Raw genomic sequence first — 72,089 nt, 5'->3', positions numbered from 1 at the left:
CGCGTCCTGTGCTGACGTCATCATTGACGTCGCGGTGTGTAACGTCACGATGAACATGCACAAAAACAAGATTAGCTCTAAGCGGAACTTTCGGAGTATAAAAGATTCGGATAACGCCTGTTCAAGAGCTTTGTGCCAAATGAACTTTTTCCGTCTTGGAATTGCTTCAACCTCTTCAAACAGATCGTCGTAAAATGTAGAAATGCATCTGTGTCTGTCAAAAAATTTGTTCCTCAGAAAATGTTGTTGAGGAGCTAAACTTAGTCATTTACTTCACAGAAATTTCTCATCTGAAGATGACGGTGAAGAGAAACATTATTGTCGGACGTCCTACGCCAGGCGCAAGAAGAGCTCATCGTTGGTGCCGTCTCTAGGACACTTTCTGCGCGAACCCACTCTTCCTTCAATACCTTCTCGCGTCCTGTGGCATTAGGGCTGAAGAAACTGTTGCATGCGAATACCCGACTCGAGTGTGCATGTACACGAAAAATTTCCCATAAGGCTTTCGCCAGGAACAATACTACGATGAATGGAAACACGCATGTGCACAAATTTGCACTTTACAGCAACACTTCGTCGTTTTTCTGTCAATTTGATGTTTCGGGAACACGAGAGAACATATTAAGACCTAAAAATCTTGACAATGACAACGATAGCTACATGCTCTCTCATTTAAGTGGTTACGCGGGAACGTCAATTTGGGCACTTTGGCGGCTTTGTAACTCCGATCTCACAAAAAATAATACTACGTGATTTTACAGACTCAGTTAGTGCATGCACTGGGCTTTAATTCTGGGGAGATTAAAGAATATCGAAGACGGCTTTTTAGCTGCATTTCAAAGTATTGCATTTTTATAGATATGCCTTCACTTATGCATTTTCGGTTTGCGTTTGACACCATTCTCGGCAATCATATTTAATACAATTGTTAAACCAATGTGTGGCAACACTTAGGAAATTTTGGAAATCCTGAGTGTTATAGACGCGAAGAAAAAAATATCCGAAACTAGAGCGTTATTGAACAATGTGCCGTATTTGCAATTTTTTTCATAAAATACGGGCAACAAAACTACAAGATAACAATATTTGGTTAACATACGTTACTCGTAGTATGCCAAGAAAAATTTTGAGACTCACAGCTACAATATTTATTTTGTAGGACCTCGTCAAATCCTTTCTTCGCGCAATTTGCAAAAAATGGTTCTGCTGATTGGAGACTTCCGAATTGTTTTTACTCAGGCAAACTTTTACTAAGGCAAAATCGTGCGGCAAGTCCTACAACGGATAGACCGGCCATCGTAGAAACCAACGAGCAAGAGAACATGACATAAATCTAATGAAAGATAGAATAGCACATTTGCCCGCGCAATGAAAGGGATGCATGTGTCAGCCACATTTGAAGAGATTACGATACCTGGAGGAAGTAAGAATCACATCCACAGCTGCATTTCAATGGGGGCGAAATGTAAGAACACCCGTGTACTCAAGCTTAGGTGCATGTTAAAGAACTCCAGGTAGTTGAAATCAATGCGGCGTCCACTACCATAGCGTGCACCATAATAATCGTAGTTTTGGCACGTAAAATCCCAGAAATTTAATTAATAAAATCAGACAGGACGTGATCTATAGAAACACCTGCATGAAAAAGTTAAATTCAAGATGTATTCGTAATAATCATAATATTATCTAGGGTTTAACGTCCCAAAACAATATGATATAAGAGACGCCGTAGTGGAGGGCTCCGGAAATTCCGACCACCTGGGGTTCTTTACGTGCAACTAAATCAGATGTATTCGTGATGCATCGGTTAGGCTTTACTAATCGGAGTCGAGTTTCCTTGACCGCTGATACCCTCCTGCGTTTGTGACTATTCTGCGCATGTGTTTAACTGTATATTTATTCCTTGGACTACATAAATATTCTTTTGGAAGTGCCAATGGTTTTTTTTTTTGGTCGCCTTGTCGACGTCGACCTTGAGCTGGGCCGTCCACGTCTCGAGGCTTGGGGCGGCGTCTGGAGGATGTCGTTCTGCGCGGGTCTTCCGGAAAAGGTCCCAGTCAACCACGTATACAACTTGGTCTTCTTGCAGACAGTGGGGAGGTGTACGGCCAGTAAGAAATGATCGCTACCAAGATCTACCGCGAGGTTGGACCAACGGGCGTCGGCAATGTTCTTGACGAAGCAGAGATCCGGGTGGTGTCTCTTTGTGTTGATGTGCCGGTGCGTGTAGGGAAAGCCTTGTCCGTGATGAGAACAAGGTCCATGTCGTTAGCGTTTTGCCAAAGCTCGTTACCCTTGGGGGTGTCGTACGCGTACCCCGGCACGATGTGCGGCGTTAAAGTCACCCGCGATCACTAGCGGATTGGACTCTGCGAGACGGATGGCTTTCTGGAACAGGCGTGTGAACCGTTGTCTGTGGTGGCTGGGGCTGCTGTACATATTGAGGATGTACACGCTTTGTCGGGATGTGTTTCCAGGGATGATCTCTACATAACATGCTCGATTTCGGGCTCATCGAGGCTGTGTGCTATGCAGGTAATCTTGTTAGCAACCAGCGTGGTGGTACCGCGTCCTCCCGAGGGGCCGGGTATCCACTGGTATCCGGAAAACGTGTCGGTTGGTACTGCAGTTCTTGTAACAGGATGACGTGGGGTTTGGCTTCGTGACTACGGAGGTATTGCTGCAGGGAGGCTTTCTTATGGGCGAAGCTCCTGCAGTTCCATTGCCAATTCGCAACTCGTCATTTGGCGTGGCCATCTTGAAGCATGCTGTGTTGGCCTGAGCACCCGACGGGTGCAAAAGGGCCGCGTGTGGGAGTGAACTTGGTGTTGTTGTGCGCTGTGAGACCGGCTGACCCGCGGCGACGGCAGGGGCGACGATGTCTAGGTGTGTTCCACCTGGCCCAACCGATTACCGTGGGCCGCAAGGGTTGACTGTACAAGGGCCATACTCTCGCCAAGGAACCGAAGGCTCTCCTTAATCGCTGAAAGCGTGCTCTTAATATCGTCCAACTCCTCGGGCCTTAAAGCTGGCTGGTCGCGGACGATCGCGCGTTTCTTAGGTGCGCTCTCGCCGTCATCATTATGGGCGCCTACGGGCTGCAGCTGGACGAAGCGACTGCATTGGCGGCGTGATCGGTGGTGGGTGTAGCGGTGGACGCGCTTCTGTCATTTTTTAGTTCGGCGATGGCGACCGTGAGTTTGCGTATTGTTTCTTTCATCATCGCGTTTTCGCGCTTTAGATATGATATTTCAGATGTGTGTGTGTGTCGTGCTCTGGGAGTAAACCCGACCCTACCTGTGCCGTAGCTTGTCCTTTGCTCCTGACGGTGTCCGCCCAAGTAAGAGCTCCTCGCTTATTGTTGGCGTTGCTTGCCGGTGATGGTGCCGACGGGCTCGACGATCGTTGACCATGGACACCGCTACGGCCGGGCAGGATCCGGAACGAGAACCGGAGAGAGACCCGGGACGGGAGCCGGAACGGGATCTGGATGCAGACCCATTGGGCGCCCCACGTCGTGTACTGCGGAGGGGGCCCGAGACGGCTCCGGGACCTCGATGCACGTCTGGAGCGGCTTTTGGAACGACCCTGGATCGGGACTGGGATCGGTTGCCATCGGACCGATCATCTGTCGCATGTTCCGAAGGTTCGTCGTCGTGAGTGGCTGTGTTGGGCTTGTACCTTGCATCAAGATCGTCGTTTCCGTCTCGCGTCGAGCGTGCTCGCTCCCATCGTCGTCGTCGCACCACGTAGGGAATGTTGTAGCGTTCTTTGCATGCCTTGTCGGCAGTGAGGTGGTCTCCTCCACAAAGCTTGCATTTGGGTGTACAACGATGCTCCCGATCAGGGTTCGGGGCACCGCAGCCTCGGCAGATAACGTCTCCGGGGTTAGGACAAACGTCCGCACGATGGCCAAGCCGGCCGCAGGCATAGCAAATATCTATCTGCCTGCGGTATAGCGTACATTGCAATAGCACAGACCCATATCGCACGAAGTTGGGCACGCGATGTCCATCAAAGGCCACGATTACTGCGGTGGTACTGCCGATGCGCTTGGCGGCCAGGGCCAGTGGATTCCTGTCGTTAACGATCTTTGCATCGATGTCCGCCGAACTGTCTTGCACGGGATCCCCCGGATGACGCCTTTGCATGTAGAATACGGTGCCGCTTCGTAGGCACTCACTTCGTAGGTCTTATCAGCGATGCGGATTTCTTTAATGCGCACGTAGCGGTTGGCGTTATCTCTTCTCGGCGTGCTCGCCACTAATATTCTGCTTACTGTTTGGGCAGAGCGTGTCCGCATGCTGTTCACAGGGCTGATACCTGCCGAGACGGCAATGGCGTCGGCGACGATCGTTGGGCCAAGCTTAGCGATATTAAGGCCCCCTGGGTCTTATGATGATGCGTATGTCGTCCTTCGGTAGTTGCGGCATTCGGCTCGCTCGGATGATTTTGTTCTTGACGTTTTCACTATCGCAGGGCTTGTTCCCTCCATGTTTCAAAGCGCCATTAGGCGGCGTAGGTTTGGAGTCCACCTTTTGGGTTAGTGCACGGCGAGACGAGGCGGTCTGCCAGCCTTGGTCTGGTGTGATTTCTTCCGGTCAATGTCCTCCCCCGATACGTGGTATTCCATCGCGCCGTGACAGAATGCAGCCGAAGTAGCAGCAACGACGTGGTAGAGCGCAGCGAGCCAGCCGCGGCGCCGCGCTAGCGAGCGCGCGCCATGTCGAAGCAAAGAGGGCACTCGTTAGGGCTAGCTGGGCGGCAGGCGAGCGACGATAGAAAATGCGTTGAAAAACGTAGAAATAGGCACTCACTGCACTCAAGAAAGTGTCGATAGGGTCCTTTTGTCTTCAGGATGTTGCTGTTTACCGATATACCGTTGAAATCACAAAAAAGCGTTACGAAAACGTTGAGTAAAGCGGGAAACCGAGAAGAAGGACAGTCGCCTCGCCCACCTGCTCGAGGCCAAACAGTCTCTACTGGCCCGCTGGAAAGGACAGCGCCTTAATCGGAGGTTGCGTAAACGCATATCTGAGCTGAACAAGAACATGGGGATCATTGCCGCGCCCTTTCTAAGCAAAGTGGGACGAGGTTTGTAACTCGATTGACGGTCAGGTCCGAAATGGCAAATCCTGGAACCTCCTCAAACACCTGCTCGACGACACCAACACCCGCACGAATCAGCGTCATTCGCTCGCGAAGATACTCCATCAGGCTAAACGGACCGCGCCACCGCAAGACGTCACCAAGACCCTCGTGCAGAAATATCTCCCGCTTCCCACGGGCCCTTCGACTCCTCACCGAATACCTTGGTACCGACAACACTCAGTTAGACGCCGACTTTTCCGTCGAAGAGGTGCGGCGAGCTCTCCACGAACTCAATGGCCGTTCCGCCCCTGGCCCCGACGGCATCACCAACAAGCTTCTACGCAACCTGGACGACCCCTCCGTCACTTATCTCACAGACACCATCAACGAAATATGGAAAAAGGGCGAGCTACCCGATGCCTGGAAACTCGCCCACACGATCCTCATTCCTAAACCGGGCAAGGCGCCGAGCCTAGATCACCTGCGTCCCATCTCGCTCACATCATGCGTGGCCAAGGTGGCTAAACACGTCGTCCTCAACAGGGTCGGTCGATACCTCGAAGATCACGATTGCCTCCCACACCACATGATTGGCTTCCGGTCAGGATTATCGACTCAAGACGCTATGCTACTTTTAAAGCATCAGATTCTCGACGGAGGTAACACTCAGGACACTCGTGCCATACTCGGCCTCGATTTAGAAAAGGCCTTCGATAACATCACCACTCGTCCATTTTGAAGGCGATCGCAAACCTCGGGCTGGGGCGTCGGTTTTACGACTTTGTCCGCTCCTTCCTCACTAGGCGCAGAGCCGTCCTCTGCGCAGGAGACCGGTGTCGGAAGAAGTCGAGCTCGGACAGCGAGGCACTCCCCAGGGATCCGTCCTCTCACCGACGCTCTTCAACCTCGTGATGATCGGACTCTCCGAACAACTCTCAAAAATCGAGGGGTTGAACCACACAATCTACGCGGACGATGTAACCATATGGTGCTCCACAGGGTCGGATGGCTTCATCGAGTCCACCCTAGAGGAGGCCATCGAAACCACCGAATCCTACCTCGAACACACCGGTCTCAAGTGTTCCCCCGCGAAGTCGGAGTTGCTGATATACCTGCCCAAACGCCGCGGCGCAAAGCCCAAAGGATGGCAACCCCCGGCCGAACGCAACATCATCCTCCACACCAGAGACGGTCGTGCAGTCCCCAGGGTAGACTCCATTCGGGTCCTGGGCATGATCATCGAGTGCCGCGGAACCAATACCCAAACGGTGCAGAAGCTCAAGACTAGGACTGATAACGCCATACGGCTAGTACGTAGAGTGGCCAACCGGCACCACGGCCTGAAAGAACAACTTGATGCGTCTCGTACACGCGTTTGTTCTGTGCCATTTCACGTACGTCGCTGCCATGCACAAATGGCTACGTACTGAGTGCGATAAACTGAACGCCCTTATTAGAAAGGTCGTTAAAAGAGCCCTCGGCCTCCCTATGAGCACTTCCACGGAGAAACTCCTCGAGCTCGGCGTGCAAACACGCTTGAAGAGATCGCCGAGGCTCAGGAACGGGCGCAGTTGCTCCGACTCAGGACCACCAAGGCGGGCCGCCATATTCTGCACGAGCTTGGCTTCTCCTCGACGGCCGGGGACCCCCCAGAGTGGACGCCGGTTCCCCGTGAAATCCGAGATCTCATCACGATCAATCCCAATCCGCGAAATGTACACCCCGACTACAACAGAGGCAGGCGCCTTGCGCGGGCGACCGCCTTTCTCAAGCGCATAGACGTGAAAGCGGACGACGTCTCGTTCGTGGACGCCGCTGCCTATCGCAACAACCGAGCCTTCGCCGCGGTCGCGGTTTCATCCACGCAGCGGATCCTAAACTCCGCCACTATCCACCCGAGACCCCGAAGTAGCTGAGCAAGTAGCCATAGCCTTAAGTGTGCTCGACAGCAAACGAGAAGTCATCTACAGCGACTCTAGAGCGGCCATGAAACCTTCGAACGTGGCGTCGTCTCCGATCAGGCGTTACGCATCCTCCGCAGCGTGGATCCGAGTACTCTCAAGCATCACACGTCATCTGGTTCCCTGCCCATCTCGGCCGGGTGCCGGGCGCCCCGTCCAACCTCAACGAGATCGCCCACGACGCAGCGCGCGCGCTTACCGACCGCGCCCGTCACAGGGAAACCTCATCTCGCCGAGTTAGAAGCCAACCGGGACGCACCCATTACGTATAACGACATCACAAAACACTTTTACCTTGGACGCCGCATTTTTCCGCCCCCGCATCCGAAACTTAACAGGCCGCAGGCGCTAACCCTACGCTTACTGCAAACGCACACATATCCAAACCTCGCCAAGCTTCATGTTTTCTATCCCGACACGTACCCCAGCCACGTGCCCCTCGTGCGGACACACGGCGACACTCACACACATGCTCTGGGAGTGTAGAACGCTCATCCCGGCTCTACCTCACACAAGTGGGACGTCCCTCAGAAGCTCGCTTCTCGCCGACCAGCAATGGGCTGTCCAGCAGGCCCACGAGGCGGCCGCCAGGTATTCTCTGCCGGTCCCTACGTGGGAGACGCCCGCTACGCGCTGAGCGCGTTCTGCAGGACGTAAATAAAGTTTTTCCAATCCAATCCAATCCAATGGTGCTTTCGTCTATGCGTCTTCTTTTGTGTGTGTGTGTGTAACTTGTGGGAAACTTTGTCCTGTAGCCAATAGCAACGAGGCGAAAAATTAGTCCTGTTGGAACTGTTGGTGCTGTAGGGAAGGGCAGTTTCGCGGTGTGATATTCATCTCAAGATCATTACAGCATAACAAAATTTAAGTGAGAACACATGAACGCGCACGACGGCAGTTCGAAAAAAACGCGCGCGCAAGGGAAACAGCAGCAGGCAGTCGTTAAGAACGTCTGGTATGTAGCAATCGAAGCCACTTAGCGTAAGAACTGGGTGTAGTAAGAACTGTACAGCTCATTTAGGTTTAAGAGCCTTCTTTATAAAAAGAACGACCCAGTCTGTGTCAGCGCGGCGTCGACAGAATTGCATTCTTCGGAATGCAATCCCGATTGCAATGCGATTGCAATACGATGCAATGCGATTTATGGACGGTCCTGTTTGATCTGTTGGATTTATCATGTTATTTTCTGCGGTGTTTTCATGATGTTCACGGCGCATGCGTGACAGAACATAGCTATTAACAGTGGACCTGTTTATGCCGACCATTGATCCGTGACGAGGGAACAGAAATGACCATCATCATGAACCGGCACGCGCTCTCTTCATCCTCTTCGCCAACTTCTGGTTCGCTCCAGAACACGTGCGCCGATTTGTCCGGCGTGGCCTGAAATAACGCTGATGGGTGAGAGAACGCGTACAGAGAGAAAGAAGAGAGAAAGAAAGAAGAAAGAAAAAAGAGAATAATAAAAAAAAATTTCACGAGATGGTACTCGAACCCGCGTACCCACGATCCGAAGGCGAGCATCTTAACCACTCGGCTTTCCAGGCACCGGGGCAGAGCATAACATAGCCTTGTATAGTATAGGGGTGTGGGAAAGGGAAGTGAGAAAGAAATAGAGAAAGAGAGAGTAAAAAAGAAAGAGCAAGAGGAGGTGGAGGAGGAATAAACGTTTTATTGTTCGAAACGGGAAAGAGAAGAAATAGCTAGAGAGAGAGAAAGAAAGGAAGAAATAGAAATAAAGAGAAAAAAAACACAGAAAAAAGAGAGCAGACAGAAAAAGAAAGAAAGAGATGAAGAAAGCAAAAGAAAACTAAAGAGAAAAAAAAAGGCCGCCCAGTTCCGCACTTCTTTCGGGCTTGGCACCACTATTGCGAAGCCGCCTTAATTTTTTCCGTGGTGTTTTCACAATAAACAGTATTAGCATCTGTCCTTATATGCGTCGTCTTTTCGTGTCCTTCTTGATTTGTTCTAATTAGACTTTGTTATAGCGTTTACGTTGAACGTGTATGATCGAACGGAGGTCTGTCGTCGTATTTGTTTCGCACAGCGGCAAGTGAGATGCTGAAATGTAACCTAGAAGAACCTCCAGCTGGGTATTTCGCCTTAGGTTAATTCACAACACAAAATATCGGTCGCACATACACACACAGTCACACCGTTCACACCCACAGACACCCCAAGAGAAGACGCCTGCCTCTCTGTTTTCCGCAGAAGCACTCACTAGTACCTGCTTATTCATCACACTCGAAAAGCACATACTACATAGTGAGTTCTCATAACGCACTGGTTACAATCGGGACTGTAAGAAGCTAACTTCGGATGAAAAAAAAAGGCGAAATGGAAGCCTCACTGAGACTTTCCATGGTTCTTATTTTACTGTTAGCGCATTGCACTAATACATTGTTTAGAAAGTATGAACTAGACACCTTGTTCTTTTTGTGAGTAAATTGCACATGGTAATTTTGCTACGTTCAAATTCATTTCCCATTTAGTACACCAAGAACAAATTTGTTGAACATCAGACTGCAGAACATTCTCATCATTTCCACACGACACACAGAATGTTGTACAACGCACTCATCCGCATAGAGTCTGACATTCGAAACGAGGCCATCACTGAGGTCATTGATAAAAATGAGGAACAGTACCAGCCCAAGGACCGACCCCTGAGGCACACCGATAAAACGTCAGCCTTTTGTGACGTCGCGCCGTTGAGTACCATTTTTGATGCTGTTCGTACAAATAGCGTTTAAGCCAACCGTAATGTGAATCGGGAAAACCAGGAAATGACAGTTTATATAAAACAAGCTATGCGGGACTACGTCAAACCCAAGTAAATGCGAACAGATCTCACTCAGTGACCCCAAACATTTGATTTCTCAATGCTGCGGTGAAGGGGTCGAGGGTCAACCCGTTTTACACACAAGCCTATATGCCCCATTTGTCAAATCGCTGTCGTGGAGTGTATCGAAGTTATCCTGGGTAACGTAATGAGACGTTCTACAGGCAACGCACAAAGGGGATAGCACCAATTCGCTTGCGCGTCGACCGCTCTCAAGGAGTGAAACATCATTGTAACTTTTTATCTCTGTTTGTTGTCGGTGTCACCTTCCGCTCTGCATGTTTTAGATAACAAGAGCCATGATCAAGGGCTGCAGGTCTCAACGAGCGCATAGGAAGCTGGCAGCGTACACGAATGATCTATTCGACTTGTTTCCACCACCGGGTTCTGGCTTAGTTTGCAGTGATATGGAACTCTTTGAGATTACGCATTCAAGGTATGACCGAACCAAGCTTAAAGCTGCCCTCTAGGCGATTTCAACCGTTACAAGTTCAGAATTTTGGCACTTCAAGATCAAAGAGCTTGTGCCCAAGGCACTGCCAAACCAAACCATAATACGATTATTAAATGCACCCGACACTCACGGACTCAGACAGTACGCGTATACATTGAAGACTTTATGAGGATTATCGCTATGCTGAACTAGCCACGAAGCATATTATATAATATAGTCAGGCAACTCACCTTTCACAGAGACAAGTAAATGCGATATCAATTCTTTCGAAAATCAACGAAGTAATAATAAAGGGCAGACCAATTATTTCCCAGCGAAAATTCTATTGATTCCAAGAGGCACTTGTGGGTGCCAGTAGCTACCGCTCACTTTCGACTTGAATACGCGGTCAGTCGAAAACACAAAGTGAGAGTGAATCTCTCAGAAAATACCCATCTTTGCATGTATTCTACATGCTTGTGTAAAATTGCAGGAAGCGCCCCGTAACACTTCTTTGTTGCTCAGGAATAACCAGGCCACAAAGAATCATAGAAGCTCGCACTCGTTAAGAACTGTTCTTTCTTTGAAAGACATTCGTACGATACGCGACGTCATTTACCAAATCGAAAGATCCCACAGGGAAGTGATGCGGGGGAAAAAGAAAAAAAAGAAGAAAAAAAAGAAAAAAAAAAAAAGCAACCTGCGGGAGCCGATCACACATGCCACTTTCGAGAATCCGTAATGGAAGCGTGAAGCGCATGTTGGCGTTGCTACATGACTTGGCTCTGCGCCCAGTTACAAAGCTTGCCGGTGGCAATGGGAATTAATCTCCAGCAAGGTCAGAGAGTTGAGGTGGCGTTGCTTTGTTATTAGACTCCCTGCGCAAATGCACTTTACGTATACTGCGCTCTCTCGATTGCGCCTCACTGACGTCGGACACTTAAGATGAAAGTAGTGACAGAGATTGCGCGTGACTCACTACTCAATAAGGAGCTGCAACAGGAACTTCAACGTCACGGCATTATTGTAAAGAAATCCTCGTTCTCTGTCCTACAGCGAAAAAAAGGAATCAGGTTCACATTCACCACAAATTCCGCGCTGAATTTTAGTATCACTATTCATTCTTCAGAAGGGGGAAAATCCAGGAAGTAAGATATTTGCGCGGAAAGAAACCCCAGCGTAGACAAGTTATAGAACCACGTGGCTCTGCGACTGAAGGATTAACCTTGCGAATGATTGCGATTAACTAAGCCTCGTATGCACTTAAGACAACTTGAAAGAGTAAGCGATTATGGACTTTTAAGAACAGCGCATTTTTTCACGCCACCACCTCAACGTTGAAGTAACCGCGTATCTCACGCGCCTCGAGGCACGATTCAGATGAACTCAGCTTTTTTTTTTTTTCTTTTTAGTAACGCGATCGCCTCAAAGACGAAGTGAGCGCAGAGCTCGTGCACTTGGAGCCACAGTATTTTATGTTCGCGCTACCTTTTGTACCGTTTCCCGATCACGCCGGTTTTTCGACTAATGGAGAATATAAGGCTTTCGCCTTAAAAATCTTTGATTGCGATTCATTTTTTGACGATTATCATTGGTTCGGGTGCAGATGAGCAAACTAAGGCAATCACTATTGTTTGTCGCTTATTGCGGAGTTACGTTTGTACGAGCATACATAATGGTTGCTTTGCTGAGGAAAAATGTGTCTTGTAAAGAAACATGTGCGTGATATGTTTACGTATGAGGTCTGACAATGTCGTGCGGAAAAAAACTTTCTTTTCAGTCAGCGAAATGGTGGATTAGGATGTCTGCGCAATGTGGTCAGAAAAACGTGCCTTACGAAAATCCTGCGCAGTAAAAGTAATATAGACTATGTCACCATTACGCTAAAGTATAACGGTTGAACTACGTGATTCACAAGGCACTAACGATTGCACTGGGAGGGTCACACACTCGTTGCGCAAGTAGCATTGTATGATGACTGGTTGTTATTTTACTCTTCTGCCACTCTATATTATATAGGTTAACGCGATTGCTTGCCCGACATGATGGCTGTATAGGGTCTTTTTGCAAATGAGTTTCAAGCAACAGCGTGGTTCTGTGGTAGAATACGCGCCTGCCTCTCAGTAGTAGGCCCCGGTTCAAATCCCATTTGATCCTGGGTGTTTTCTTCTCACTTTATTTTTTCTATGTCTCTCGGTTACTTTTTCATGTCTATTGGTTACGCCACCGACGGCAACGGGGACGGCGACGCCGCTCAACGCAGGAACGGGCGCCTAAGAGCTGTGCTCTAAAATGATCCGTAGCAATTTCGGTGGCTGCGCCAGGCTTTCCTAACAACTCAAATAAGCGCAAACCTGCAAACTTTCTGTTATATACTGTATCGTTTTAAATGTAGCAACACCTCATTGCGCCTATAATGACGATACACATGAAGAATACCAGTAACTACTGGAGGAAACATTGACAGCGACCCGCATTCCAGAGAATGTTGATGCAAATGGTCTGTGATCACAGCAGTACTGGTGTTACAGACTTTGTCAACGTCTTACATTAGTTCCATAATGGGCGTAAGGATATACATCGCAAGCGTGATTTCTAATGGAATTTGCATGGTCGCCGTTAACCGAGCTCACGTGCATACAAACCGGACGGTGTTGAGTCGATAGATAGCGACTGCCTTCCTCTTCCTGCGCTTCCATAAGCCCGGTGGAGGAAGCCACGAGTGCACTTATCGCTATGAGCCACAGCCAGACACCTTTGTCTGTAGATGCCATACAGCGTCGTCTGTCCTGCCGGTCTCGCCGAGCAGGCAGCAAGAGGCTTCTAACGTCCGCTTCCCTCCGGGATCTTTTCTTCCTTTTTGCGTTAACTTTTTCGACACGATCGAGACGTTTCCGTCCTCCAGGACGCGCCCATCGTGTGGCGAAATCTCAGGACACCTATGATTGCGAACGCCTGTGTGGACTGCATGTGCGCACCACGCTGGTCTGATATTACAGTAGTGGAAAGAGTGGTTTGAGCCCTGTGCGGTAAGTAATGAGAAGAAAGAGGCTGACTTAGGAAGACGAAGGGTACACGTGGGCCTAAAGCTACCCGGCACGCCTTCTACTGCAGTGCCCAACAAGGAAGGCGTATGCATATAAAATCTGGTCCCCATCAGCCCTACAGGCACCAGTCGTCACCAGTCTTCTCAGAGCCATCACCACCATGAAGCCACTGGTGAGTGCAACGCCTTTTGCATGCGAGATTTTTGCTGAAACAGTGTTCTTTCCATCCTTCACTGAAATTGTTTTTGTTGCTGGTAAATATGAGCAAGTAGTTTTCATTCAAAGATGCTGCGAGAGGCGTTTCTCACAACCTGGCTTCTAGCATATCTGCTAGAAACCATGTTTAGCAGAAACAAGCATGGTGCCAGATGCTTCAAATTTGAATACAGTTTATCATCGATTAGTTATGATTCAAAGAAAGCAAAAAAGCCTTTACAAGCTTGAAATCGAAGCTTTCGTCTACGTACTACATGTAGTAAAAAATAAATTCGTGCCTCATGCAGTTATTTAAATTTGTAACATGTTTGGGACCACAGAATACCATCGTTATCATGGTCAAAACACAATAGTTTTGTCTGCTTATCTCGTACATACAGATATCTGCACGATTGAATTATAGTTAAAATAGTCGGTGTGCTATCATGGGTACACGTGGTTCCAATGGTTCCTATCTTTAGAATCACGGTATGCTTTCTTGCAACCACACGCATTCTTCTACGTTCTGCTATAAATCCTTGTCAGTGGAATAACGTAAACTTTTACAAACGTTTTGAACCACCTAGAAAAAATAAATGGCGCATTTCGAAAGATACCTCCTAATCATTTTCCTCATATATTTATGTGAAAAAATAAAGCATATATAATGTTCCGCCGTCGTTTACAAAGTATTATTTAAAACTGACACCGTAGATGACAATCTTTTGGAAGAACTTCTTTGATCAGAGTTTATCAAAAGCGCACCTGCATTGAGTTAATAAGGAATTATTGCGGTACAGGGAAGTGTTCATTAACTTCAAACGTGTGCACGTTTCGATATACGGCTTGGTCATGAAGGACAATAACTTTCTTTGCACTATTGGGAACTATTTGCTAAATAAGAGTTGCACGTAAAAATACAAGAATATTTTTACAAGGTTTCAATGTAGAACTGGCATTCCGTACTCGTCTTTACTTTATCACGTGTATCACACGCTTTTTTATCTCCGTTCAGGGAAAAATTTCTGTGTTTTACATGGCCCCTTAAAAGTGGTCGTTTTGGATGAAATCACAAAGATACAAAACTTTAAAGCGTATGTGCACGTTCTTAACCGCTCTACAGTGCGCTGTCGCCCTGCTGGCGCTTTGCGCCGTCGCCTCTGCCGCTGGCAAGAAGAAGGAGAAGGTTGAGGGCCGTGGCGCTCTCCTCGGAGCTGGAGTGGGGGGCTGCTGCCCCTGCACCGGTGGTCTTGGAGTCGGTGGCGTGGGCCTAGGCGGCGGCCTCGGCGGCGGCTTCGGCAGCGGCCTCGGCGGAGGCAGCCGTTACAGCAGCGGTAGCTACAGCTCAGGCTCGGGCTATGGATCTGGTGTCGGCGCGGGTGCTGGGCTTGCCTCAGGTGCTGCACTTGGCTCAGGCGCCGGACTCGCATCAGGTGCTGCACTTGGCTCAGGTGCTGGGCTTGCCTCAGGTGCTGCCCTTGGCTCAGGTGCCGGACTTGCGTCCGGCGCTGCCCTTGGTTCAGGTGCCGGACTTGCTTCCGGCGCTGCACTTGGCTCTGGCGCCGGACTTGGCTCTGGCGCTGCACTCGCCTCAGGTGCCGGAGTTGGCTCTGGCGCTGCACTCGCCTCAGGTGCCGGAGTTGGCTCTGGCGCTGCACTCGCATCAGGAGCTGGACTCGGTGCTGGGGCTGCCGGCGCTGGTCTCGGAGTCGGAGGAGCTGGCGTTCCACTGGCAAGCCCCGGAGTAGGCCTTGGCGTTGGCGGCGTCGGTCTCGGAGGTGGTTTCGGATCGTCCTCGGGCTACTCTGGCTTCAAGCAGGGCTCTGGATTCAACAACCAGGCAGGAGCAAACAAGGCTGGTCAGGGAAGCTTCGCATACAACGTCGGTGGCTCGGACAGCAACAAGTATGGCCACAGTTCCTCATACGGAGATTCCAAGAGCTTCGGCCAGAGCGCTAGTGAGGGCTTCAACCGTGCTTCTGGCCAAGGAAGCCACGGTAGCTCGTTCAACAAGGCTGCCGGTGGATCCGGAGCCCAGAGCTCCAGCTCTGGCACCAAGGTTGTCGCCTCTGGTTAAGCACCACAAGAAACGCCTGTGATTCTTGTGTAAGTAATGCTCTGTTTGGGTACTTTTTCTTACTTTCACCATTATTATTGATTTCGCACGAACAGATGTATGTCGCTGTCCCATGTTGGCGAACACACGAGTAAGCTTCCTTAGCGGAAAAAGTACTACAGCCCTTTTATGTGCCAACAACTTCGTCTTCTTGTGAGGAAATAAACTTTGACACAAGGTTGCCAATGCTATGAGACATGGACCTTCTGAGGAGTAATTGAGAATTTATACATTTACATGGAAAGGCCTCATGAAGTGTTAAGTACGTAATTTTCTTAGAAAAATTGCACGTTTAGTGCCTTATCTTCTGCCTATAGCGCTTTCAAACTTTTCTTACAAGTTCTCAAATAACTATACACAGGCCGATAAAAGATAGGCGGCTTTTAATATATTGACATTCTTTACTTTTCTCAGCGTGATCGAAGAGTGTCTAGTGATTTCACCGGCTTACTATTGCTGCTTATCTCTGCAGGCCCCTCTTTACACTCAGATGGTTGCTGAACGGCTGGAAAACAACGGCTTCAAGATGTTACGTTTAGATGTCGGTGAAGTGATAGCGTGATAGCTAGTCAAACCTAGTTTTTTTATAAATTAGTTGTTTTGTTCATCCTATGAAATGCTGTCCTGCATCAATAAAGAGTCATGTTACTATAAAAGAAAGATTGTTTTCTCAATATCTGAACTGCGCCTACGTGTGGCCGCCGCGTTTGAACGCTATCCTTACGGTGTGAATTCTAGTGAAATGCCACCCAAGAATCACACGTTAACTTCAATACAACGGTCCTGGTAAAAACCCCTCTAAAACAGCTATATTAGATACACGAAATGAATATTAGACACTACGATTACAGGAGTTCCTGTTACATTGTCTGGAAAAGTACTGTCAGTTTTGGGGCAAGGTCTACACCATTCAGCAATAACAGCTTGGGCATATCAATAAGCATGTACTGTAAAACTGCCCCAACTTCTGGCGCAAAGAAGCGAATCAAGCTTAAGACAACAATACCGTTGCTGCATAATAATTACACTACAACCATTCCTGTTCGATAACTGATTGCAGTGTAGCGCGAACGACGAATACAAACAGAAATGGTCTTTGATAAGTGTCTTCCTTTTTGGTGCGAGTATCACCGAAGAACTGTGTATTTCGGCTCATTATTTGACGTTTTCATCAGAAATTGCTGTTTGACATTCACGGTGACTCAAAAAGAAATTTACACTGACGAACTGCCAATAGAAAACGGCTCTTTTAATATTTGTGTAGTGCTTTTGGTAGATATAGTACAAAACTGCAGATAAATGAATGCAAAGTAATGCAGCAACCAAAGTACTCGCAGCATCACAATCAAAATTTTGGGCGCTATCACATACGTACGAGCTCATAGTTTCCTCAAGGCCTCTCTACCACGTTCGTCCCGTCCTCTTTTTTTGGCCGTGTTCTAGCTAGCTTGCGCTCTTATTTCCCTCCTAAGCATACGTACCAACACGCCGAGATACAAATATTACTAAGTTCTATTTCCCTTGCCTCTCTATCTCAAAGTATTTTCTGTTGGGGCGACTATCGCATACGTACAAAATATGTGTTAGCGTAGAATAAGAATAAAAAGAAGTAGAAGAAGAAGACAAACTTTACTAAAGAACAATCAGAGCACTTGTCGCAGCATCGCCGCATGTATGGCACTACAGCTTGGAACTAAAAAGGCACTACAGCTTGGAACTATTTAAACATGTTGGCAAGCTATTTTGCAGAAAAGAAAAAATGCGCTGTGTAATTATATAACCTGCATAGAGTTTTTAATGTGCCTTCAGACACGTCATCAATATTCATGTTGTCTACAGGCCATATATAATCCTCTTGTAAACGATTTTTGTTTCAAATAGTTAACTACAGTTTGCCAGTCGTGGCAAATTATATTCGCGAAAACGTCACGCTAAAATTATCAGGGCCTTAAGACATGACCGACGGATCATATAGGAAATACTCAACGAAGGCAAACTTATACACAGGTTTGTCTTTATTCACATACCATAAATGCCCTTAACGGCGATACTTAGGGAGGGGAGTTACAGTGAAGATGGGGAGGGGGGTGTAACAGTGAAACAGATACATAAGACATTAAAAACGACATCAATCATGCAGGCAATAACTTAACACGCGAATATACAAAGGATATTACAATGCTGTAGACAAAAGGACTAATAGAGAAATTTTAAGCGAAACTAAGCGAACTATTCAGCATTTGCCCAAATGTGTCATGGTTATTTATGTAAGGAGCATTTTATTAAGCATTGTTAGTAAATCATGCTTCCACAGTAACAAAGTTGGCACGATTATATGAGGTAAGACTTGGTAAGGTAGAAGAAAAGCAAAAACGAAGACGTGATGACGATGCCGTCGTGCAGTTCCTCCAGCAGTTCGTTTTGTCGTGACAGATTTTCGTAGCGTCTAATAATATATCTGGGGTTAACATCCCAAACCACGATCTCATTATGAGAACGCCGTAGTGGAGGGATCCGGAAATTTAGACCACCTGGGGTTCTTTAACGTGCAGCTAAATCTAAGTACACGGGCCTCAAACATTTTCGCCTCCATCGAAAATGCAGCCGCCGCGGCCAGGATTCGATCCCGTGACCTTCGGGTCAGCAGCCAAGCGCCATAACCACTAGACCACCGTGGCGGGGCTTTAGTAGCGTCTAGTGCCTACTCCATAGGCAAAAAAAAACAGAAAAAAAAACAGCTTAACGTCTAGTCTAGTGGCAGAGATGTACAACAATGCATTTCAGTGCACCCTAATCCAACTAAGCCGATCAAGTTGAAGTGACTATTTTGGCACCGAAAAAAAACCTCAGTAAGTGAAATGCTTCCAAATCTATGGTGCCATACTGGAATAACTCCACTGACGCGAAGGTAAAAATTCATAAGAAAACTTTGTCTATTTTTACCACAGAAATTAACCTGTTTCCGTAGAATGAAAATGCAGATATAGATAAATAATTTCTCCACCTAAGTTGGCTTAATGTTTTTTTTTGTCTCATTTACCAAGAATTCCAAGTCTGCTGTATTCACTCATACGATTATTATCATAGTACAAAAAGAAAATTTCGCCCATGGATTCACCACCAAGTGTGCCGAAAACAGATACTAAAACCTGATACGAGTGCCAACTTCGAATAACGCTCTTCTTGCTGTTGTTCAGTGTGCTATATGCGATCGCAAAAGAAATGCATCTTCCAATGATATTCAACAATTCACCCTGTGCTGCGCGAGGTAATTCCATTTTATGCCTGCGAAATCCTTAACTTTATCACCGCACCTAGAAGCGTCTGCCACCCTTGGCTGCGTTTAACATCCCTTGGTATCCATTCTGTTGCTCTAGCTGCGCACCGGTTGTCTCTCCCAGGCATTATTTGGCCAACGCACGTACATTTTTTCCCTTGAAGTCTACTAGAATATCGGGTAGGCCTCTTTGTCTTTTGACCCAATCTGCGTCTTCCGATCTCTTAATGTTTCGCCTACAACTTTCCGTTCCATCGCACGCTGCGTGGTCCTTAATTTTTTCTCCAGTTTCTTTGTTATTCTCCAAATTTCCGCCTTATATGTTAGTGCTAGCGATATGCAATGACTACGCTTTTAAGGCGAAAGCCTTAAATGCTTCAGCAAACTCGAAAATTGACCGTCGACGTCGGCGGCGTCAACACGAGTGATGCAAAAAGATCATCATCACGTGATGACTTTACCATATGACGTCATCAAGACGTCACAGATCGCCAAATTTGTGTCGTTATCATAACTTCACTATGACGTCACATAATGACGTCATCACGTGACCTTGTCGCTTTGTCAAAGGTGGGCCGATCACCGAAGCAGTGCGAAACCAGGTGAGGTGCAGAAAGCGTGCAATGCCTCCGATCCTAGAGGCAGTGCAAAACCTCGTCGGGCGCAGAAAGCTATCGGAGGGGGGCGGGGAAAATCAATACATCGACAAAGAAGAAGAAGATGGCTTTCGCCTTCGAATTGTCTTAGGCGGAAGCATGAGAAACCTTGTGAGTTTTAGTTACTTCAGGGACAGTGGTAAATTGCCTGTCATGATTTGCAGCCTTAAAGAAGACAAGTCCGCTTGTCGAAAAGGCGGCTCCAGCGAAGCCCCATGTTCACGAATTTTTCATCTCTTCATGCTTCCATCTTCGCCTGAACTTCTGCCTGTGACGATGTCGGAATATCTGCCGTATGCACTCGAGCCCATCCTTGTCCGGTCAATTTTATTTTGGTGAGTAGGCTCCTCGATTAGTGATTGGCCTTGATATATATTTTTGCAGAGGTTCTGGCGGCTGGTTGCTAACCGAAAACTAATATTTCGCCAGGCTGTTTAGCATTACCTTTGTGTTCTACATATTAATTTTGAGGTCTATAGTTCTATATTTTCTCCGTTTAGGTCTTCAATCATTTTTCGCCATTCGACGTCATCGTTGCTGAAGAGCACACTGTCATCTACAAACCGTAGGTTGTTGAGATATTCTCCATTAATATTTATTCCTGTTTCTTGCTAATATGATCGTTCGAATAATTCATCTAAGCATGCAGTGAACAACAATCGAGAGATCTAACCTTCCTGCCTGACCTGTTTCTCGATCGGAATTATCCTGCCTCACTTGCGGAGAAGTAAAGTAGGTGCGGAGTCTTTGTAGATGTTGGCCACGGCATTACGTGTGTGTTTCAAGTACTCCTTGACGATGCAGTACCTCCTCATTAATGAATTTTCATTAAGTGTTTGAGTGACCTCGATATTTCATATATTATATGACAAACAATGCCGAAAAATTTGAAAAACCGTAGCACAGATATTTACGTCACACCAGGCTAGTCTTCACTTTTACAAAAGTGATTAATTAGTGATTATTATTTGGGGTTTTACGTGCCAGAACTGTGGTAAAATTGTAAGGCATGCCGAAATAGAGGGCTCCGATGTTTTTTATTCAACATCGATCTTGGGAAATTCGTCCTACAACTCGAAAGGGTTATCGTCCTTGGATGTGCCTTATACGCAGACCACAACGTCCACTGGGCTACCAAGGGCTCGCATGGTCGAGAAAAGGCACGCTACACGTAGCCATAGACCACATCGAAACTTACCTGCAAGCAGCAGGCATGAGATGTGCCCGTCATAAGTCCTACTACCTTCAAGTCCTACCACCCAGAACAAGAGTTCGCGCACTTTCGATCCAGCTCACAATCGCGGGTCAACCGACCTAGGCAGTCTCGACGGTACGTATACTGAGCATACACATCCAGGAGAGCAATGACATCAAAACTGTCTTCGAAAAACCGAGTCACACAATCAAGAGTATCGCTCCCCCTTATAGCCCGCATAACGCGAAGCAACTAAGGTCTCACTGAGAACGACACATTAAGACTGGTGCTGGCTCTTGTCGTTATCCGTATCACGTTAGCGCTACTGTACCAGACTGTGCATAAAACGGCGACAGAGAGGATAGACATATTCATAAGAGACGCGTACAAGGCGGCCTTACAACTACCCCATGGCACGAGCACAGACAAAGTGCTAGCCCCTGCAGTCCACAACACCTTCGAGAAACTGGCCAACGCCACCCTCATAGCCTAGAGGGAATGCCTCAACACGCCACTACAAGGAAAAAGTTCCTCCAAAGGTTAACCACTTTCACCACAGTACTGTGGACAGTAAAAGCGACAGCTCCCCAACTACGTTCGGGAAAGCATCATTGTCACGTCCATCATGCCCATCTCCAAGATGCACCCCACATACATCCAAGCAAGGGGAGCCGCGCGCGCCCACAAGCTGAGCCGTGAATACTCCATCAGCCCAGATACGTAATACACGGACCCGGGCCAGTACCTCTCGTCGAGACGTGGCTCGAGACACGCTCTCGAAGTTATAAACCAAGGAACACTGGTGGCCCTGCCTCCGTCAGCCCCCTATCGAGCTCAATGGCGGCAGCAACAGCAATCGCCCTCGAGCTCAGAGACGCCGAGACGAAAAGTATAAACAACGATCTGCACACATTCTTACGGACTCGCAAGCGGCCTGCCGCTTTTCCTAAACGGAACACTCCCCGCACATGTCTTTAGAATCTTAGGCCCCTCACTCGAGGAGATCCATGAGATTGTCGGGTGCCCCGGGTACCCTGGCCTGCGGGGCAACGAGGACGCCGACTGCGCAGCCCGAGGGCTCATTAACCGGGTGGCAAACAACATCGCCTCCCAGCCCATAATAGACCGTGTCGCGACCCAAGAGCTAGCCACGACGAGCATACAGACACTGGAAGACCACACAAGATACCCTTTTTTTATCCCTGACTATCCTTTCGTGGCAAGGTTCCTATGTAATATTGAAAAAAACTTTGGTAAGCTTTGAAAACATGCAAAGTTTGTTTAAACAGTGTGGTAGGTTATTATAAGGATTTTAATTGAGAAAGGCAGAATGAACATCCCATGAACCCAACTAAAGAGCACCGAGACAATGTAACTCATCCCTAAATGTCAATAAACTTCCAAATGAGCTGTAAAACAGAAGATTGCTTCACAAAGGCTCACCTTTTCTGCCTGCATTCATTTTCTTGGGTAAATTATAAGACAGAAATCACTCTAAGATCACATTTTAAAAACGTAAAAAGAAGGCCTCCATTAACCCTGACCCTAAGAATGGCCCTCTGTTTTGCTGGTCGAAAACGAAAGCAGTAGAGCTCTATCACATGCTCCTTGTACGTGCTTGTTAAAAGCTTCCAAAGCTTTTAAAACCACTGCAGCAACTAAATCATGTTGAAGTTACCTAGGACAGAAAATATCAAATAATATTTACCACACTCAACAGGCTGCACTGCGTCACCTTAATGAAATATTTCCTTCGGAGGCGGGCTCGAAGCACTTGCCAAGAAATTATTTTACCGCATGGTATTCTCAATGACAAGTCATTAAGGGAGCAATTATCTTCGTACTGGCTCCACACGCGTTTTTTTCCTGCAAAGGATTACCAAACACGGACACGGAAGCTATACTTTCATGGTAACGTATGCGTCGATTGCGAAAAGGACTTGCTTGTAGCCAGTTCCTTGTGTGGCGCTGGTGTGAAGTAGGCAAACGAAAATATTGGAATTAAGGTAAATGAACATCTACACCGAAGCTCTGTGGGGTTTTTATGCAACAAGTGCTAGCAGGTTCAAAGTGATGCTGAGGTAACGAAGTTAGATGAAAAGGTTGGTAGTCAACCGCAGCCATAATTTACAATCCAAAAGTTTCAAAATTTCACTATTTGGTGGAAATCAACGTACATTGAATCTGCTTATGGAAAGCCCATTTGCTTGATCCCGACAGTCTTCGTTTTATCCCCGAAAGTTTGAATAATGTACCATTCACGGCAGTAACACAGCACGACATATCGTCCGAGCAAAGTTCACTTTCAAATAGTTAACGGTTGCATGACAGCCCTTTCGTTAGTACAAAACATTTGTCAGCCCTGAAAGAAGCAGCTTACATGCCATTAGCTAATTCCGCTGCATAATTTAGCACAGAGCGGTGTGAAAGGGACACAGATGTTACGAAGTGTGGCAACAGTTTCTTTACTATAATCTTCATGCTGGGAGACCACAGTCATCCAATGATCATTCGTCCTTCCTATCCTACTTTAGTTGATTATTTTGTTTACTACCCACAGGCTGACAAAATGCAAACCTGTTTATTTAAGCACCGGGGACGCGAGAACAATACCGTTGATGCCGCCGCGAACAAGTCGTACACGCGCGCACAAAATACAGATATACATCATAGCGGATTGCTTCCAAATAATTCTGAAACTATGCGCTCAAACATGGGTGCACAAGCATTTTGTGCCCCGCACCCTTCGGAAGCCTATACGATAAGTAAGCAGCAAGCACAAAAATAAATAATATGCTGTTTTGTCATCGTAAACATTAGGCAAAGAGTGGGCGAAATTAATCTAGAAATTTGGGACAGCATGGGTTGTTATACGGAGCTTGTTTCATTCCAGCATTTGCAAGTAGAAAAACTCAAAGTAAAATTTTTGCTCAGTCATTCTTGCTGCTAGTCCGGCGTCTATGCTCTGGGACAATCAGGAGTAAATAAAGGCGAAATCGTCTCAATACTATGCTGTTCTTTAATTGGTTTCCTCTCGCCTGTTATTCAACACGCTCTGATACCTGGTAGCCTCTCAAAATTTCAAGCGTTGGTTAGAGCTTTCTTTCAGCAAACAGAAGACGCTGCAAGATGGCATGGATGACAGGCCTTACGTGCCGCGATATCCAACCGACTCGCTGCTCCTTGCAGGAAAACCAGAATGCGTCATTTGCATGGCGTGTAAGCGGACTGTCTCTTTCGCGTAGCAGCTTGATCTGGTGTCATATGCCCCCTTGACGTTTCCCCTACCCGTCTATTGCACCCGGTATACTACAGCTCGTGCAAGCGACCATGAGGGCCTCCATAAAATATTCCGCTCGGACGATTATTGATGGCTGAGGGACACTTAAGATAACTGAAAGACTCGGAGTTGCTTTTCTGCTGGCTTACCGTCTTTGACTATTACGGGCCGCATTAGGTAATGCAGATGACACTGCTATGTCTTCCGCACGTGTAATACGCCATAGCAGACAAGATGAGTGGATTAATTTGTGTACACGCTTTTTCAAGTGCTGTTTTTTTATGCATATGGAAGCATTGTGTGTAAATTGACTCATTGTCTAACAACTTTGGGATTCATTATATTATGAAATATCATGTTTGCTATTAGAGAGGTTACTAAAAAACAAATAAATTCTCTTAATCACGAGCTGTGAGCGACTCGGCAGAAATGGCAATAAGAAAGAACATCTTTTAATCCTGTAGTTTTTAATCGGCTTTTATTTTGTCTGTTCATCGTATGTGACGTCAAATGTGGCAAATGCGGTTGCGAAGGCTTTTAATTATCCCCATATATATGAGTGTGACGCTTTGAAAATAAATCTGTTCGAAGGTAATGCCTGTCTTTGTCGGTTGTCACTCGGTCCGGGTCTGGTGTGGGGCGCTAGATGCTGACCTTTTTATTCCTCCATAGTTAATTATTTTATACGTTAATTACGCGTTGGAAAAGCTATCACAGAAATAATAGAACAAGACTGCTCTTTTACTGTCATTTGAATGATCAATATATATTAACCAGAGATTTGACCTTGCATCACATAGGAATCTTGATTTATTGTTCGCAGATACAATTCAGAAGGGCGCGTTACTCGGTTACTTGAGGACGGCAATGACATTAAAGTGTTTTTGTTCACTGTACCTAGCTACCCTAGGGTACCTCCCTGCCTTCTGCTTTTTCTGTTTCCTGTTCACTACCCGAAGTACTTTGGGGGCACAGTAGATGAAAAGCTGCCGAGTTCATGGGTATCAAATTTTAGTATGAAGACTCTACATATTGAACAAGTAAACAATATGGATAGTGCGCAAATTCTGAAATGACCCACGAAGCAAGAGAGGTTTCCATAAATCGCACAGAACCTACGCAGCCGGAACGCTACCGGAAATCGAAGATATGTGTAGCGTTGTAAGAGAAGTTTTGAATGGACGTTGCATTCAAAGTACTTTACGCAACTTTCGGAATACATGAGAAAGTGCATTACAAAGGAGCGCGGCGGAACTGTTGATCGATGCTTCTTTCCATTCTATAGCGTTATTAACCACACTAGTGTTCGTTACGTGCTAAAGATGCGATTACTTATAGAAACTAACATATCGCTGATCTATGGAAGGGCCCTTATAAGCCAGTCCGAATTTGAAAGCGGCGGAGTGGCTCCTTTCTTGCGTTCACTACCGCCCCTACAAGCGCTGTCTTCTTATCACGAGCCTATATACATAGAAGTTACATAAGATCGCTCTCTCGGAAAAACCCACTACATGAAAGGAATCAGTTGATCTCACATGACAGCCAGGTGAGACAAAGAATAAAGAGTGTGCGACTCGACGGGAAAACGTGGTGTCATAAAAATCACAACTGATATTTCCCTTACACTGACTAATCGAAAGTTTATAGCCTAGAGACGTCACGTTAATCACCCTGATGACGTCACGAAGTGAGGCGGTAAACGGGAAAAGCCTGTAGAAAATAAGGGGCTAGTTTACTGTGTTTACAGAGGTCGTTTGGGGTTCCTTTAATGGGAAACGCTGAGATATCGATCTGGTTTTGTATGCTCTTGAATGCAATTTAACAAGCTATTCAGGCACTAAACATTCAGGCAATAAAAAAGCTTTTATCAAATTTCATGGGTGTATGATGGCTGCACTCAACGAACGACACATCACTTCAAGACGAAGCCTAGTAGCAATGTATCAGAAATAAAGCTGATCATCTTGGAATTGTTAAATAATTTTAACTCAGGCATTTTTACGCATAGCAAACAGGTGAAGATTATGAGTGTCATCTTCAAAAACTTCAAAAGATTTTTGTAGTGATCAGCAGACTCTGAGCGAAGCCTATGGCAACTTCAGAGATTTGGAAGTAACCCTCGTACACGTGTGCAATTACGCAATTAAAATTTAAACAGTCCATTTAGAAAACTCAGAAAAGTCATTACTCACAAGCTTATAAAAGAGCTGCGCAATACATAATTTCTATGAAAACAAACTTACTGCCTCCCCCCTGCGTCTGCTTTTGAAGTTCTTCCGCGAGTTTTTTTTCTTTTTTTAAATAATTCAACACACGTTGACATCACACCTCACATGTTAAGTACCTTGTAACCGTCTTTCCACCTTCCGTATATGCAACTATTTTAAAAAATACCAAATATGGTTGCACGTATATTGCTGGTCTCATGTCCATTTCACTTGCTGGAGCTTGAACTACGAGACAATGTAGGAAAAGCCGAAGTGCCTCATTATTAATTGTCCAAGACATGTCGTTAATTCGAGGCGCCTAAAACGTGATGCGCATGCCCGCAAGGTTAACGCGGAGTCACGAGCGAGCACGAATGCGTCTATATACAAACTTGACTCGCAACCGGGGAACATAATCGCCTACGCACTAGTGTTACAAGCAATGGCATGCGAACTGTGCGGGCAGCGGCGCGCTCTTGGCACACGTCCGTTGCGTAAGCAACGCTGTCTGTGCGTCTGAGCACAGGAGCGTGCCCAGGTGGGGCCTGTTGATTGAGAAAGGTTGCGGGGAAACCTCTGACCGACGAGCGTAAACCGGCGTCGCGTCGAAGGCGATTGCCGGCGCCGCTTCATTGTCAGGCACGAGGAACTAGACGTGTATCTGGAGAAATGCCTTCCGAGAAGGAAGCCAACGCTGGCCTGTCCAACACCTACGGGTCCTTGAGACCAGAGAGGAGACGCGTGAATATAAAACAGCGCGCGCCATGGCAGCGCCTGTGACCAGTCCACCAAAAGCTCCAGAGCCATGAGGACCACTGTAAGCATGCCGGCCCTGTCTTGTGTCTTTTCGTGAGCATATGTCTCAGTGTACTTGTATGTATAGCGCTTCCATTGAAACATTTCCATTTTCCCTTGTTGACCCATCCGTGCAATTTGAACACTTCAGTGTTTTGTGCCCAAATTGTGCGTCTAAGCAAGGGCTCTGCGACGGGGTCTCAGCGTGCAGCGTGGAGAACTTCGACGCTCACAAAGAAGCCTGCTTGGACATAAGCCGGCTTGTTTGGCGTCATGTAGTTGCTCTGGCTGTAACATGGTAAAAGACATTTCGTGAGCCATGTTGCCTTGTGCTAACTTTTGTTTGATTCTTTGAATAATCATGCAGTTTTACGTGGTATTTGGTGTGATGTGATTTTATGAAAATGATGAGTGATTGCCTTAAGTCTAATTCACAAAGAAGGCTCTTTACAGTTTCAAAGCAGTGCACTGCTCGACGATGAGTCACTACTTGCTACTTTTTTTTTATTAAATGTGTTTAAGGAAAGGTTGGTGCCTATGCATGGCTCCGGCTACTCCTCTTCCCTTACTTATTAATTAGCGTCACGAGCTTATCAATAAAAGTAGACTCACTCACGGCAATGTCCGTTTAAAAGGAATGTTCACACGTCACTTACTACTTTTCCTGCTGCAGTGAAGTTAAGGTTGGAGAAATCAGTAGGCTGTATGTAATTTATAATATATCTTTTTGTTCGACATGGTCAATTCCTTGTCATCCGTCCCTATGACTTCTCGGCATCCGCTAAAACGGGAGCATGGCATTGTGGGACAATTGCGAAGAGGAAAAAGAACGAAAACTGAAAATTAATATAACACTAGTATTGTCTGTACGAGTACAGGGAACATCCCATTGCGCTCATTATGCCATGTGTACTAATAAGAACTTTATCTGATTTCCAGCTAGTTTTATCGAGCCTGCTTGCCCTCTGCCTCATTGTTCTCGCTGAAGACAAGCCGGCTGATGAGAAACCAGCTGAAACTACAACAGCAGCCGCATCTACTGACGATGAAAAAAAGGAAGGTGACGAGAAGATTGAAGGCCGCGGGCTCTTCCTGAGCGGCGGCGGGCTCGGCGGTGGTCTCGGTGGCTGCCCGCCATGCCCTTGTGGCTATGGACCGGGCGTCGGCGGGGGATTCCGTGGAGCAGGCTTCGGCTCAGGCTATGGTGGTAGCTACGGCGCTGGCGGAGCTGGCTACGGAGGAGGTTATAGCGGCGGCTACCGCGGTGGCTACGGCGGTGGTTCGTACGGTGGCGGCTATGGTGGAGGCATTCGCCCCGGTGTTGGAATTGGAGGCGCTAGCTACGGAGGAGGTGTCGGTCCGGGATACGGAGGAGGAGTTGGTCCCGGTGTTGGAGTTGGCCCTGGAATTGGCAAAGGTGTCGTCGGAGGACCCGTTGGCCCTGTTGGCGGTGTTGGCGGTGTTGGAGTCGGCGTCGGTCCCGGAATCGGTAAAGGAGTCGGCGGAGTGCCTGTTGGAGGTCCTGTCGGAGGCGCTGTTGGTGTCGGCCCTGGTCTCGGTAAGGGTGTCGTCGGAGGACCCGTCGGAGGACCCGTCGGAGGACCTGTCGGAGGAGCTATCGGTGTCGGCCCCGGAGTCGGTGGTGGTGTTGGGCCCGGCGTTGGTGTTGTTCCAGTAGGTGGCGCAATCGGTGGAGGCTATGGAGGTGGCGTCGGAGGAGGCTACGGAGGTGGTGTCGGCGGAGGCTACGGAGGTGGCGTCGGCGGCGTCGCTGGGGCTGCTACTTCTAGTTCCGCTTACCAGGGTGCTGGAGGTTTTGCGGACAAGGCTGCCGGTCAGGAAGCCGGTCAAGGAAGCTTTGCCTACAACGTTGGCGGCTCCGACAAGAAAGTCTTCGGGCACAGCTCGTCGTACGGAGACTCCAAAAGCTTCGGCCTGAGTGAGAGCTCAGGTTTCAACCGCGGTGAGGGTCAAGCAAGCCACGGCAGCGCCTACGACAAGGAGGCTGCTGGGTCCGGTTCCGTGTCCCACAGTTCTGGAAAGGAGGTCGTTGTCGGCTGAAAGATTTTCATGTATGGCTGTAAGTATGCGACGAAGTTTGACTAGCCTCTAAGTTTAACGTTTGTCATTTCATTGCCGTAAGAAGCGTGAAGGAAATTTTTCTAAGTTTTCATTCGCGAATGTTTCCGCTAATGAAAAGACCTTAGACACTTTACATTAGACGCTTGCGAATGTTGACAGACCAGCTCAGTGTACGCGGTAGGAATGTTTTTCCAATGGTAGATACTCGACTAAGAGTTGACAAGCAGGGAAGTCACGTTTGTAGTTTAAGTTTTACAGGAAACTGACAGTATAATAGATATACCTTTGACGACTTTTATCGAATAAAATGATTGCTCACTTGCAAGCATCGGCACTATTGAACCACATTCAAAGAAAAGTTTTTGTATTTTCTTTACCTTCTAAGCCTAAACTGGAGTAGCTTGAGCGTAAGTTACTGTATGCCTGTAGGTTTAACCGTTTTCGCAGAGGAACGGTTAAGCCGTTAAGATAGCAGATAAGGAATAATTTGCATCAAATTACTGTCAAGAATAAGACTAGAAGAAAAGTATTCTTGCTCGAGTCTCTGAAATGATGGCCTAAGGACATGGAATCAGCGACCGGCTGCCTCCGGCTACCCAACGGCAACTCATAAGGCCACAACTGTCTCCCGAACCGACGCCCTAAATGGAACAGCAAATCAGAATAATAGTAAATTAGTCCACACCATTCTTTTCACCCTTCACTAACACAACAGGGCACAGATGGATTGGAAATTACTTAGGCGCATATTATGGAACATTATTTTGGAGTTCAGCTAGTGTTACTCTAGAGTAAATGAAAATGCGTGCTTGGTGTATTAATATATCTTGGATGAAACCACTCTCACAGCTTCCCAAACGAACCATCTTTTTTTTTCTTTTCTCCCAGGTTTGTGTGCTGGTCGCCAACGCCGTTGTTCATCTGTCCGTTACAGCTAGCATCATCTATACTGTGCCATAGTCTTCGGAGTTTCGTGCAGTAAGAAGTTACGCTTCTAAACACAAAATAGAACGATACCAGTCCGAAGAATGACAATGTACCGCATATTTTGTTTTGGAATGGGAGCGCCCCATTTGTCAAGCATCGCGGAAGCAAGCACCAAAAAAAAAAAGGCGGAGGTATCCGAAAGGTAACTTCCAACAATAATATTTCACAAAGAACACGTGTGTATTCAGTTTCGTTATTTACGGCGGCAAAGTTTCATGCGTCCTTCTCGAAGAAGCAATAAATGTATAAACTGCTTGGTCAGAAAAGTTCATGCCTAAGGCTACGAAAAAAAACCTCGAGAGAGCATGGAAAATCACTTTTCACCTTAGCGTGTTTATGGTTCTAGAAACTTCTCAATAATCCAACTTCAATAACCGCACACTCTCAGAAAAAGAAATAGTCAAAAGAGGGTTACGGCACTGACTCTCTTCGGGCATTCATTTGACCCCTTTTGGAAGGTAGCAGCAGAAAAAGAGAGTTCGCATTTTTGCGGGAGTCTCGGGACTCTCGTGAAGCGCGTTCCGGTGGGCTTCCGTGATGAAGGCGCCGCCGTATACGCCTTACATATCGCGCGTTTGCTGTTCGGCGCCGCTGTGGATCCATGGTCAGTGGCTCGCTCGCCGACGCAGCCAGCCTGGCTTGCGCGGCGCCTCCGCCTCCTCTCTCAGTCTGCTCGGTCTTTTGCAATGCGTTGCGGATTGTGTCAGTTGCCTGTCTCGTAGTATTGTGTTCGAGTGAACATGCGCATCTTCGGTGGCGGTGACGCCAGGCTCCGTGCTCGAAGTGACGCTTGGAGGGCGGAATATTCATGAAGCTGCGGACACGGAAAACGCACGCCTGTTGACGGTGAGTGTACTGCTTTCGCAGGTACTAATTATACAGCTTTAGCTGGGCGTCTGCAGCAGCTCTGCGGAAGCAGGCTGCCAGCAATTTCCAACAGCAGCCTGCGTCCGCGGCGCTGTTGCGGATGCCCAACTAAGCTAAAACTGCCAGTTTACGAGTTGACACCGTTTGCGCTTTGCTGTACAAGCTCCCATGAAATGAGCGATGCAAACAATTATCAAGGGTCATTGTTTGCTGATCGCACATTGTGTCTGCACTGCTGAAGGTGGAAGATGACGTTTTGAGATGCGCTTTGGTCTGCTTCATAATAACATTTCCATCGACATTGAGTGTGCAGCATGCTTCCGCGCGTGGGAACGAGGGAAAAAAAGAGGTCTGTGTACAGAACACTCAGACGCGCTATTATATATTGTGACGTGGTTTATTGACGCGTCTTCAGGGAATGTCAACAAGCGTCTAGAGTAGGGCGTCGGAGAGCGGCGGGCGTCAAGCAGCCAAAATCCGGGCAAGCGCGAGCTGGAGTCTCCTGCTACTCTTGACACTGCGGCTTGCTTCCTTGCTAGCTTGCTCGTGTGTTTCTTCGTCGTCTCTCTTCACTACAATATAATTTTTTGTTGGCTTAAAGGAGTACTGACATGAATTTTAAAATTTTTCGGGTTGTTGCTCTAAATGAAAGCACGGGTGTCGAGACCCTAAAAAGAGTGTCGTAGTGCTGGGGATGCGTTGCATATTTTTAATACCGCCTCTTTCAACTAGCAGTTTCGGTTTCGGTTTCGAGGGGCGGCTTCATAGTGACGTGTCAAGTCTGCCGTGACGTCACGGGCAACTGCAGCCCACGAAATATGCACCTGCTGTCCTTTGCTGTCAGTCGAACGTGGTTCATGATGATGAACTGTCGTCCAGTGCCTCCGACAGCGATTTCTGTGATTTAGGCTGCATGCAGAACCCAGATTTCGCAAACCAAGTGAGCTGTCTTGAAACGTCATAGGGATCTCCATGCGGCGAAGCTGCCTTGCAGATGCTGGGAGATGAAAACTTTAAAATCAAACTTAAATATTTATACGTGTTTCCCGGATGCCGTGTGGAGAGAGCGTTAACACTACATGCCAAGGAAACCAAAAACGTCCGTTTTGCTTTACTTAAAAATCGTGTCAGTACTCCTTTAAAGACGGTAGTTTAAGAAGCAGATATACGAAGTTTCCAGCGCGAACGCGGTAGTCACTGACATGTCTTATCTCGACGTAGATGGCGTCCGCGCGCGCACGGTTTCGTTCGGGCGCTCGTACTCTCATGTGTTTATCTGAGTATTTAAGAATGGGCTACGTTTGTGAAACAGGCGGTCAGTAACCGCTCACGGCGTGCCCTTGACTGCCGGAGGATGCGCTTGAGTGTTGGAATATGCCGGAACAAAGCCGGGCTTATTCTGAAAGCAAATTTTGAAGCGATCTCTCAGAAAAGAAGTGCTTTCATTCGTGCATAGCCAGTGCCTATTGCGAAACGAAGTTCCCGCCTTCTCTTACGTGAAATCTTGTTTTCGTTGCGAAGTTATTTAATACGAAACGCGCGAGTCAGATGTGTGTACAGTAACGGTGTGTTGAACAAAAAATACGAGTAATCAGTGTGTGTGTGTGTGTGTGTGTGTGTGTGTGTGCGTGTGCGTGTGCGTGCGCGTGTGCGTGTGCGTGTGCGTGTGCGTGTGTGTGTGTGTGTGTGTGTGTGGTGTGTGTGTGTGTGTGTGTGTGTGTGTGTGTGTGTGTGTGTGTGTGCTGGTTATTCCCAGAATCGCGGATCGCTTCTCCCGCCTCTTCATTCCAGTTGTCAGCCACACTCGGGGAAACGAAGGTGTCGTTATTTTCTGATGCCTCACCACTCGAAAATCAACAGCGGCGTTCGCCCTGTCAATGAGGCAGTCGGTCCTACATTTCCTTTGGTTGGAGAACGCGACGAAGGTAAAGAGGTGAGCGGCACCCACGCAAAGGAGCCTAAACCAATTTCGTTTGTTGTATAAAAGAGGCTCCCATCATCTTGTGCTGCATGTTTGCTGCCAAGTGACGTGTTACAAAAGCTACTATTTGCAAGTGGTGTTTTACACGATAATGGCAAAAAAACTTGGTTCCTTAACACGCCTGTTTGTTTATGTTGTGAGCCCTCATTATGTCTGTGTAAACCACTTATTGCGTACGTTTTGTAAACACTTACTGCAGTTCTGTTTTCTCATCATAATATCACGTTCTGTTTTTCAGGTAAAAATTTCATGGCTGCTCACGCTGAACAGGAGTGACAACATTGCAAATCACAAGTCTGAGGCCTCCAGCCGGCACCACTTTTTGATTTATTCATAACCATAAGGAATAAATATGGAAAGATGATGCCAATTTCTTCAGTTTATTTTGCACCATATTACACTCTGCACATCGCTGGCACACTTTTTAGTTCGCTATACTCATACAAGCATGTAAATAAGGAATACCTCAACGGCTTAATTGGAAATCACAGACCATCTTCTCGCGCTTTCTAGATTACTCTGCTGGAAAAGGTGTGTTTTGACGAGTTTCATTAAAAAAATGCCAAAATTGAACGATTTTTTTTTTTTGCAGTCGCTGTTCTCAACGGCAAGTATTATTCGACTTGCTTAGAATGAATACTTCACTATTTCGAACAGCATCGGCGCAATAGTAGCGAATGGGTCAGTTGAGTAACTTAAAATAGTTCTGGAGTCGCTTGACGCTTCGGTGTGTGTCATTTGATCCCCGTAGGAGTGTTACCGGCAAGAGTCGTCTGACTCCCTCATAAGTGGTAACGTGATCCTTCGGTTAAGAGTTCTTCCACTCTTCCTAGAGGGTCAGGGTACTCTCTTAGAGCGCGCCGACTATGAATCACCAAGAGAGTCACCGTGGCTCTTCAAAGAGACTCCTGTACGTGGCAAATCAGAACTCTCCGAAAAGAGTCACCCATACTTATTGTTTTCTTAGAGTGTAGGAGTGCCGCAGGAACAGCGTCTCTTTGAATTGATTGTTTCCGTAACCTTTTTTTTATATTCACATCGACAGGAATGGTGAGATAAATCTATAAAGATAATTTGAATATGCAACGCGTGACATTGCGGTGCCTCCTCGGCTAGAAGTAGCAGGACATGTTTCTGAAGTTAGCACTGTAAACCATCATAACTGCATAACCTTAACAAATAGCCCGGAATCAACTAACTTTATTGATGTATATCTGAACGCAGTTGATAACTGAATTTATATCTCGCAGTTGATAACTGAACCAACGCGTGTAGCACAGAGGGCGTCAAGCATCTTAAATTTAATTTTAACCAACAACCCCGGCTGTATGACATCTGTCACACACCTAAGGGAAATAAGCTACCACAAGGTTATTTCGCTAGTATGCAAAATTTACAAGAAAACAATTCGACTTTATGATAAGCCCAATTATGAAGCTATTAACAACGAGCTAACCAGTTTTTTTTTTCGTGTATTTGAGAGAGACTCTTGTAATCATTCAGTGCAAGAAAATTGGATTCTCTTCAAGAACAAAGTACTAGAACTAACTGATAGGTTACGTGCATGTAGTTTCCGCACTAATAAAAACAAACTATGGTTCAATAAATCACTAAACCGACTACAAAGTAAGAAAAAAGATGCTTTCAAGCTGCCAAAAAGAGAAACAACCAATTTATGTGGGATAAGTACTACTCAGCGGAAACCGAATAACTCACGGCAATACAGAACGCTAAGCACAAGTTTTTTCATAACGACCTTCCTGGTATGCTAACACGAAATCCACAACAATTTTGGCGTGTGATTAACCCAGAACACAAACACACGATAACACTCGCCAACGAAAACAATGACGCTATAAGTAATGCAGATTGTGCAGACGTATTTAACACCGCCTTCGTAAGTGTGTGCCATGCCTCCACCCAAGAACTGCGCGTATTACCAGTGAACTCACGATGCCTGACATTGTATTTACCATTGATAGCATAATATCTTTACAGCACGGCTTCCTCAAAGGTCTCTCCTGTGAAATTCAGCTAGCTAACTTCCTTCATGACTTACACCTAAACTTAGACTCTAATCAACAAACTCATGCCATATTTTTAGATTTCGCGAAAGCGTTTCGTAAGGTGTCTCATGAGCTTCTCCTTTTTAAACTTTCTGGATTAACCATTAACCCTTTAACCCATTAATCCATTAATTGGATTGCAGCCTTTCTGAAGGACCGCTCGCAATCAGTTTTTGTTAATGGGTCATGCCACGCCAACTGTCCCAACCTTGGCGCTCGACCATCTTCGATTTCATTGAAAATAACTGAGGACTATCTATCTAAAGCAACAAGTCTACCAACGAAATATTTTTTTCGAAATAGGTTTTTCAGTGTCGCAAGCCGCATGTGAAGTTTGTCGGAAAGCTCGAAACCATGGCTCGTAAAGCGCGTTGTCAAAAATTTGTTCTTTCTAAATTAGGTTAAGACAAACTTTTTCCTACAGATCGATCGTAGGCTTTTAACTTAAAAAAAGGTTTTACACACTTTTACGCTTTCGTGAGTTTTTTATGCTACTTAAAGATGGACAACATGGTCTACATTGCGGTTTTTTTTTTCAAGAAAGATAACAATTAGGGAAATGTAATATTTTGTATTAACTGATTTTCAGGAAGTTTTACTGTAGCCTTAAAATGTTTCAGGTGTATGTAGCGTGAAATGGCGTGTACATCTGGCGACAAAGTTTCAAAAAGTAAAATTTTGCACGTGTTTATCGTAAATTGAGCACTGAGGTGGTCCTAGTAAAAATATGCTAAATAACGCATTTACTATCAACATTAATTGTCTACTGACATAAAAAGTTTTATCAAATTTGTTTTTTTAAGCAGGAAAAATATTTTTGAAGTTGTGTTATACCGGTCTCTGTGCTTTCATGTGTTTTTTCTTCGCAGGAACGCGTCCTGGTGGTAAGTACAACCTACACAGACGCGAGGTTTGCCACGGAACATCTAAAAAACGTAATCATCTTTGTCCGTGCTTAGTTAAATCCTTTACTAGCGAGTATTAGCCTAAATCAATGAGAAATGCGAACCCTACTAGAGTGCATTTAACCCCATGCCGCTTTCCTTTGATGTCCCGCATCGTACTATTACTAATTCATCCGAGCAGCAAGCACTTCAAGATGATCCAAACTCTATTCAAGCATGGTGCGACCAGTGGCTCATGAAACTTAACCCAACTAAATGCAAATCATTATCTTTCTTGCGCCGTCGAAACCCTATGAACTTTCCTTACGCAGTCGGTAACGTTAACTTGGACAGAGTGGAATCGTATAAGTACCTAGTTGTAGCGTTGTCGCATGATCTAACGAGGGGTGCGGATGTCACAAACACAGTAGCGGGTGCCAACAAATCACTCGGATTTTTAAAATGACATTTACGTCACGCTCCCACACTTCAAACTGCTAGCCTACAATCAATACCGCTGCCATTTGGAGCCCGCCTCAGGTTTAACTAATAAATTTACTTGAAGCACTACACAACCGCACGGTACAATTTATCCATTCATCATATTCGTATTATGTCAGTGCATCATCATTGACAGAAGAATGATCTGTATTAACTTTTGCGTGGTACGCGACATTTCTGTCACAGCCGCTTGTCCAATTTCGTCTCTCTTAATAACCTCAGCAGTGCCTTCGTCGCCTTCAGCTGTAATGTCTTCTGTTACCGACTGATTCTGTGTGTGCACTGTCATGTGCTATCTTTCTGTCTTTCTCTCTCTTTCTCTCCATCTTTAAATCTCCCCCACCCTGTCCCCATGTGTAGGGTAGCAAACCGGTTGTCCTATACTGGTTAACCTCCCTGCCTTTCCTTCTCATTATTTCTTCTCTCTATTAACTTTTGCACTTCGTCGCCGCATTCCCGCCATAGCTATGTTCCATAAGTTCTATTACAGCTCACGTGACCGCCAGGACTTTATCATCCCTCCAGCCCGAAATTCCTATACCCAAATTCATGTGGACATATACGTGAAATAATACAACGTCTTAATACGTAGAACAACGCGGATTTCGAGTAATTAAAATAAGATTAATAACAAAATTTGAAGATTCTCAAATAACTTTGTACCATCCTTTGTAGGCAAAAACTGTGCGTGTAGAGTGAAAGAAGCATACATGCATCTTTATAAAGTGTGCGCACATATTAAACGGTACGACCAGCTATGGCTCCCGTTCAAGTACATGTGGAGTGTATAGATTCTCTCACTAGGCAATCACTTAGAAGATCTGACCCTGGCAGCCTAGCACCGGGCACAAGCAGCAACAACCGTTGGACAGATGAAGCTTATTCAACTCAACTCACCCATTTTAAGAGCTGAGTTTTCTACGCCATACAAATCGACTGTCTAAAGTGACGGCTCTGAGGAAGTGTGAAGCTCTGTACATGCTAATAAGACGTTTTCTTTGGCAATAAAGTCAATTTCCACATGGCGCACCTACTAACATCGACACTAACGTGACGTCAGGCTACAGTATCAATTCTGGTGATTTCACGCACCAGTATGGATAGTTGTGATGACGTCAGGTACGAAGACATGCAATATGGCCGCTCGCGCGTCGCCAATGGAGCCATGGAGCGGAGCGGCCGTGGAAAAGTAACGATATCTTGCGCGAGTACGTGACGAGAAGCTCATACCGTGTCGTGACGTCAGGGTACAGTAGCAACCGAAACGAACTTTTGTTCAAGTTATAATTCATTTTCGGGGTGCGCTCATGCTTCCTCGTACATTTTCTACGCTCTTGAGCGTTTGTTCTTTCATTTCACGCAAAAGAGAGAAAAAAAATTGAGAGCTGAAAATTTCCGTGTTAGTACCCCTTTAATAGATTTTACCGTATTTACTCAAATATAAGCCGATGTTTTTTTGTTTTTTTGTTTTTGAAAGAACGATGTGCGAAAGTGGGGAGGGGGGTAGGGTCGGCTTAGATTTCAGTACAATGATTAAGCTTTTTCTTTTTCTGGCCTTGCGAATTTCGGGGGTCGGTTTAGAATCGGGGCCGGCCTAGACTCGAGTAAATACGGTAGGAGATCTATGGTCTTAAAAAGGCTGAATTTTCAAACATTTTATCACTTTCAAGCATTTTACCGTATTCAGTCATGAATAATCTAGAGCAGGGGTCGGCAACCTCTTGAGGTGGACGGCCAAGTGGCATGAAGTCGACACAGAGGGGGCCGGACGGCAAGTCGGGAGGGGGGGGGGGGTCAGGGAGGGGTAAAAATTTGGCGCATTGACAATAGTTTGCAAAACTGGATTAGAAATCATGTTTACTTTCATCACGCATGTCACAAAGTTGCAATAAAACATAGGTTACAGGCAAAAATCCTATTTTAGGTGAAAACTGCTATGTCGGTCTTCAGATAAGAAATGACAGGAAAATTGGGGGGGGGGGGGGCGTTGACGTCGTGTTGGGGGCCACATAATACTGCCTCGCGGGCCTCAGACTCCTCATCTAGAACGCTTTAATGATCTCAAACTTCTCATGAAGCCTGAAATATTTAACAAATGGCGTATATGAATATCACGTTAGGCTGTCCAAATGAGACAATATTAAAGTACCTTCCGTGGCCTTCATAGCATCCCCCTTTTTTAAAATAACATTGAAACGTACGCGACCAATGTACACGTCGTAACTCTCCATGTAAATTTCGAGGTCATACGCTTTATTTTGTTTAGCATTCGTAACATAATGTAGCAATGATTGTTTTAATGCTGCTGAGTTACATGAGTAATTCAGTTCTTTTTTAATATCGCTATTATTGCCACTTCTGACCTTATAACTTGTGGCAATAAAGAAAAATGACTGCTTTAGAAATAACTATAAAAATAAGAATGGGGTGGAGCGGATATGGCTGGTATTCCCTGATAATAAAAGACAGTTTACGAGTATCCCTCAAAGGGAACGTATAGCATAACAGCTGCAAACCCACGCAGCGAGAGTCACGTGGGTGCAGCCGATAGTTTAACGAAACAGGGGCCCAAAACTAGCGGGCAGCTATGATACGCCAGTATAAGAGTCCTACCACTCAGAATCGCTCAGACAAGGCTTCGACAATCTTTCTTTTTCCTCGCTACACTGACATATAGACAACACTAACCCTCCGCAGCTTACAACGAGTACCGCGGACACGTTCAACAACGATTGCCACACTATGAATGATTGACAACATGTCCCTGACTAGAAATATTCCTCCTTTTCTCTTGCTACCTACAGGGAACATACAAGGGTTGCGGAAATGCTTGTTGACATCAAGCGAAAGTAATGGACCTGGGCTGGCCGCGTAATGCGTAGAACAGGCAATCGATGGACAGTAAGAGCAACAGAATGGTTGCCAAAGGATGGGAAACGCAGTCGAGGAAGACAGAGCATTAGATGGACTGACGAAATTGAGAAGTTCACAGGTATAAAATGGAATGAGCTCGCACAGAATAGGGAAATCACTGGCAGAGGCCTTCTTCCTGCAGTGGACTAAAACAGGTTGAGAATGATGGCATTGTCGGAACAGCATAAAATTAAATTTGAGGTGTTTGTTTGGTGGATCGTGAGGGTTTATCTCAGGTAGAAAAATGTTCTTGTTTTCTACAATCTGCAATCAAACCAAATCGCAGTTTCGAATGGAGGGCGACACACTGGCAGTGATAGCGATGTTTAGCGTTTCACTCTGACTAATGGGTCGGCCTCCAAAAATCGCATGATGCAGCATTCAAGTTAAATCCTGCTCAATAGAAGTGACGGCGCTCTGACAGCCACGAAATAACACACAATGCTTCTGTGATCAAGATCACTGCCGGCACTTGTGGACAATGGTAGGTCGACGGGAAACCGTTGGCGTTGGAAAACAGGTTCCAAGCGTGTGCACGGCGCTGACGGCTTCACAACGTTTCACAACGCGGTTGTTTTTCACGTAGGTCTCCCGTTAAAGGAGTTCTTTTTCGCGTGTTAAGTTTAAGCTGAAGTTAAGTTAAGGCGTGTTAAGGCATATGCACCTGTCGCCTAGCGGTTACAGAATTGAATTTTTTTACAGGACGCCCCGAGTTTAAATCCACCGAGCACATATATCTTACTTTTTTACTTAAGTATATGTTTACATAGTGACATAACGTTGTGAAGGCGCAACAATCGGTGATGGGGAAAACTTCGTCTGTACTGTACCTATATAATCTCTAATAATAATAATATCTGGGGTTTAACGTCCCAAAACCACGATATGATTATGAGAGACGCCGTAGTGGAGGGCTCCGGAAATTTCGACCACCTGGGGTTTTTTAACGTGCACCTAAATCTAAGTACACGGGCCTCAAACATTTTCGCCTCCATCGAAAATGCAGCCGCCGCGGCCGGGATTCGATCCCGCGACCTTCGGGTCAGCAGTCGAGCACCATAACCACTAGACCACCGTGGCGGGGCCTACATAATCTCTATTGCCTTATAGGGTTAACGAAACTTGACTGAAGCCAACATTCCTGCCTTGCTCACCAAAAATGAAATAAATGACGCGTAGTGGTGCAGCATGCAGTATAGTGACGGCTTTCTTCTTTCAGAAATAGAGCATGCGTATGTATATATACTTCATGCGTCAACACCAAAGGGGACAAGACTTCTGTGAATGAGGCTATGATTTTAGAGACAATCAAGTAAAAATTACATGATTCGTTGTTCAAAACAATTCAAAAAATCATCGACAAATTTGAATACATTTCCACAGTGGCGTAGCCAGGGAGGGGGGGGCACACCGGGCCCGTGCCCTCCCCCCCCCCCCCCGAATTTTTTTTCTGCCATGTGTTACAGAGCACGAAATGACACTCGACCACACTTACCTGCCCGGACCCAACGTCATATCAAGCGCGTGCCCCCCCCCCCCCCCCTTTTGAAAAAATTTATGCTTACGCCACCGCATTCGCACCATCAGGGTTATTTGTCAGGCGTTCATGAGGAACCTGGTCGTGATTGTAAGTACAAGTCACTTAAGCAGGGAGCAATACGTGACCCAATGCATATACCATTTTTTGTTGTTGTTTAACAGTCCCATCCCATGTCGCGTAAGTAGAGTTAACAAAAAAATTAAGAAGCTCTAGAAGTTGATCGCATGTCAAACTGGAAGCGTTTTGAAAGCGTACTCCTCTCACGCAAGCAGATTGCCAATCTCATTGCCGAGATTGTGGCTTCATCTCCTTGTTTGAAAACACTTCTATCCTGTATAGGCGCATAGTAAGATGACAGGAGAAATTGTCGAGGCCTACGAGGTTGCTAGATTAGAAGAAATGGGCGTTAGCCAACTTCCCCTCTCACTTTCTCAAAAATACTTGCAACATCTTGCTTTGCCACGGTAAAAAATTTTATTGCTCTGTCTTGGATCTTCATCTTGCCCTGTACACGTGTTCGGTTTAGCGATATGCCCCACTGAGCATTGGTTTCTTGTTCTGTTATTTCCGCTCGCTCGGCATATATTTATCGGTTCGTGCGAATATAAAATCTCAGTTGAAAGTAGCGCTGCGTCCTTGTCTGTTTTCTTTCTACGTCTCTGTCAAGTCGCGCTTATTCACTCATCATGGATGCTAACCAACTAGCCGGCCAACGTGTTTTAGCCAACTACACAATCTCCAAATATCGACGCAAGGAGAATCTTTTTAGATGCGTTTTTTGTTATTTTTATGCGAATTAACACTTACGTGTCAAGCAGTAGTGTTGCTTTTGTTTAAGTGCCGCTTTGGGAGTTTCTTTGCAACGTTGCGCTGATGTTTTGACTACAGTGCCAAGTGCCTTTCCATGTAGATTAAGGTGTACACTGTCACCACCTTAAAAATTGATTTTTTAAAGAAAAGACGGCTCTTCATAGGACTACATCACTAAGCTCCCTGTTTACTCAAGATGATTTAGTAAAAATAATTGTTTCTATCTTAAGCCGCTGAAAAAATATGAACATGTTCCAGCACCTCTGGTAAGCACCCGGAACCGTAATTAAAAGTTTCTGATTTAATAACACGTCCAATCTCATTAGCACTATTAATACACATAAATATTGTATATCTTCAACCCTACTGCAACACTTTCGCGACTTAGTTCTTCAATCGTTTTTTTTATTTCATTTCCATCACTGCGGAAGAGCACGATGTAGCCTGCAAGCCGTTAGTTGCTGAGATACTCTTCGTTAGTCTGTATCCCTATAGTCATTTGACTACTTTTATGCAACATTTTGAGGCGAAAGCCTCAAGTGTCTAGTTGTGCGTTTACTTTGAGTGAGACGCGACAGGTGAAAAAAAGCGGTACAAAAACCCACGTGATCTTCTTCAAGCGAGGGGCGTGGGGAGAGGTAGCGGCTTTTTGTGACGCCATCACATGACATCATAGAGTTTCATACAATAACCTAGAGAGGAAATTGGCGCTGCGATCGTTCAACCACCATGGGAATAATGGGGAGTACAGGCTTCGGATTGGATAGCGTTAGCTAGCGGACAGTCTACGGATCTTTTCTACAGTTTCAGTTTCGTTCTTCGCGAGGCGGGGGTAGTGGGGTGCATTTCAAAGCACTCAAGCAGCGCCTTTGTTGTTCAAAGAGGTTGAAGACCGCTAGATCTCTTGATTTGCTGCGACGTTGCAGCTTTACAGTTTATACATGAGAGTTTTGGTAAAGCGTCGTGCACTCACCGCTGCGCATAGATGAAGCGTCCGATGCCAGTGCAGGAAATTGCATAGAGTTAACGTTATTTTATAAGCGCGTCTTGCCAAAACTCGTTCAAATCGGCTGCAAAACGACGGTGAAGCTAAGTAGACGCACCGTCACGCTCCTCTGACTTGACTTCACAACAAAACGAGAGATGCCGTGGAGGCAGACCACTTGGACAGACGCACCTGGCATCGCAGCAGACGATACGTTAATTGTTTCTGACACAATACAGTACTGTTATTTCGATAAATAGATAATGCGCACTTTCGAGGGAAAAACAGGCGTGTATGTTTTCAGGTGTTGTAAAGAAAATAATTCATTATATTGTGATGCCAAATCTGCAACACAATTGCAGAGCAATGCATACCCTGGTGGTTGAATTTGTCCAGGTTTCACTTCCATCTCACGGTCACGCAATCTTTTTTTGTAATAAGTTTTACGTACAAAAGAATGAAGCAAGTTTTAGTCGGAAATAATTTCATATCACTTTGTTTTACACTCGGCAAACAAGCGTTGCGAATCTCAAGAACCTAATCCATCCGAAGCAGATCCGAAGCTTGTACTTCCCATCATTCCCATTGTGGTTGAAGCACCGCTCAAGGAGCCCCCATAGACACTAGCGCCAGATTCCCCTCTAGGTATTATAGTAAGAAACTCTATGCATGACATCGTCTCTGGGTCAAACGTTGGCCGATCCCAGAGGCAACGCAATATCACGTGAGGTGCAGAAAGCTTCAGGAAGATAGGGGCGGGGACGGGGGGGGGGGGGAAGTGAGAAGGTAATGCAATACCAAGGTAATTTAATGCGTGTCTCTCACAATGCGGCTCGTTATGTCTTGCAAGAAGTCTGGTCGCCGATTTTATAACTTAATACATTGCCAAGTGTGCAGCAGGCTTTCGCCTTCAAGTTTTACAAAGAGTGTGACATGCTGCCGAACATTTCGTGACGCATGGTGTTCTTAAATCAAAAACTTTCACTGGAGGGCTGCACTACATTCAAGTATTCCCCCCTTTTCCCAGAAATGTGTGTCATCATGGCCATTTAATTATTTAGATTGTGCGTTGTTGTCACTTCATTCAGTGATGGACCTAGGGGAATACTGGACATTTCGAATGAAGCAGGCATTCAACCTCGCCACCACACGATGAAGGGGCGCCTCAAAGATCGTCGTTGGAGGGCTGCAGATCAGCTTGTAGTGTTGAGAAGGTGAAAACAAAAAATGCGTATCGAACAAACGGGGACTCTGCGACTTCTAAGGAGGCCCCCAATTATGAGCGTGGTAGAATTCTAGATATTGTCACGTGGTCTTGACGGCGAAGAAGATGGCAGTCAGGCTATTAAAGACGTAACTCTTTATTTGGGCGAACCTGCGCCCGGGAAACGAAAAGTCAAACGGCAAGCAATACAGTCTGTACACTGATAGCGGCGAACGGAGCGTCGGCCGTCGATAATCTGATCTAGGCGCGTCGGCTTTTATACATGCGGCATCGAACATTTGAGCCTTATCGCTGGTGGCCGCGTTAGTTCCAGAATAAACTAAACTGTTCGCGTTTGCACGCTCAAGCCTAACAGAAGATTCCAAAATAATCTGGAATGTTCCCAGACATTCGGGTTCGGCCTGCGCAAGTCAGTAACACACGTGTAGTGGACCGATAACATAAAACATAGAAAGAAAGGAGCGCATGTTGCACTTACTGCCTTGGTACTTAATGCCTTTATTACTCGCACACTTAGCTCAAATCGTTAAATTCATTTTTCCGAAAGCATATCTTTAACGCTACAGTTACGAGAACAGTGGATGTTTTTTTCTAATAAATATTTACGCATGAAATTTCGCGTGCTGATCATTAGTTCGTACAATGAGGCAGAATAACTGAAATTCAACGGCAACTTTTTTTGCTGCTATGGGCAAATGTTCGAAAAGTAATTGTGCCAGAAGTAAAGATGATCAGCCTTCTTGCAGTAACGCACTATAGCTTAGGGATGTGGAATAATGGTTGTCCAGTGCGACTTTATTCTCCTTATTACGTGTCTGCCTGCCACTTTAATTTGTGCCGGTCGCTTTTTTAGTTATGTCTGTTGGCGTAACGCCGGTATTTTGGTGAATGCCTTCAATCCTTTCATAATCCTGAACGTTCCAATTACCCAAGCTTTACACCATAAAAATAAACATGTAACTTCTATACTTTTTTTCCTCGAAAGTAATGACATGACTCAACATCATTCTTCTAAAAAAAATTATTGGGTTGTCATTGTTGAACGTGTCATAACCCTGCACTTTCAATAATGACGGACGGGTCTGGCCGAGTAAAGGGGGTAGACTTGAGGCCCCCCTTAGATGATTGTGGGTGGAGGGGGGTGTCGCTGGCACCCTGCCACCCCCCCTCCCTGTGCGCATGCCTATGCTGCAGGGTGTCGTACTGCATCGGCAGTGACACGATATTTCTTATCCTTCGTGTAAGGCCTGAAGTCGCGCAAGTATGTTGATATTCATTTCAATTGAAACCCCATCAGCTCCTAGGGTCCCGCAAGCTCTATCTCCATAAGTTGTATAGAAGTATGCACACGAAATATTGCGTTGCAAATACGAGTGCATGCGTAGTAAAAGCCTGCCAAATAGAGAGGTTTGAGATGCATAAAAAAAAAAGAAACGCCGCCCTTAACACCGAGAGGAAGTATCACAGAAAACGGAAGCCATAGAACTTCTGCATCGGCCTTGGAGATTGGATGGTACCGTCGTTAGTGATAACAGCGCGAAGAAACAGAGGCGAGAGAGACACTCTCGTTTTGCGGCGCTGATTCCAGAAATGAAGTCGTACCAACGAGCTCAATTTCTGACCCTTTTAAAGAACTGCAGGTTCTGATGGCTGTATTTCAGGATCACCATTATATCCGCTAACCACCATGCACGCGGCCGTCTACTAAACTAATATCTAAATGTGGCTAATACAAAAGTACGACAATTACGAGATCAGCAGCCTTTGAAATGTTGCTTCCATAGTTCTCACTTTCAGGCTGTAACAAATTCCGTGAAGCAGAAAGTTCTTCAGTGCTGGTATGTTCACACATGCATGAATTGCCACCTTGCGTCCAGAGATGCGTGGGCTGTGTGTAATCTTCCCTATTATATAGTTGTTTTTTACACTATATCCCCCTCCCCCTTTCAAAGGTTAAGTGGACGTGGCACAGAAGATGTAGTTCTTTTTTTTTCTTTTTTTTTTGCAGGCAAGCAGGCTCCAGGTTATATGTTCGCCACTTTGGAGTACGTGAAAATCTCATGCGTGGTACCTGTCAGGGGCCGAACTCAAAAAGATTTTTTTGGTAGTGTTTCTTGTCATTGGCCAGCTGCCTTCTCTATGATATGTCCGGCATCAGAAAGCTTTCTCTTGTGAATAATTCTAGCGTAAGGGCTTTCTGTGAATGCGGGCCGAGAAGTATGGGAACTCACCAACATAGCTCAGTGGGTACGATATCGTGCTTCTGCGCATGGTATCGTATGTTCGTTTCCGGCAGCAGCAACCACAATTGGAGGATGCAGAATAAAAACAAAACACACTCATATACTGAGCATCGGGCATTCATTAAAAAAAATAACGAAAAAAGAAGGTGGTCAAAATTATTTCACTGTTACCCGCTAGCTAGCACGTAATAATCAGTGCCCATATTCACGTAAAGTCTTCACGCTAGAATTGTTTGTTACCCAGTCATGATGCAGGAGATAAAATTTGCGAAGGCGGCTAGCCAATGAGAAAGAGCCCTTACGAACGAAAAGCTTTGTTAATTCAGCCCCAGATGCTGATTTTGACACGTAATATAATAAGTTAATTAATTAATTTAGCATGCTTTTATTTTACCAGTTCAATTGTTTCCCATCCTTCAGTGTTGCAAACTAACGTGCGTCACTGCGCAGCATTTCGTTTTCTTGAGTCAGCGCGTAGATGTTATTGTGCAGCAAAAGTACACGTACTTTTTGGTCACGTTACTGTGCGCGCTCTCTTAGGCACAACGCTCCGATTATCCTCAGAAACCTTAAGGAAGAGTTTGCACCAGAAAATTTGCCTCTGCCGCCACGACGGAGTAGGAGAGTAAGCCACGGTGTAGTGTTCTTGCATTGGACGGATCTCTCGCATTATTTTTAGTTGCCTACGCTCCTTGCTGTTTCACCACTCCGCGCGGTTTGATCAATGAAGACTTTCTACACGTTATTGCACGTGCTTGAACTGTTGAGCGACGAGCAGGATCTCAGTGGATGTTGCGAAATCTTGGGATTTCTGCATACAGGGAATAAAAATAAAAGGGAATGGAAGAGATAAACGCTTGCAAACTTTGAGGCTCCTATAAGCGCTGAGAAGAAAGGAGGAACAAGACTTAACTGCAAGAAGGCAGTGCAATGAAGCCAAGGCAAGCTGTCCTTTTACGGCAACGGCGAGAGGAGCTTGGAGACTTGCGATAAACGTGGGCAGGTGCGTGAATATAAAGCACAGCATTTGCTGCCTCCTTGGCGAAGAGTTGCGTTCAAACAGCGTGCTCCCGTTCACCATGAAAGTCATCGTAAGTGAATGTATTGTCCTTCGGCAACGCAGGTTATACGTCGCGAACCTGACAGTAGCGATTCGCCTATAGATATTACGGCGCGCACATAACGCGCTTCATACAGACGCACGTCATGTGCTGATGTTGAGCGTAATTTGAATAGTTTTAGTTCCGAGAGTAGCTTAGAGGCTTAGAAAGCTGAGTAGCTTAGAGAGCTTAGAGGCTCAATGACCCTTTGACTATAATTTCTCTTGTGACACATTTACAATATTTTCGATGGAATTTGAGTTTGTGTATTATCAACAAAGAACTATTTATATTTCTTCGTTCTTGCTACGTTTATAAAGATGTTACTGTCCTTTCTCGAGAATATAAATTGAAAAATGTCACCCGAACTTCTCTACTTTACAGATTGTACTTTCCCGAAATTAAAAAAAGAAAAAAATTCGACTATATTATTCCCTGCGCAATCAAGCTCGCTTACCATGATATTTCTTCTTGAGCCATTCCCTCGTGATGACAGTCGCTGGAACTTGACAGCTATTACTGGTACAAATGTAGTAAATTCATGTCTAACGACGCTCTAAAGTCATCTTTCTTCTTAACTATGTATGGTAAATTACGGTCTAAAATAATGACACTACATGATGACGCGGGATCGAATCCCGGCCGCGGCAGACCGCATTTCGATGGAGGCGAAATGCTTGATGCCCGGGTGCTGGATTTAGGTGCACGTTAAAGAACCCCAGGTGTTTGGAATTTCCCGGAGCCCTCCACTACGGCGTCTCTCGTAATCATATCGTGGTTTTGGGGCGTTAACCCCAACGATGAAATTTTGTGCGTTACGACCGCGTTCGGTGTCGAGAACGATTGCATTGTGATGACTTCGTTCGTATTAGACTGCGAAATATGTGGTACCCTCGCAACACTCGAGGGATATCTTTAAACGATCTAAGCAGCGATCGCGGCGTTTCTGAAAGTGACAGATTGTGTTTTTGATAGACAGATCCACAGATCCATAGATGCATTTTGATATACCTTCGGTTGGCATATATTGTTATTGTTGCCTCTAAAATTTTTCTGGCTATTTGTGTTCAAAGACCGCAGGAGGAAACAGGGCGGGACACAGTAAGAGCGGTTCCTTAAACAAACAGGGATATATACAAAAGCAAAGCCGAATTATACGTAAGGTGTTCTGTATGGCTTGGACCTTCTTTTCGTTAGCCAGTGGGTGTTCACAGGTTGTGATAATATGTACAGGAGATTCGTAACAATAGTCACCTATAATTCTGAGCAGTTAATTAGATGTGAAAGTTTGAATTTTTCAACTGCACAGTAACTTTTATACAAAGCACCACATTGCATTGCGTATTCTCTTCAAATCCACTCGCGTAAAGTCTTGTTATTTTCAGGAATATGATTTCAACTCAAGTGAAACGTGGTGTGACTTTCTGCATGTGGTTGCGAATCAAGTAATAGGCGAGCAAGAAGTGCGAAGACTGTTACATGTGTCATTAGTGGTACACATGAAATGATGTACAGGCTACACCAACGGCTGCAGTTTAGTTGTCTGACAAGCAGAGTTGTAGAACATATCGCTCAGGAAGTCTTTATATTTATAAAGACCAGCCACGCACCTACCTTACACATGTTGGTATTGTATGGCCTTCGCGATATTATGACGTCATCAGGACGAGTAAAACCTCCTTATTATTAAAAAAAAGTCTCAGTTTCGCCGCAAGGGCGAAGAAATGAATGCGATAGCAACAAATTAATGCTATACGAAGTGGGGCTCGCCAATGGATACTCTCAGTTTGAACAGCGCTCCTGTTGCAAAGGCGGCCGAAGCAGCGAAGGAAAACTAGCCTGCTTCAAGTTCGAGCTGTGACACTTGATAGTTCGCGCTCATGTTCTGTTTGTTCGTTTAGCGGCGTCCCTTGAGCTCGAGTGACTTTCGTACGCTCCGTAACATGAGCGCGGACATCACGGTGAAAGCTTTAAATATTCCTTGCGCGGGCGACCGCCCTTCTCAAGCGCATAGACGTGAAAGCGGACGACGTCTCGTTCGTGGACGCCGCTGCCTATCGCAACAACCGAGCCTTCGCCGCGGTCGCGGTTCATCCACGCAGGCGGATCCTAAACTCCGCCACTATCCTCACCCGAGACCCCGAAGTAGCTGAGCAAGTAGCCATAGCCTTAAGTGTGCTCGACAGCAAACGAGAAGTCATCTACAGCGACTCTAGAGCGGCCATGAAAGCCTTCGAACGTGGCGTCGTCTCCGATCAGGCGGTTACGCATCCTCCGCAGCGTGGATCCGAGTACTCTCAAGCATCACACCTCATCTGGTTCCCTGCCCATCTCGGCCGGGTGCCGGGCGCCCCGTCCAACCTCAACGAGATCGCCCACGACGCAGCGCGCGCGCTTACCGACCGCGCCGTCACAGGGAAACCTCATCTCGCCGAGTTAGAAGCCAACCGGGACGCACCCATTACGTATAACGACATCACAAAACACTTTTACCTTGGCGCCGCATTTTTCCGCCCCCGCATCCGAAACTTAACAGGCCGCAGGCGCTAACCCTACGCTTACTGCAAACGCACACCATATCCAAACCTCGCCAAGCTTCATGTTTTCTATCCCGACGCGTACCCCAGCGACACGTGCCCTCGTGCGGACACACGGCGACACTCACACACATGCTCTGGGAGTGTAAGAAACGCTCATCCCGGCTCTACCTCACACAAGTGGAGACGTCCCTCAGAAGCTCGCTTCTCGCCGACCAGCAATGGGCTGTCCAGCAGGCCCACGAGGCGGCCGCCAGGTATTCTCTGTCGGTCCCTACGTGGGAGACGCCCGCTACGCGCTGAGCGCGTTCTGCAGGACGTAAATAAAGTTTTTCCAATCCAATCCAATTCCTCTTCCCCTCACCACGAGAAAACCGCGCGAGCAGACAGCGGAAGGGCAAGGTTCTCCCTGCGCAAATTAAGAAGCGAGCGAGCTCGCCGACGACTAATGCGCCCGTCGCGCTCCTAGCGCCATCTTGCTGGTAATGAAGAAACGCTTATTATCGCCTGCCGTCTCTGAGTTCTGCCAGCGGTAAAGGGTGTGTATATAACGGTCGCCGTTAGCTACGTGGAGGATCTGCGTTTCGTAGCTCCGCAGCGCCACTCTTGCTCCGCAGCGCCACTCGCTGCTGAGCAAGAGGTCCCCGGTTCGATTCCGCGCTTCGGAAGCATTTTTCTGAATTATTTTTCTTTGGGGCTTTTATATATATACACATACTTATACATATACGGTGCATGACGGCGGCGACGGCGACGGCGACGGCAAAATCCAGTCGAGACTGTCCATATAATTGCTACCGCAATAAAAAAATCCGCAGTAACGCCTTCGTCCCCTTCAGCTGCAATGTCTTCTGTCGACGACATGTAAGAATGGCTCCGACAAACACCGGTCTATTGTCATTGTGCGCAAGAGCGGACGCCAGGGACTGCCTATGAACATTATATCTCCTATTGTCGCACAGAATAAGCTGTAGCATACCCTCGCAACGACAGCTATCGCAAAGAGCGCTGTTGGCCTTTCCTATGAGAAATTAATGCTATTTCGTGAATGCCACCCCTAGCCATAAGCGTAAAAGCAGATTGGCCTCTCTTCGGCGGAGTCCATTTGGCATACAGAGAGGCTTCAAAGAGGACAGGTGGTGGTGACGATTGGTCCGGTTGGCCTTGGACTTGGACAAGCGGCTGTGACAGTAATGTCGCGTACCACGCGAGAATGACGGACTGTGACTGACTGTGCGTGCTGTGTAATGTGCTGTCTTTCTCACTCTTTCCTCTCCGTCTTTCAATCTCGCCCATCCTATTCCCATGAGTACAGTAGCAAAGCGGTTGTTCTAAACTGGTTAACCTCCCTGCCTTTTCTTCTATACTATTTCTTGTTCTTATTGTTACATGATTTGATTATTTTGGTAAAGAAAAAGAGTGTCGTGCTCGACCTGCCACCGCTAAACTGACATTAAGAGAATATTCGTTAGCACTTATTGATGATGTCCAATGGCACAACACTCTGGGCGCAGCTTCGCCTTCTAGCTGCTGTGCTCCTCGCGGGAGCTGCGTCTGCTGCCGCGGACATGAAAAAGAAAAATGACAAGAAGGATGACGGCAAAATAGAGGGAAGAGGACTGTTTCATACTGTTCCCGGCACCGTTCTGGTTCCTGGAGTCTGCCCACCGTGCCCTTGTGCTTATGGCGGAGCTGTCGGTGGTGTAGGAGGTGGCTACGGAGGCGGCTTCGGTGGAGCCGCTGGTGGTGTCGGAGGCGGCTACGGTGGAGGAGCCGCTGGCGGAGTAGCCGGTGTCGGAGGCGGCTATGGTGGAGGAGCCGCCGGTGGAGCAGGCGGTGTCGGAGGCGGTTACGGTGCAGGAGCCGCCAGTGGAGTAGGCGGTGGCGGAGCCAGCTACGGTGGAGCTGCTGGTGGAGCTGCCGGTGGAGCTGCCGGTGCAGTAGCTGGCGGTGGAGCCGGCTACGGTGGAGCCGCCGGTGGAGTAGGCGGAGGTAGCCACGGTGGAGCTGCCGGTGGCGGAGCCGGCTACGCCAGCGGCGGCCGTGGTGTCGCTGGAGGCGTTAGCGCCGGCGGTGTCGGTGGAGCGGCAGCCTTCTCTGGGTTCAAGGGAGGCGCTGGATTCAAGGGCGGCGCGGCAGGCCAGCAGGCTGGCCAGGGCAGCTTCGCTTACAACGTGGGAGGATCCGACAAGATGGAGTATGGTCATAGCAGCTCTTATGGTGACTCCAAGAGCTTTGGAATGAGTTCCAGCGAAGGCTTCAACAGGGCCCAGGGACAAGGCAGCCACGCAGGTGACTTTAAATCGCATGCTGCAGGAGCTGGGGGAGTAGCCTCAAGTGCCGGCGCAAAGGTTGTGGGCTAAGAGGACGTCCACTTGCGGTCGCGCAAAGGTTGGTGTATTCTTTAGTGTTGCACTACGTATAAACTTAGCTGTGGCATAGGTGCCACTTCTCGGGTGGGTCAATGTAGCAACTTGAGCTTTTGATTTAAAAGGCAGATGTTCTCAAAAGGGGCTATAGAATTGAGAAGGCGTCAATGACAGTGCCGTGGTGTATCTGATTCACAGTCACCGTTAGGTAAAGTAAGCTCGGTTGACTCTATGCCAGTATTTTAGTACAGACGTGAAACTATGTGGAGGTGGTTTACAAAATGTGAAGCACGTAAGTTCCGTAACACAACGTAATGGGTCTCTTAATGTGTTAAAACGTACCATATTTTGACTTAAAATCTCTTCAAATATGCTTTAGTAGCCATTGAGTTCTCGAGGAAAACTGGGTTGGTTTAGCGCGCATAACATTAGCTCATATTTTCTGATGACCGCGTAACACATTTGGTTTCTTGGCTCTTCCATTTGCATGTTCGCACAATGTGAAAGAGATGACGATAAATAAAAATATTCGGAGCAGCTATAATAATATGTATTTGTAGCGAATTCAAACAGTGTAGAAAAAAATATTGACATATAGCTCTTGTCTTTCTCCTTTATGACAACGAAAGTAGCAGACGGGGCGTACGGTGAACGTGCCAGCTTTTGCTTCTTTTTTGTGTGTGTGTGCGTCAGGAATTTCTGCAAACTCTTGTACACACGCATTTATGCATTTCCTGCATAAATTGTTCGCTGGAAAAACGTTTACGACAATGCATGCACACACGTTAAGAATGCATTTCAACCCAACACTCCTGTCGTACCGGTAATAAAAATGCGGGGAAAATACGCAACGAACCTAGCGAAAGGCCAGTGGCACAAATAAACTACACTCATTTAGACTGGCACAACAACACCGCATACTTTATTCGCATGCAATAATACCGTGCTAGTTACGTCACTCTCATCTGAAATTGTTCCTAAGGGAAAAAAGTACCACGTTTGCAAGACGCGTCTTTGCCATAGTGCTAAAAGCGTCTCCACACTGAACAACACTACGACATGATACAATTCGCTAGCGTACCGACTTCACTCGCTATTTCTGAGTATTGAGAGGTCAACACTTATAAGACAGTCGCATGCGTCTTGATATGAACGGCCACGAGCACTTTCGAGTCTCTGAAGGCCCATTTCAGCGAAAACAAAGGCACTTCACCCAGTGGTGTCACGTAACAAGCGATGAATACGGATCTTACGTCTATATTTAAGATGGGCAGCTGTGTAACCCTCCGAGCACGTCATTAAAATGCAGATAGGATCGCATATGTACTTAGATCGAGGGCCGTGTTGCACAACTCCAGCTGCATGGTTAAAGCATTAGTCTACAGTTCTTCACCCTGGCGCGCTTCATTATCATATGGTTTTGGAACAACCACAGAAGGAACTTCGCCACAGTTTACGGATATTTTGAAATGGACGTTGTTGTGATTAATTCCGGCTATATAGGGGGCATTCCTTTTTTTTTAATGTCAGCTTTTGCTATGAAGTATCAGAATCTGAAAGTGTCATTTCAATATTTAGAAATAACTGCAAAAAGTCAACAGATACATTAAACAATTGGGTAGCGAGTAGAATGTTAAACTTTCAAAGCTATATGTCCTCTACTCGCATTCAGCACATTTTAAACAGGCCATGTTGCGATACTTTCTTACATGTAAGGAAAATTTTATATGATTTGCTACAGCAGAAAACTACACAAAAAAATATTAGAGCGCCGATTAACCGATGTCAGCAAGAAGAATAAGAATGGATGTCAGTTCGCGTATTAAATATTTTTTTTATTTGATTGGCTCCAAAAACTGTGTTTCTTGTTCAACTGCTTATTATTTACTTGCTTCTTTTGGTTACTCAGGATTGACCATCCACAGTTCCACAATCCTTGTGCCAGCGAACCAAGGCCGCCTCACATTTGCCTACCCGGCAAGCTTTACACTGTACAGGGCATATTCATAATCTCCAATATACAAAGATGTCAACTACCACCTAAATGTGACAATTGACGCCATGTGTGATTTAAATGAAATAAAAATATACAAATAACACATTTCCAACTGTGATTCCTTGCATGATACTCAGACATCAGATGGTTCGAAAAGCTCGTTTTTGTTAGACACAACCCCGTAAAACCGAGAGGTAATAAAGCCAAGGAAAGCACAGCGGACGTTCCTAGCATTTTTAATTGATGTGAAGTAATTATGAAAGGAATGAAAACGAAAGTGGATGAAAAAAAAAAAAACAACTCCCCGCTGGTTGAGGCCAAACCTATAGCATAACGTGTTTTAATTTAATAAAACACATACAACGAAATCAGTCATGACACATTACTAAGAAACAATTTCTGTGCTAATAAAAAAAAGACTGCTCCCATTGTGTAGTATCTATCTGACACTTTTGTATGTCCAACGAAGATTTTAAACGCCAGAAGTCCCCTTGTTTGCAGATGCACTGTTGGCCATGGTCCAAGTTTTTTTTTTTTTCAGAGGGAAAGGTTAATGGTCTAATAGCATTAAATCAACGGACGCTACGTAGCGCGAAGCAGAGAGCATTGACATTAGCGAATGATAACTGACACCAATCATTTTCTAACACTTTTCCTTTTTTTTCTTTCATTTCTTTTTATCTACGTTATCCATTCGTCGTCCTTTGCTTCGCCCGAGTGCAGAGTATCCTAACAGCCACGTCCTTGGTTAAGCGCCCTGCCTTGCACTCTTAATTTTATCACTCGTTCTTTCTCTTTGGAAGTGGTTAACAATATGGTACACTTCATAATACGCGGAGCAGCGGTGTGACTATGACGTTGTCAAAGTTTTATTCTTGTTCTGTTACTTTATCGTGGCTATCACCACTTTGGTTGCCAATATAAACGCGCTGACAAACTGCTCATATACAAACGCCTTTACTGAATGCTCATCTGCCCTGAACTGCTCAGTTTCATGGTGCTTCGAATTTAGTGGCCGATCATTCCACATTCATAACACTTAAAAACAATACACATTTTTCATAAGTTGGTCTTATTGTTTTCTTGAATGTTTCGTAATGTTACCTTTTATTTATTTTCCTTCACAGCGCAAAAGCATGTGCTGATAATAGTTTTCCCGTGATTTTTTTTGTCTTCGCGCGAAGCCTACTGTAACCGTTTTTTTTTCTCGATTGTTTTCTAACCGGTAGACTGTTTTATATATATATATATATATATATATATATATATATATATATATATATATATATATATACATACATATATATATATATATATATATGTATGTATATATATATATATATATATATATATATACATATATGAACAGTCTTCATCGTTTTCGTTTGTCTGTGCACCTTTTTCTCGTTGTCTATAATTCCTTTTATATACATGTGCGGCAGTGTTCCCACCTTTTTGCCTTCCACTTGAACACGTTAGCTCTACAAATGACGTAGTCATTAGTCTTTTTAACATTGCTGACAGACTGATTTAGAGGAAAAGCCTACAAGCCCCTCGTGAAGAAAAGTTAAAGCATGCAAGAAATTTCTCCCTAAAAGGGCACCGCGCCCATCCCCTTCTAGACGAGAAAAAAATAAAGAGAGAAAATAAAGAGTAACTGTACATAACATCAAGCGTGAGAATTATATGCAGACCTGTAATTGAGAATTCTGGGACAGCTGCATGAGCCCCGTGTAGAATTTAGGCTTTCTTGAAACAAGGAGTCAGTAAGCATAGATCTCCGAGAAGCATCCTTCTGGAAGTTATATGGGTGCCAGCTCGGCACGAAAAAGTAGCCTGCCTTTTTCATCCTTAAAGTTTATAACTACTATTACGACTTCAATAGCGCTATTTAACTCTTAAATTGTAGCGCTAAATACGACGTTGACTTCCTTGATGCAGTCACTCACTGTCATCGTTCGCACGAACATTGGCGATACAGCACCACTGTTCAGACGTTATGTTGTTTGGAACAAAATGTCAGCAAACGAGGCACATTTACAAAATGTTGAAGTTGAAGCTACGATGGGGACACAGAGACAGAAGTTTCTTCATTGCTGCTGCGGAAATTCATGTGCTAATCGTACTAGAGGCGCTATTACGTGTTCTGCTCTTGTGTTATGTAGCAGGTGAACTACAAAAGCAAGAGTCAGTTATGCAGGTACATAACGCCTTCAATTCATTCTATTGCGTCATATTGCGAAATAAAGATGGTTAGGTTTTTTTTTTGAAGTCTTAACGAAATTATTGCCGTATAAATAGTACGCTTCAATATGGTGAAGAGTAAGTTAAGTCAACGTTTAAACACCCTTTCAGTGCGTTCTCCCGGTGCGAGCACAATGCTAAGAAAGAGAGCGAGAGATGGAGGGAGGTTAACCAGAATTACATCTGGTGAAGTGAAAGAAAAAGAAAGATAAAACGACAAAAAATGAAGAGAAGATGCCAGCGTGAATATACACTTAATAAAAAAGAAAGAGGGAGGTACGGAAACATTAGAGCCTGTCTAATACCACTCCACTAAAAAAAAAAAAAAGATTGTGGTCATGCACCAATAGAGATAGAGTGCAGTGACTGCTCTTCGGGAATTTTGATGGTGATATCTGATGTTTATTGGCGCAAGGGCCATTTGATGGCCAAAGAGCGCCAGGTCATCGTAACTGATATGAACAATGATTATGGTAGGTGGCTGTAAATGGGCCTTAAAATTCCTCGCGCTAAAGGCGGGTAAAACGTATAAGTATTAAAATCATGAGCGTGACGTGAAATGTATGGGTAGTGAGAATGAATGGCGAGAGAATGAATAGCTTACTGAAACTACGTGTACATGGCATGAGCACGAATGCCTCAGCAACGCCCTTGAGACCAAGGGCTGCGAGGCAGGTGCTTCTTTAAGTGCAGCTACCGCAGCAGCAGCCTCTGTTAGGAGGCCGTGCTACGGAATGCCTGGGTAGATTACGTGAAAGTTACGAACTTCTTCTAAAAACGCGAATAGTGATTGGTGTTTAAAAACCGGTTCCCTACCGATGAACATTGATGGGTGTAATGGTATTTGTTGTCGGTAGGGCAATGGAAAGTGTTTTTTTCTAAGGGTGTCTAATTCTTTACATTGAATTAAAATGTGAAGCACGGTGAGTGGTTCACCGCATCTGTCGCACAACGGTGGATCGCCACCGGACAGAAGGTGTGTGTGTGTACTGTATGTGTGACCGATCCTAAGTCTGCAGAGTGTAACTTCTGTGTGCCGTGACTTCGATACCGGCGGCCAATTTCCCAGATGCGGTTTGATAACGTGTAGTTTATTTCGTGTCTGCATGTCCCACGTGCTCTGCCAAAAGGTCCTGAGTTTTCTTTTGAGGAAGGGTTTTAGGTCTAGTGGGGGAATGGCTATGGATGTATTGGGACTGTTTTCGTGGGCGGATGCTGCTAGTTGGTCCGCCAGCACGTTGCCTTGAATCTCGCGGTGCCCTGGCACCCAGCACACTACGACATATTGTTCCAGTGTATAGATCCTGCATAAGAGAGAGTATAGCGAGTGAAGGACAGGGTTTTTGTGTTTTTTCAAAGTTTTTAAAGCTTTTATCACGCTTAGGGAATCCGTGTATATAACTGACTTTTGTAGTTTTGTTTGTTTTATGTGCTTAACTGCCGCAAGTATCGCGTAAGCTTCCGCTGTGAAGATACTTGAGTTTGGGTGCAGAATACCGGAATCGGAAAAGGATGGACCAACCGCTGCGTACGACACAGAAGTATTGGACTTTGAGGCGTCTGTAAAGAATTCTGGAAAAGTGTATTTGTGCTGGAGTTCGACGAAGTGTGTACGGATATGTGCAAGTGGTGCGTGCTTGGTTACTTCCACGAAAGAAACATCACAATCTATAAGCTGCCACTGCCACGGCGGGAGAAGTGGAGCGGGAGCCATTAGAGAGTGTTCGAGAAGTGGCACACCCATTTCTACAGCTAGGCCCCTCACGCGAAGCGAGTAGGGCTGTGTCATCGAAGGTCGGTTGTCGAAAAGGGGCAGAACTGGACAAATCATTCATTGTGGAGTGTGAGGGGTGCTCCTTGTTTGCGTTCACCTTCAGAAAATATACAAATGATAAGTAGGATCTCTGTAGGTGGAGCGACTACTCATTCGATTCGGCGTAGAGGCTTTCTACGGGGCTAGTTCGAAAGGCGCCCGTAGACAGTCGAATGCCTAGATGGTGGACAGGGTCAAGCATCTTTAAGGCGCTTGTTGTCGCCGACTGATAGATTATTGCCCCGTAGTCAAGGCGAGTGCGTATGAGGCTTTTGTACAGATTCAACAGACACTTTTTGTCACTACCCCACGTAGTGCGTGACAACACTTTTAAAACATTAATTGTTTTTATGCATTTGTTTTTTAAATGCTTAATGTGTGGTACGAACGTCAGCTTACTATCCAGAATTAGGCCTAAGAATTTGTGCTCCGTCTTCACGGAGAGATGTTGACCATGCAGGTCAATATCTGGATCAGGATGAAGGCCTCTCTTTCGAGAGAACAGGACACAGGTGCTTTTTTGAGGATTAAGACTAAAACCATTCTCATCTGCCCATTTGAAGATCTTGTTCAGCCCTAGCTGGACCTGCCGCTCACACATGGAAAGGTTGCACGATTTAAAACCGACCTGGACATCGTCGACATATGTGCAGTAAAACATATTTCGTGGAATGCAAAGACGCAAGGAATTCATTTTGATAATAAAGAGTGTACAGCTAAGTACACCTCCCTGTGGCACTCCAGTTTCTTGAAGGAATGGTATTGATAGAACATTTCCTACTCGGACACGGAACGTACGATCCGACAAGTAGCTCTCTATTATATCTAGCATTCTACCACGTACACCAAGGTGGGACAGGTCTCCTAATATTCCAAAGCGCCATGTGGTGTCGTAAGCCTTTTCCATATCGAGGAACACAGAAAGAAAGAACTGCTTGTGTACAAAAGCGTCACGGATTTGTGCCTCGATACGTAACAGGTGGTCGGTCGTGGATCTACCCTCGCGAAATCCGCACTGGTACGGGTCAAGCAGATTGTTTGTTTCCAGGAAATGTATAAGACGGCGGTTTATCATCTTTTCAAAAAGTTTGCACAGGCAGCTTGTTAGTGCGATGGGCCTGTAGCTCGTAATAGAGGATGGATCCTTGCCCTGTTTTAGAATAGGAATGACAATGGCCTCTTTCCAAGACGAGGGGATTTCGCCGGAAAACCAGATAGCATTGTACAAGGAAAGTAAGGTTCTTTGCGTTTCGGCAGGTAGGTTTTTCAACATGTCGTATACCACACGGTCAGAACCTGGGGCGGAATTACTGCAGCTGTTAAGCGATACCTGGAGCTCAGCTAAGCTGAAGGGTTGGTTGTATGCCTCGTGTTTTGTACATTTCCGCTCTAGTTTTTGTTTTTCTATTCTTGTTTTGTACCGTTGGAAGACTTCAGAGTAATGCGCGGAACTAGACACTTGTTCGAAGTGTGCGCCGAGGAAGTTTGCCTGGTCTTCCAAGGTGTCGCCTTGTGTGTTTACTAGAGGAAGTGAATGTACTTGCCGCCCTGCTACCCTACTAACCATATTCCAGACTTTAGCTTCCTGTGTATACGAATTGATCCTCGTTAAAAACTTCTCCCAACTTTTTTTTTCTTGCCTGTCGGCTCGTCCTCCTGCCTTGAGATTTTATGTTTTTAAAACAGTCAAGGTTCTCGGCTCTCGGAGAGTCCCGAAGCAACCTCCATGCTTTGTTTTGTTTTTTGCGCGCCTTCCGGCATTCATTGTTCCACCATGGAACCCGTCGTTTGCCAGACAGTCCACTTGTTTGTGGGATACATTTGGTGGCAGCATTAATCAAAAAAGCTGTGAAGTAGTCTACAGCTGCACCTATGCTTAAATCACACATGTCTGCCCAACTTAAGAGAGCAGTCTTACGAAACTGTTCCCAGTCGGCTTTGTCAATGTGCCATTTGGGAACCTGTGGGGGACATTCATTTACTATTTGTGTGCTCAGAACAATAGGAAAGTGGTCACTTCCGTAAGGGTTAATAATGACTTTCCATTTAAGTGAGGGTAGAAGCGATGGAGATGTAATGCTGAGATCTATAGACGAGTATGTATTGTTAGCGAGGCTATAATATGTTGGATCTTTCTGATTCAACAGGCAAGCGCCCGAAGAAAAAAGGAATTGTTCAATTAGACGACCTCGCGCATCGCACCGAGAATCGCCCCATAGACTGCTATGTGCATTGAAGTCCCCAAGCACCAGGTATGGTTCTGGTAGTTCATCTATTAAGGACTGGAACTCATGTTTGTGAAGGTGGTAGTGTGGAGGTATGTAGAGAGAGCAAATGGTTACGAGTTTGTTTAAAAGAACCGCTCAAACAGCCACTGCCTACAGGGACGTTCGGAGCGGTAAATGTGTGCACGCTACTCCTTGATTTACTATAAGAGCTACACCACCGGATGACGCGATGGCATCATCCCGGTCCTTTCTGAATATGACATATTGGCGTAGAAAATTCGTGTTCTTGGATTTTAGGTGTGTTTATTGTACACACAGCACTTTTGGTGAGTGTTCATGTAGCAGCTCTTGGATATCATCGAGGTTTCTTAGTAGGCCTCTGACGTTCCATTGTAGAATTTGTGTCTCCATTTTGAGTGTAAATTAGTGCCTTGTGTACTGGAAGAACTATTGCCTTAAGTCACAGAGCCCTTTTCAGGCCCTGTGATGCGGGTTTTTCCTTTTTTGGCGCGCTCCAACGAGCTGCGCCGTTCCTTCGGCGCTTGAGACGCCGTTGGACTTGCCGTTGTATCCATCGCCTCGGCAGAGACGCTGGATGCCCGCTCGCGGCTAACGCGCACGGGTGTCAGAGTTTTGGGGCTTTCTGCCTGAACAGAAGGCCCTGGGCCTGCAGATCCGGAGGCCTGCATACCCGTTGGTTGCGGAGCAGCCCGGGCTGCTTCCGCTGAGGGGGCGGATGGCGCTACCGCCCGTCCACTGTGCGTGGTACGTGCGGCCGCCGCGAACCTTTGCGGCACTGCCCACTTGCGTGCCACGTCCGCTAATGTAGGACCCTGTGCGAAGGAAAGGCGTTTGCGCGCCTCCTTAAACGAGATATTTTCAGTTACCTTGAGTGTAATTATTTCTTTCTCTTTTTTCCATGAAGGACAGCTACGAGAGTATGCTGGGTGAGCACCTTCGCAGTTTGCACAAAGGGGAGTTTCCACACAGTCGTCTGCAGGGTGATCGTGTGAACTGCACTTGGCACATGTTTGACGGCCGCGGCAGCTCTGAGAGCCGTGACCGAAACGTTGGCACTTAAAGCAACGCCGCGGGTTGGGTATATAAGGTCTGACCTTTAGCTTCAGGTAGCCTGTTTCGAGATATTCTGGTAGGGTGCTTGTCGAAAATGTGATAATCAGGTGTTTTGTCGGGATTTCTTTGTCGTCACGTCTGATTTTAATTCGCTGTACGTGTGTTACATGATGTTCATTCCAGCACTCAAGGAGCTCACTCTCAGTCAAGTCGAGCAGGTCTTGTTCAGATACTACACCTCGGGAGCTGTTGAGGGATCGGTGTGGTGTAATAGAGACAGGGGTGCTTCCAAAAGAGGCAAGTTTTGAAAGTTTTTCATACTGGGTCTTACTTTGAACTTCTAGCAAAATGTCCCCACTAGCCATTCTTGTAGCCTTATAGCCTTGACCGAGTGAATTGGTGAGGCATTTCGGTACAACAAAAGGAGAGATGGTTCTTGCGTTCTTGTCGAGTGTTTCGCAGTGTATTACGTGGAAGCGTGGAAAAATTTCTTTGGGTTTGAGCAAGGCATTCAGAGTCTCTTCGGTGCGACCTCTCTTTGTGAGAGGACGATCATTCAGTCGAGGAAATGAGGTTGAGGCCATATATTAAGTATAGTTTCGGCAGCCATGCCAGCCGCCCACCATGGATCCCAACATGGGGACGCGACAGCACTTATATTGATATAAAGCATGCCTACGCCAGCTGTACACAGCTACTATAACCAAATATAATGCGCCCAAGAGAGGGCACATACACAAGGTTAACCCTCGCCGCCAAGAAAAACGGAAGTAAATGGAAGAGAGGAGAGGACAGGAAAGATTAAAAGTGAGAAGGAAAGACGAAGATGAGGGGAGAGAGAGACAGGAAAAGGCGACTGCCGAATTCCCCTGGGTGGGTCAGCCCAGGGGTGCCGTCTACGTGAAGCCGGGGCCAAAGGGGTGTGTTGCCTCAGCCGGGGGGCCTTAAAGGTCCAATCACCCGGCGTCGGCTCAACCCCCAGGATCCCCTTTTCCCCGGACACGGCAATGCCACGCACGGCTAGGCGTGGGAGGGGGTCGAAACCCCCCCGTTAGCTCGGGTCCGTGGTGTCGCTACACACCAAACGCCTGCTTGCGCAGACACCCCTGCGGGGCTCTTCGGGAATTTTTAGAAGACGCTAATCTCAATCATGATGGCCAGCGCAAACAGAACACGGACGGGAATAAGAAACGACGACAGAGGCGCTGTGTCGTCGTTTCTTATTCTCGTCCTTGTGCTGCTTGCGCTGGCCGTCATGAGTATTTTCCAACCCGCCCACTTCGCTACGCTAGTCTTGATGCTGGTAAATGACATTATTGTTTTATTAAATGCGAAGCATTTCATAGCGAACTTCTACGACTTTGAGGAAGGAAGGAAGGAAGGAAGAAACAAGCGGAATGACAGGGAGGTTAGCCAGTTCTTAGACCGGCTGGCTACCCTGCGCTGGGGGAAGGGGTGATAGAAAGATGATAGAAGAGAGATGTTAGAAAAAAAAGGAGAGCAAGAAAAGGAAAAAGAAAAAAAAGAGGGGGAAAACGACTCTAAGTAGCGTCATACGACTTTGAGCGTATCTATCTATCTAGCTGTCTATCTATCTATCTAACCGCCTAAGATTTTGTGCTCTCCTGGCCGCTTTGTTCATGGGGTGTATACCAAAATTGGTATGGCATAACATGACTGTATGACGAACATAAATGGCTGGTCATAGCATGAAAATCATGACATGCATGTCATGTACAGCATGATTTACATTCCATAGACTTGGTGCTCTTGCGGCCGTTTCGTTAATTTGATATATACCAAAATTTGTATGGCTTTACAAGAGTGTATGGCGAAAATAAATAACAGGAGTTTATATGAAAATCATGACACGCATGTCATGTATAACATGACTTACGTGCCACGCTCATGGTGCGCTGGCGGCCGTTTCGCTAGCTTGATATACACCAGAATTGGTATTGCGCGACATGACTGTGTGACGAACATAAATAACAGGAGTTAATATGCAAATCGCGACACACATGTCATGTAACGTTCTCGTTCATACAGTTTTACTATTCCCATGCTCAAGTGTACATATTCTAACCACTTCCTGTATGGGCCTGTACAAAGGCCTACAGTATTGTTAAATAAATAAATAAATAAATAAATAAATAAATAAATAAATAAATAAATAAATAAATAAATAAATGTACAACGTGACTTACGTTCCACGCTCATGGTGCGCTGGCGGAGGTTTCGCTAGCTTGATATACACCAGAATTGGTATTGCATGATGTGACTGTGTGATGAATATAAATAATAGGAGTTAACATGAAAATCATGACACACGTGTCATGTGCAGCATGACTTACGTGCCACGCTCAGGGTGCGCTGGCGGCCGTTTGGCTAGATTGATATACACTAAAATTGGTATTGCGTGATGTGACTGTATGACGAACATAAATAACAGGAGTTTACATGAAAACCATGACACCGATGTCATGTACAGCATGACTTACGTCCCACGGTCATGGTGCGCTGGCGGTCATTTCACTAACTTGATATACAGCAAAATTGGTATTGCGTGACGTGACTGTCTGGCGACCATAAATAACAGGATTTAATATGACAATCATGACGCGCATGTCATGTAGGGCATGATTTAGACGCCACGCTCATGGTGCGCTCGCGGCCTGTTAGCTAGATATATAGCAAAATCAGTGTGGCATGACCTGAGTGCGTGTCGAATATAAATAACAGATCACGAATCGTATATATGTACTAGAATGCAAGTTTCATTAGCATGGCATATACTAGATTGTACGTGCATGCATTCATGGCAAATTTGCGATATATAGTGAACTATATATAGATGTCACAACCATGAATGACTTCTTTTGCCTCAATGACAAACAAGACGATATATGCAGCTCTTTGCTCGCTGCTTCGCATTACTTCGATTCCCACATTACGCGGGATCTGCCGGCTTTTTTTCTACGTTGACTTTCTTTTTTAACTATCAGGTCCGATTTTGCAATAGCCAGCTCAGACGTAACTTATTTCTTTAAGTTTCTATATCTAGAAAAAAGAAGATTCGACGCATACTACCAGTGATTGTCTAAAGGTGTGCAGAGACTGCCTGGAGTAGAAACAGAATTAGATTTCTTGCCTAAATTTGGGACAGTGCGTGCACATACAAAAGGTAATGAGTACGCAAACGCTGCAAGGCAATCTAACAGCACGCGGAAAGCGGGCCGTGTATAGAACAGCTCTCATGCAATAGAGCAATAATTCTAATCACAGAATATGGATCGTAATATAGATGTACACTGTAAAAAATAGTTGTAAATTGACAGATAAAATACATGAAATTTCTGTACCGCGAAAGAAACTTTCTGTGAATGTGCCATGAAGGAAATCTGTTAAAAAGAGAAACTGAAATTTCCTGTTATTCGTGACCTTCAGCAAAACAAACGACACAAAATTGAACCTACACAGTTTTAAATAGTTCAAAGATTACAAATGTCCATGAAATAACATTTCATGTTTTTCTGGTTATTCCCACAATGCTATTTTGATTTATTAATATTCAGAGCCTTTTCTGCGGTTCTACTTTCATGCCTCGCGGGCCCCTACATTTACAAGATGGCTACCGCTCACGTCGAAGCGCGGCTACGCATGGCTGCCGTGTAAAGCGCGGCTACGGCATCGTCCTTCTCCTGCTTTTTGTGCGTCTGTCATTGAAAGGTGAGTGGTTTGCTTCTGACTAGAGTTCCTTACAACAAGAACTCGTTGATATGACTGCCCGCTTTCGAAATTCGCTCTCGCGTAGTTTCTAATTCTGCTTTGCGTCGGCAGCGCGCGCGACCACAACGTTGTGCGAGAGCCGGAATTCCTTCCATGCTTTGGTAGAAATACTGAAGAGGCCTTGTAAGTGGGTGCTTGAGGGAACGCCTGCTGTTGTACCCCATTTATTTCTTTGCTGTTAGCGGCAGCGTACGTCAAGGTATGCGAATTTGTACTTGGACGGTTGCAGAGCGCATACTACAGCGTTCGCAGCGCACTTCATGTGCGTTCTCTGCGGGCAGCCATTAACGAGGTTTCGCTGTACAGAATAATAAGAGGTATTGGTTAACCTTACCCGCTTTTTTTCTTTATTACATCAAACCTGTGTATTCTGTGCTTCTGCACCTATTTTTTTCTTGATGCTTGGCCCGATTTCTCTAAAAAATAATGAAGTGTGTATAACTCAACTCAGCTAACCGAGCGACGTTACAGATCATATAATTCTTTCTTTTTTTAATGAAAGTGCAAACGTTTCCTTTTTTTGTGTGTTTATCTACGTGTAATAGGTAGCTTTCTCCTGCATAGTATGGCCCTGAGCAATGTTGTTGCGGCTTGGTGTACGGCGTTTAGTGTTTTGTAGTGGTCATTGCATGATAAGTTCTGCTTGGTTGTATAATGCTGTGTATCTTGAACATTGCTGGCGGGAATGTGCAAACGCATAGCTTCTTGGCGTAGTATCATTGGATGACCTCCCTTACGAAGCTTTAAGTTCCTGGCGAAAGATAGATAACCTAGGTAAACCTAGTTTACCGAATGGACGTGTGGGGCACATCCACTCGGTAAACTGATACCTCGATTGACTAGCCAATGGGGCCCGGGCTTGACGTGTACACGCGCTACCTCGCGTCATCGCATTCCGCCTGCGTTGCGGTGGAGCACGTCTTCTCTTCGGTAGGAGAAACTCGGCGCGTTTCGGATTGGCGTGTTCCCTGCTGAAGCCCATGTTAGATACGCGGTTGTTATCCGTGGTTTACGCACAACGGCGTGAAGCCGTGAACACCTCTGGAAAGTGGGCTCAAGTGGGCTCGTAGTACAGGCGGTGAATCGTGGCACATGTCACATGTGATCTCTCAGTGAGCCCCAACGCCGACGCCGCTGTTCTAGCCGTGCGTGAAGGCTTATTGTGGACATCGATCGTGACTACCTTTAAAGAATCCCGGTTTTCGGAGAGGCGGACTTTGTTTTTAGTGGCGTATTGAAGGGCGAATGAATCTTTCGTTGGCTCTCGCCCGTTTTGCTCACCAGTGCTTGGCGGCAGTAGTTATTAGACTTCCATCGTCGAACAAAAGTACCGACACAAATTTTGAATGACGCAACCAAGTGTGTTCGAGATGGGTGTACGAGATGTGTTCGCCGCTGAACGCAAAATTTTAGCTCTTTGAGGCGCACGTTCTGTCGCGCGTGAGGTTTAGGGCGCTCGAAAAAAAAAAAAAAACATGCGCACGTTTTGGTCGACAGCTTTAGAAGGACATCCGTTCTATACCTCCGCCCTATCGACATGTAGGCCATAGAAAGAGAAGCTTGGCAGATAACAGCGGCTCCCGAACTGCTCAGACGACTGGCATATGACGGAATGGTCTGTGTGTTTTGCGAGCCATGCTACCGCGACAGATGGGCTTTGTTTATTTGACGGTGTTTTTTCCTGCCAAATGACGCCATGCGAAACAAACTGTAGTTACGCTAACATTACCACTGAAAAAATAATATCTGCTTCTTTAAGCGCATCACTCCTTGAATGAAGCGAATTGCTCATTAGAAATGTTCTGCGATTTGTAAACATTCACAATATTCTATAGATTTTGAACATATATATTGTGTTGCTCTTTTGCGGAGAAGCAAATTTCATGCTGTGTATAGTTTACAGCACGTAATAGGCAGGAATTGGCGTACCAGGGTGGGGGTTCAACCCCCCCCCCCCCCCAATTAATTGTTAGATTGAGCATGTGTAAATATGCACGCACGAACATACTATATAAGAGCGGTTGAACCTCGCCCCCGAAAAGAATTTCTCGCTACGGCCCTGCAGGCAGTGCAACTCGTCTTCTGGCCCAACGGCTTAGCCCAACTCGAAGGAGTTTTTCAGTAAAAATGTAAACCAATTGACCCTCTGCTTTTCATAAAACGAAGGACAGTTTGCTCCATCTAAGGTGGCAAGTTTTCCCAGATTGATACAGATCATTGGACAAACTTCCCCACCACGTGCCATTTATAAATGAATTCCTGGTAACGAAAAAAGTGTGACAGAAATCGCAACTTGGTGGCTCGCTAGCCCAAATAATGAAATAGTCGACGCGAAGCAACCGTCATTGCGAACGTCATTGCGCATGCATTGTTGATTCCTTACGTAAACACTTTCTGTAATGGAGGTTCACTGAGCGCGCCTACGTGCTCTGGTGTTATTCGTCTGCATGCGTAGCCTCACGTCCGTGCTAATGCGCATGCCTTTAAAGGCTTTTTGAAAGCATTAGGAATATGTTTCAATTAGGTATAGCATTTAATGTTAATGATTCATTCTCTCTGAATTGGCAAAAATGTCTGTTACAGTCAGGCATTAGCCTCCTTTCCTTTCTCTTTAGAGCTTTACAGAAGTGCTTACCGTTATAACAGACTTTTCTATTTCTTTCGGCAATTGCAGTTTTTTATTTATTTCAGCGATGTATGTCTGCAGTCTCTCTGGCACCACCAAGACGACTGTGCCACGTTTCATGAAGTATGCCGTACTGCACAAAAGCATGAATATATTTTGCATGAAGTGCCCATTGGAACAGCACACAAAAGTGTTCCTAGAGTTCCTTCTCTGAGCTAGTGCTACGAGATACCAAGGACGAAAATAGGACTGACGAGAAAACGAAGATTCCAAAAGGATTTATATGGTTTTGCGTCATGGAAGCCCTAAGGTGTCATAGTGCCCTGAGGTGGTGCTGCATCTCGAGCTACCAGAAGGTAAGAGAAAAATCACAGCATATCCACGGAGTGAATGATGATGAGTGGGCGAAGCTGCGGAGGTTCATCGGTAAACCGTGAATCTTCCGTGAATTCTGCCCAGTACATCATCACCGACGTGAGATCGGGCGCGTTTATACTAAAGGTTCGATGAGTTATGACGACTTGCAGCTCACTTTAATTTTACATGTACGCTGTGAATTTTCATTGTTCAGAAAACCATTGCTTTAGAAAACATCTGGCGTCTTTCGTTAAGCAGCTGGCGTCTTTTCATTTTGCTTTAGAAACATCTGGCGTTCTTTCGTTTTGCTTTTACAAAACATCTGGCGTCTTTCGTTGGTTTATTTCATCAATCAACGGCGTTTTGAACAAAATTTTTATTGTTTAATGACGCACAGGAGAAATCTCACCAGGCACTACCTTGGAGGTAAACAATGGCTGCTAATGGGAATGAGAGACAGAAGAAGTCGGCTTTTAGCTAACACTTACACTTCTACTTCTACTAACGTTTCCTGCTGGAACATGCCAATGGCTGCTAATGGGGAATGAGAGACAGAAGAATTCGGCTTTTAGTTAACGCGCACGCTGCGAATTTTTTATTGTTCAACAACGCACAGGAAAAATCTCCCACCGGCACCACCTTGGAGGTCAAAGCGTAAGAATGGTTACGCACTACGACTACTACTACGACTACGAGGGACGAACGGGTGCCGCCTTAAGGAGCTTCGCCCCTAATAATTTGGCAGTGGCCTACTCCTCAAATTGTTCGCTGCTTTAATTTACCTTCTGTTATTGAGAGAATTTATTTATTTATTTTTATTTTATATCACATCTGCAATGTCTGTAGTTCAATAAAAATATTGTCTAACTTTTTAATTGTCTTCGTATGCTTGTTTGAACTCCAGGGTACAGGAGTTTTAATGACTACTTATCGCATAATTAACTTCATAACTTATTATTGCAGGCAAGTACAAGTGAAGATAACGTCGGAGACGTGCCGTGCTCCCCTTTCATCATTGCCAAAGGTATTGTTATGGATATTTGCAATATATTGCTGAATATTTCTAAACAGGAAATATTTTGTTCCAGGGGAGAACTTTCTGACTGCCGGGGTATTTACCATCTGTATTGATACCCATGCTGTGATTGAATCCACCACACGGTGCCAGGCATTCAAGTTGATGTTCTTTACACACTTCGCCTTTACTAATGAATTCCGCAAGGAGGTCAGCCTAACCCTGGAGTTCACACAAAGGTAAAACCTAATATGATTTTTCTGACTTTTTCAACAAGATTCATGCAACTAACTTAGATAAAGCCACATTAGATAGTACGAAAGTAGACAAGTACTGGGGAATTTCCCGTCTCTGATACTACAGTCCCATTTGGCTAAGTCATTGAGGGTTCTGATGGAGGGTATGACTAATTTTTTTTTTCGAAAGTCTGCCCATAGGCATAATAATTATTGATTCAGAAATACACATACAAATTTGCTTCGTGTATGAAGTCCAGTAACGAGTGGTGGTGAGGTCCTCTAATCCAGCGGTCAAGGCCGGATGGAAATGTTCAGCTTAAGTGTAAAACTGTCTACGGGAATCCTGAGCGGTCATGAAAGATTTTAAGTAATAACGTTAGTATATGGAACGGTTGACGTGTGAAGTATTTTTAATCACTGTTTAATGAGGATCTCGAAGGGGCACCAAGTAACACGACAATTTTCATTATATTAAATAACAGCTAGCACTTCTTTATGCAGTTCTGCATCCGGAGCAAGGTGTGTGTCCGGGCTAGTTGGTATACCATAATTGTGAGCGCAACGCAGAAAGAGAGACACAATAAACAAAGGACCGACGAGGATTGGTGCAATCAAGCGAGAATTCCCTGTAAGCAAAATGGGCACAGATTGCATCAGCAACACGTCTACAAGTTTATTTGGAATCTATAGCTACACACGACTTTTTCATATCTCTTATTGTTTGCAATGGAGAACATGTGCACGCATGCGCTTCAGGATGAGTATGTTCTTTTCCTGATTGTCTGGGGCAATGCCGTAAATTCCGTGGTGAAAATTGTGCCTGTGGTGTCCCATCATCCACTTCGTCCGGGTCTATCGCGCTACAATGGTTTCAGTGTAATTTTTAGCAGATCTAAATTGTGAAACCCATAGTGCCTACCATACAATCATGCGTGTGCACTTAAAAAATCGGATAGTTCGGCGGTGTTCTCTGGTGCCAGCAAGCGCATGCATTATTTATTAACACCTTTGTTTTGTTTAATAGCATGGTAGCTTTGTTTCGACTTTGGGCTATGCGCGCACAATGTCACAAAGCTCATACATGGTGGAAGCTGTTGAAGGTGAGGACCTTCAGCGGCACTCCGCAAGTCCACATAAAACTCGCTTGTTACATTCCGATCAGTTGCCGACCAATTTTTCGGCGACAAAATGATCATCACCTGGGCGGGGTGGTGTTGCTCGCGGAGTTACGTAATAAGGGATGGGTTGAGAAAACGTTTCGGCTTAATACACGGGGTCTTGGTCCGCGGTCTCATTGTGAACGATGAACCTAGCGACAGAAATTGTGGCTTTTACTCTTGTGCAAGACAGGTACTGGATTCGCGCATTCATCAAGAAAAAGAAAATGCATTGATATAATAGTCATGTGTTTATTTTTTTTTTCTTGATACTCTCGATAATTGGGCATTCGGTTAATTCAGACGTTTTTTTTTTCGGACCCGTGAAATGCGAATTAATGAGCTTTTATTGTATTTGGGTGAGTACTTAAAAGCACGTGAACCTTGCTCTGTGAGGAGCATTATTTCCTTTAATGTCCTTACACTGCAATAAATGACATTGTATGAACCATAATGAAATTTTATAGAAATGAATCTCCATCTGGATCATGAGGTTATTTTTTTAACTGATTCCACACACACCTTAAAGTGGCAATGCGAGGGTTTCTTGAGCGCTCTACCAAAATAATCAATGTTGTTCTCAGTGAGGTCCATTATGCTCAGCATAGTCATGCAACAGCCTGGTGCACCTAAAAATATCATTATTCGTTTTTAGGGCAGCCGCAGCAGTCAACCCTGACAGAGGGAGCAAGGTCGAGAAGTCAAGGAATCAGCGCCGCCTCACACCACAAATGACCAACTTAATCAAAGCTCTACGAGATTATGAATGCTAAGTGTTACAACGAAAAATTTGCAGTGTCATTATGAATATACCGTATTTACTCGAATCTAAGCCGATGTTTTGTTTTGTTTTTTTCCGAAAAAACGATGTGCGAAAGTGTGTGTGTGTGGGGGGGGGGGGGGCGGGTCGGCTTAGATTCGAGTAAATACGGTATATCTACACAATTTCCCAACCAGTTTGAATCTACGGTGACAACATGTACGCAGTTTTCATTATTTTGAAGCTGTTTACATGCAGCATTTCCTGTGCTTAAATAAAGATTCGTTTCTTTTATCATGAAAGGAGAATCCACTGAAACGTGCCTGTTTTTATTGGTTATTTACTAGAGTGCTGGAGGCAACACCTCGCGGGTGTAGCTCCAAGAAGTTCACAATGTCCGCTCGGTGCTCGGCTGCTTATACCCGAAAGTCGCGTGTGCGACCCCGGCAGCGGCGGTCGCATTTCGACGAAGGCGAAATGGTAGAGGCCCATGTACTGTGCGATGTCAGTGCACGTTAGAAACACCAGATTGTCGAAATTTCCGAAGCTCTCCACTACTACGCGCCTCATAATCATATCGTGGTTTTGGCTTGTAAAACCCCAGAT

At 45.7% G+C, this 72,089-nt stretch overlaps 2 protein-coding genes across 12 annotated transcripts; both read left to right on the top strand.

Moving 5' to 3' along the window:
- Window positions 1-13,322: 13,322 nt before the first annotated feature.
- LOC119394803 (uncharacterized) lies at window positions 13,323-15,663 on the top strand. 10 transcript variants are annotated; one of them, XM_049415476.1, is made up of 4 exons: window positions 13,323-13,546; window positions 14,693-14,966; window positions 15,039-15,056; window positions 15,093-15,663. In XM_049415476.1, the coding sequence occupies exons 1-4, from the start codon at window positions 13,535-13,537 to the stop codon at window positions 15,644-15,646; spliced, it is 858 nt and encodes a 285-aa protein (XP_049271433.1). In that variant the 5' UTR covers window positions 13,323-13,534; the 3' UTR covers window positions 15,647-15,663. The 10 variants fall into 10 exon arrangements, with proteins under 10 accessions (XP_049271433.1, XP_049271429.1, XP_049271430.1 ...); XM_049415472.1 differs by having other exon boundaries at window positions 15,003-15,056; XM_049415473.1 differs by having other exon boundaries at window positions 14,693-15,002.
- Window positions 15,664-26,877: 11,214 nt separating this feature from the next.
- Window positions 26,878-52,207, top strand: LOC119394786 (uncharacterized). 2 transcript variants are annotated; one of them, XM_049415452.1, is made up of 3 exons: window positions 26,878-27,117; window positions 28,035-28,383; window positions 51,524-52,207. In XM_049415452.1, the coding sequence occupies exons 1-3, from the start codon at window positions 27,106-27,108 to the stop codon at window positions 52,177-52,179; spliced, it is 1,017 nt and encodes a 338-aa protein (XP_049271409.1). In that variant the 5' UTR covers window positions 26,878-27,105; the 3' UTR covers window positions 52,180-52,207. The 2 variants fall into 2 exon arrangements, with proteins under 2 accessions (XP_049271409.1, XP_037518022.1); XM_037662094.2 differs by lacking the exon at window positions 51,524-52,207 and adding an exon at window positions 30,066-30,304 and having other exon boundaries at window positions 28,035-29,175.
- The last annotated feature ends 19,882 nt before the right edge of the window (window positions 52,208-72,089 follow it).

This window comes from Rhipicephalus sanguineus, chromosome 1 (assembly GCF_013339695.2).
Source record: "Rhipicephalus sanguineus isolate Rsan-2018 chromosome 1, BIME_Rsan_1.4, whole genome shotgun sequence".
Taxonomy (NCBI): domain Eukaryota; kingdom Metazoa; phylum Arthropoda; class Arachnida; order Ixodida; family Ixodidae; genus Rhipicephalus; species Rhipicephalus sanguineus.
Note: the sequence above shows the minus strand (reverse complement) of the source record. Positions and strands in the feature narration are given on the sequence as shown.